At 45.4% G+C, this 72,089-nt stretch overlaps 1 protein-coding gene and 2 pseudogenes across 1 annotated transcript; 2 read left to right on the forward strand and 1 right to left on the reverse strand.

Moving 5' to 3' along the window:
• OR10H4QP (olfactory receptor family 10 subfamily H member 4Q, pseudogene) lies at window positions 16,814-17,719 on the forward strand (annotated as a pseudogene).
• On the forward strand, window positions 31,282-32,157 carry OR10H4WP (olfactory receptor family 10 subfamily H member 4W, pseudogene; annotated as a pseudogene).
• On the reverse strand, window positions 40,430-41,371 carry OR10H1L (olfactory receptor family 10 subfamily H member 1L). Its single transcript, XM_023625359.2, is given in 3 exon segments — window positions 40,430-40,788; window positions 40,791-41,224; window positions 41,226-41,371. Coding segments are annotated over 3 exon segments (939 nt in total).
• Window positions 41,372-72,089: the final 30,718 nt, after the last annotated feature.

The following is a 72,089-nucleotide window of genomic DNA, read 5'->3' on the forward strand; positions in this document are numbered from 1 at the left end:
GAGAGTGAACAAGGAAAAAGACTCCTGTCACCATCCCTGCCCCCTTTGAATAGTGTAGACTAAAGATGGCACTTGAAAATGAACACTGAAAAGCAGAGGCATGAGTCTACACACAACTCATACCCCTGGGTTGGCGTTACTCCATATGTATGCTAGAGGCTTGACTTCAGCCTGTGTTCATGTCCAGTGAACCCCCAAATCACCTCATTAGCACCTTGGCTGCCAAATCACAGTCAAACCCTTGAAAGAAATGTCAAGTCAACGGGGCACAGATGCAAATCTCAGAGCTACTTGTGGCTTCAGGTGAACCCCGTCCGTGGAGTTGTGGGCCAAGTGTGGCCCAAGGAGCATATCTAGGGACCAGAGCTGGCCTGAACAGACGGCGGGCACCAAAGGGGACTTTGAAACTTTTGAGGTAGGTGCTTCCCATGACTGGGAAGGACAGGACTCACTGAGGGTGTGAGTAACCCCTCTGTAATGCATTTCCAGCCCTGGCTGATCCCATGCACCAGAGGGGGACTTCCTTCAAGATAAACACCAAAAACTTTGTCCCAGAGATGCAGGTGCCATGTTTAAGTGTAAGGGCAACATGGTACCCTTCAACAATGCCTATAGCCAACTTTATGCCTGCTGAGGAGGCAACAGGTAAGGTCTTCTCAATCCTGAGAACATTGTGGGAGGTGGTTATTATAATTACTTCCACTGTACAGCTGAAGAAACTGAGAGTCAAATTTCCACTATTCAATACAGTGTTATTAACTATAGTCATCATGCTGTGCATTAGATCTCTAGACTTGCCAACCTCCATAACTAGGATTTTATGCCCTTTGACTAGCATCTCCCCATTTCCACCGCCTCTCTACCCCTGGGAACCAGCATTCTACTCTGCTTCTATATATTTGATTTTTTAAACCTTCCACATATAAGCGAAATCGGTTTTTTTCCTTCTGTGTTGGGCTTATTTCACTTAGTATAGTGTCCTCCAGGTTCATCCATGTTTCTGCTAATGACAAGATTTCCTTCTTCTTATGGCTGAACAAAATTGCAGTGTGTGTGTGTGTTGCATGCTCTGTATCTGTCCATCTGTCAGCAGACACTTGGGTTGTTTCTGTGTGTCAGTTGCTGTGCATGGTGCCGCAGTGGACGTGGGGTGCGGGTATCCCCATGAGACACTGATTCCATCTCCTTTGGAAATTACCCAGAAATGGGATCGTATACTAGTTCTATTTTTAGTTTTTTGAGGAAACTCCATACTGCTTTCCACAGGGCCTGTAAGAGTTTACATTCCACCAACAGTTCACAAGGGTTTCCTTTTCTCCACATCCACCTCAACATTTGTTACCTTTTGCCTTTTTGCTAATAGCTGTCCTAACAGTGTGAGGTGATATCTCATTGTGGTTTTGATTTGCATTTCTCTGATGATTAGTGATATTGAACACATTTTCATGTACTTGTTGACCATTTGTGTATCTTCTTTTGAGAAATGTCTGTTCAGGTCCTTTGCCAGGTTTTTAGTTAGGTTATTGGTTTGCTTGCTAGTCATTTGCTTGAGTTCCTAACATATATTAGGCATTAACTCCTTATCAGATATGTGGTTGGAAGCTATTTTCTCCCATTCCATAGGGTGTCTCTTCACTGGTCCTTGTTTCCTTTTCTGTACAGAAGGTGTTTTCTTTTTTTTAACAGAAGTTGGATGAATCCCACTTGTCTGTTTTTTTGGCTGCCTGTACTTTTGATGTTGTATCCAAAATATCATTGCCCGGATAATGGCAAGAAGCTTTTTCCCCATGTTGTCTTCTACTAGTTTTACAGTTGCAGGGCTTACATTGAAGTCTTTAATCACTTTTGAGTTTATTTTTGTGTAGGTGTAAGATAAGGGTCCAATTTCCTTCTTCCACATGTGGGTATTCAGTTTTCCCAGCACCAGTTACTGAGGAGGCTATTCTTTCCCCATTGTGTGTTCTTGGTGCCTTTGTTGAAGATCCCTTGACTATAAATGCATGGGATTATTTCTGGACTGTGTATTCTGTTCCATTGGTCTATGTGTCTGTTTTTTTAGGGTACCATTCTGTTTGGGATGCTATAGCTTTGTAGTATAATCTGAAATCAGGCAGTGTCATGGCTCCAGCTTTGTTCCTCTTTCCCAAGATTTCTTTGGTTGTTTTGGGTCTTTCCTGGTTCCAAATGAATTTTAGGATGGTTTTTTCTATTTCTGTGAAAGATGCTTTTGGAATTTTGATTAGCATTGCACTGAATCTCTAGATCACTTTGGAGATTATGGACTTTTAACAATATTAATTCTTCCACTTTATGAGGATCGAATATCTTTCCACTTATTTGTGTCATCTTCAATTTCTTTCGTCAGTGCTTTATAGTTATCAGTGTGTAGATCTTTCCCCTTTTGGTTAAATTTACTCCTAAGTATTTTATTCTTTTGGATGCAATTGTAAATGGGATTGTTTTCTTAATTTCTCTTTCTTATATTTCATTATGAGTATATAGAAACACAACAGATTTTGGTGTATTGATTTCATATCCTGCAACCTTACTGAATTTATTAGTTCTAACACTTTTTTGAGAGTCTTTAGGGTTTTTTATAGAGAATATCATGTCATCTGCAAATAGTGACAATTTTACTTCTTGCTTTCCAATCTGGATGCCTTTTATTTATTTATTTTTCTTGCCTAATTTCTCTGGCCAGGACTTGAGTAAAAGTGGTAAGAGCGGGCGTCTTTGTCCTTCCTGATCCTAGAGGGATAGCTTTCAGCTTTTCTCTGTTGAGTGTGACGTTAGCTGTGGGCTTAGATATGTGAGATATGCTCCCTCTGTACTCGCTTTGTTGAGAGTTTTTACCATGGATGTTGAATTTTTTCAAATGCTTTTTCTGTATCTACTGAGATCATAAGATTTTTATCCTCCCTTGTGTTAATGTGGTGCATCACATTGAGTGATTTGTGGATGTTGAATCATCCTTGCATCCCTGGAACAAATTCCACTTGATCATGGTGTATTGTCTTTTTAATGTATTGTTGAACTCAGTTTGCTAGTATTTTGTTGAGGATTTATGCATCTATGTTCATCAGGGATATTGGCCTTTAATTTTCTTTTCTTGTGGCATCCTTGTCTGGTTTTGGTATCATGATAATCCTGGCCTTGTAAAATGAGGTTGGAAGAGTTTCTTCCTCTTCTATTTTTGGAAGAATTTGAGAAGGACTGTTATTAATTCTTCTTTGAGTATTTGGTAGAATTCCCCAGTGACGCCATCTGGCCCTGGGCTTTTGTATGTTGGCAGTTTTTTTTATTATTATTATTACTGACTCAATATCCTTACTAGTAATCAGTCTTTTCAGATTTTCTGTTTCTTCATGATTCAGTCTTGGTAAGTTGTATATTTCTGGGAATTTATCCACTTCTTCTAGGTTGTCCAATTTGTTGGCATATAATTGTTCATAGCAGTCTCTTATGACCTTTTGTATTTCTGTGGTATCAGTTGTATCATCATCTCTTTCATTTTTTATTTTATTTATTTGAATTTTCTCTTTTATTTTCATGGTTAGTATAGCTAAAGGTCTGTCAATTTTGTTTATCTTTTCAAAGAATCAGCTCTTAATTTCATTGATTTTTTCCATTGTCTTTTTACTCGCTATTTCATTTATTTCTGCTCTAATCTTTACTTCCTTCCTTCTACTAACTTTGGGCTTTATTCTTCTTTTTCTAGTTTCTTGACTTGTAAAGTTAGGTCGTTTATTTGTTATTTTTCTTGTTTTCGGAGGTAGGCATTTCTTGCTAGGTACTTCCCTCTTAGAACTGCTTTTCATGCATCTCATAAGTTTTGGTATGTTGTATTGCCATTTTCATTTTTCTCAAGGTGTTTTTGAACTCTTTGTTGACCCATTTGTTGCTCAGTATCATATCATTTAGTCTCCACATATTTGTGAGTTTTTCAATTTCCTCCTTGTAATTGATTTCTAGTTTCATACTGTCGTGGTTGGAAACGATGCTTGATGTGACTTTAGTCTTCTCATATTGGTTAAGACCTGTTTTGTGGACTAACATATGATCTGTCCTGGAGAATGTTCTACGTGCTCTTGAGAAGAATGTGTGCTCTGTTGCTTTTGAATGGAATGTTCTGTATCTGTCTAAGTCCATCTCGTCTAATGTGTCACTTAAAGCAGATGTTTTCTTATTGATTTTCTGTCTAAGTGATCTATCCATTGATGTAAGTGTTATATTAAAGTCCCCTGCTGTTATTGTACTACTGTCTATTTCTCCCTTTAGGCCCATTAGTATATGCTTTATATATTCAGATGCTCCTATATTGGGTGCGTAAATATTTATAAATGTTACAGCCTTTGGTTGGATTGACTCCTTTATCATTATTTAGTGCCCTTTTTGTCTCTTATTATAGTCTTTGTTTTAAAGTCTATTTTGTCCTTTCTTTTGGTTCCCATTTGCATGGAAAATCTTCTTTTATCCCTTCACTTTCAATCTTTGTGTCTTCTTACATCTGAAGTTAGTCTCTTGTAGGCAGCATATACCTAGGTCTTGTTTTTTTTTAATCTATTCAGCCACTCTATGACTTTTGATTGGAGAATTTAGTGCACTTACCTTTAAAGTAATTATAGATAGATATGTACTTATTGCCATTTTGTTAACTGATGTCACCTTTTACATCTTTTCATCTTGTGTGTTCCTTAACTAATTATTGTGGTTACAATTATATTTACTACTTTTGTCTTTTAAACTCCATGTACATGATTAATCTACTACCTTTAGTATATATTTACCTTTACACAATGAGATTTACACTTTCACATGTTTTCTTGTTACTAATTATTGTGCTTTCTTTTCAGCTGAAAGAAATCCTTTTACCTTTCTTCTAAGGCTGGTACAGTGCTGGTGGACTCCTTTAGTTTTTGCTTGTCTGGAAAACTCTTTCTCTCTCCTTCAATTCTGAATTATAAATTTGCTGGATAGAATATTCTTGGTCGGAAATTTCTTCTTTAAGCACTTTGAATATAGTGTGCCACTTCCTTATGGCCTGCAAAGTTTCTGCTAAAAAATCGACTGATCTTTTTATGTCTTATGAAGTTCCCTTTTATATACCAAGTTGTGTTTCTCCTGCTGCTTTTAGGAGTCTCTCTGTCTTTAATTTTTGACATTTTGATATAAGGTCTCTTGGTGTGGTCTCTTTAGGGTCATCTTATTTGGAACTCTCTGGGCTTCCTTGATCTGGATGTTTGTTTCCTTCCCCTGGTTAGGGAAGTTGTCAGCCATTATTTCCTCAAATAAATTTCCTAACCTTTCTCTTCTCCTTCTGGGGCTCCTATGCTTTCTGCGTTAGTCTGCTTAATGTTGTCCCATAAATCCCTTAGCTAGCCTCACTTTTTTTCATTCTTTTTTCTTCTTGCTGCTCGGTTGGGAGAGTTCCACTGCCCTGTCTTCAAGTTTGCTGATCCTGTCTTCTGCTTCACCTAGTCTGCTATCGAATCCTCCTTGTGTATTTTTAGTGCAATTATTGTATTCTTCAGTTCTGTGACTTCTGCTTGGAACTTTCTTATATTTTCTGTCTTCATTGATGTTCCCACTGTTTTCATGCATTCTCCTCCCAAATTCAGTGAGCATCTTTATGATTTTTACTTTGAACTCTTCATTATGGAAATTATTTATCTCCATTTCATTAAGGTACTTTTCTGAGATTCTGCTTTTTTCTTGGTTTGGGACGTATTCCTTTTTTCCTTCATTTTGCTTAACTCTCCGTGCTGGTTTCTAAGCATTACATGAAACAGCCACCTCTCCCAGTCTTGAAGGCTGGCCTTGTGTAGGAGATGTTCAACTCTGCCCCAGCTTCTAGCTCTAGGTTGTCTCTCAGACCTTTGTTATTGTCTAGGAAGCCTATTTTATTTTTAATAGCTCCCAGGAGTTGAGGGTGTGCCAAGACCAGTCACTGTCCCAAAGGGGAGCATCTCAGCCAGTGCCTAGACTCAGGCTGATTGGAAACCAGACCACCAGGCAGCAGCTTCTAAAGAATGCAAATGTGTACATTCCTGTGGGGCTACAAGCGTAAGCCCCACTGGCCCCCAGAGCCAGTCAGTCTGCAGGCGTCCCCTGGGCAGCAGTCCCACAACCTGAGGGTCTAGATGAGTGTACAAGCTTCTTTCTGGGAGATACTGGTGGGATTTAGCAAGACTGAGGGAGAGCTCAAAGATGGCATCCCCAGCCCACGTTCCATGAGGGCACTTACGTGGCCTCTAGATGTTTGCCAGACCTGAAGACTGCCCCACAGACTGAAGTTCCAGGATGACCAAGGAGGCCTCTTTCACAGAAAGGCTTTGTGCTTCCACTCTGCTGTCTGTGCAGTGTTCTGGGGGTGGTAGTCTGCTTAGAACTGTCTCTCCTATTGTTACAGTCTTGCAGGACCCAGGAATGCAAGTTCCCTGGCCACCAGAGCCAGGAAATCAAGGGGTATCCCCTGGGCAGCTGAAAAAACCAAGGCCCCAGGCATAAAAACAAGAGCATGAGATGTGTGTAGAAGCCCCTGTCTGGGAGCCATGGATGCTTGGCAGACGGAGCATGGCAGACACAGAGTGCAAAGACAGCACTTGCTGATGGAAGGGGGAAAGAAGGAAGAAAAAATAAAAAAGAAAAGAAAAAAAGGGAAATGAAAAGTCAAAAAAGATTGCAGCCACCAACTTTGGTGAGGCAGAGGAGAGCAGGAAGAAGAAGATGGCACCCACTAGCCTCTGACCCGAGAGCATCCTGGAGGCCCCTGCCCCTCAGACCAATGCGTTCACATTAGGAAATGAGTCTCTTTCACATAAAGAATGGGCACTTCCCAAAGGGCTGCTTCTGCACTGGGCCCTGGAGCCTGCGAGTCTGCACACAGGCCCTTCAAGAGCAGATCCTCGGTTCACCTCAGCCCCATGAGTCTAGTGAGCATGAGCCACAATGGTCTTCAAGCCAGAGGTTTTAGGGGCTCATCTCTCAGGTGCTGGTCTGAAGGGCTTGGGTGCCTGATGTGGGATGAAAATCCTTCGCTCCTCTGAGAGAAGCTCCGGGTTTGAGTTCACTCCCGGTTTGGGCTGCTGCACGGCAGAGAGAAGTGTGTGGGGAGGTTGTGTCTCAGTCTTTCCCACCTGCTTGGCTGTGGCTTCCCCGTTGTTGGCCTGATGTGAAGGGGTTGCTCTGCCAGGTTTTAGCACTGACTCCACAGGTTTAAGGGCTCAGTCCCACAAGACAGCCCCCTTGAGACACCAGTGGCAGGTATTGGGGGCCCAGGGTACCCACACTGCTGTCAGACTTGGTTACACAGAATGGGGTTCCCATAACCCTCCCTGTTGAGGTTGGACACTTTGCTAGAATGATTCACAGAAGTCAGGAAAGCGGTTTAGTTACTGTTACCAGTTTATTGTAGAGGAAACCACTCAGGAATAGCCAGTTGGAAGAGATGCTTAGGGCAAGGTATGTGGGAAGGGGCGTGGAGCTCCCCTGCCCTCTCCAGGTGCACCACCCTCCCGCACCTCAATGTGCTCACAACCCAGAAGCTCTCTTAAGCCTGTGGTCTGGGGAGACTTATGGGGAGCTCACTACCCAGGCATGATTGATCGAATCATGCGGCATTGGTGATGAACTCGACCTCTAGCCCCTCTCCCCTCCCCAGAGGTCCTGGGTGTGGGGCTGAAAGTTCCAAGTCTGAACCTGCCTTGGTATCTCTGGTGCCGCCACCATCCTGAAGCTACCCAGGGGCTCCCATCCGTCAGTCATCTCGTCAGCATGGAAGACACTCGTCACTCCTGTGATTCCAAGGGATTTAGGAGCTGAGTGTCAAGAACCAGGGACAAAGAGCAGAGACCAAACATTTACGTTTTCATATATCACAGGGAGGCATGTGCTCACGTCAGACTGTCTGGCTTGGATGGCAGGACAACAGGGACAGGCTAGAACCTGACCGAGAACAGAGGCGGGGCCGCTGCTTTTTCCAGAAGACACTGGGCACACCTATTGCCAAAGAGAATCCTCTCTCCAAGACCAGCTCCAAATTACACTTATCCTGGGAAGCCTCAGCTGTCCTCACCCAAAGCACAGCACTGGATTCCCACTCTGGTTCCTCCAGCTCCCACCTTCCCTCTGACCCTAGCCAGACCCCCAAGGAGTTGAGGCATCTGTACGCAGCCCTGTCTCCCCAAGACTGGGAGCTCCTCAGCCCTCAGCTGGGGCTGGGGCCTCTCTGGGCAGAGAGAGGTGGCAGGGCCCTTGCTGTGTGTGCAGAGCTGGAGGTTCAGTGGAGGCTGCAGGGCCCCAAAGACCCACTGAGGTCCCTCCTGGCCTGTCCAGACCCTGTGGACAGATCCTCTAGGTTGGCATCCTGGAGAGGCCCTGGGGAGCAGCATGCTGGGAAGGCTGCAGCAGGGATAAAGCACATGGCATCAGCCAGAGGAGCCCCGAGGCCTGACCCACACCTGGCTGTGTGTGCTGCTCACAGCATCAAGCAGGAGAGCTTCTTCTGCCCTCCCCTGCTGGTGGCTTCATGGGAGAGGCAACCCAGGCTGAGGAGGACCAGGACTGGGAGTGTAGGGCGGCAGTATCAGACAGCTGTGGGGAGTGCTGCCTAGGGCTGGACGTGGGGTCAGGGCCAGGAAAAAGCATCTTAAAAGAGAATTTTAGCCTTGGGAGGGATCTTCTTGGGTTACCTATTCTGGAGCCCTGCTTCTCACCCAGCCTAGATGCCCTTTGTAGCTCCTAGGTCACCCTTGTCATTTTTGGGTGATTCTGACCCCTACGGATTATTTGTACATGTCTGGAGACACGTTTGGTTGTTTCACTCACAGGGAGGGAGGGGATGCTACTGGCCTTGGTGGACTGGGGCCGGGGAAGCTGCTAAACATTGTACAATCCTGTAATAGTGTGGTCCATTTTTCCTTTCATTGAATCAATGTGGATACATTATTATTAATTAAAATCCATATTTTTCAGTAGATTTCTTTCTTGTGTTGTTCATTCTATGGGTTTTTTCTTTTTCAAATATTGGCATCTGAGCTAACAACTGTTGCCTATCTTTATTTTTCTTCTCCTCTCAAAAGCCCCCCAGTACATAGTTGTATATTCTAGTTGCAAGAGCCTCTGGTTATGCAGTGTGGTTCCCCTCCTCAACATGGCCTGATGAGCAGGGCCATGTTTGTGCCCAGGATCCGAACCAGCGAAACCCTGGGCTGCTGAAATGGAGTGCGAGAACAGCCGCTCATTCACGGGGCTGGCCCCAGGTCCTATGTGTTTTGACAGAGGAATAATGACATGTATGCGCTGTTACAGCATCATACAGAATAGTTTCATGTGCTATGTCCTTAATGTGCCCAAATGGAATTATGCCAGAGAGTTTTTCCTGTGTTGCTTTATTCACTCAATATTATATTAAAGACATTCACCCTGCTCTGTGTATATCTAGCTCCTGCCTGGGGCTCCAGGGTTTGCATCCAACACATCTTACCTGCCCTCTCCCCAGTTGTGGACATGCAGGCTTGTCCCATTCCCCCACTAAAGCAGCGCTACAAGGAACATCCTCTTGCATGTTCCCTTATAAATAGGTGTGAGAAATGAGATAGGTACTTAGGAGCAAACTGACAGGGGTACTGAGCATGTCTATTCTTAATTTTCATCATTCTACATCCCACCAGCAGTGTTACAGTTTCTTTCTTCCCGTAGCCCGTCAACACTAGACACTCTCTCTTTTAGGGAATTGGATAAGTATACCTTGAAATTCCATCCCTGTTTCTTTCTTTCTCTCTCTTTCTTGCTCTTTTCTTCCTTTTTTCAAGCATACTTATATATGCCTTGGCAACTCCTTTTGTGAAATATCTGCTCCTTACCCTTGCTCATTTCTGTATTGAGGTTCCTACTTCTTCCTGATATAATGGTTTCACGTTTATACTAGATAGTGTTCCCTTGTCAGCTTCAGGCAACGCAAATGATTTTTCCCAACTCTCCATCTGCCTGTCAACTTTATCAAAAGTCTCTTTCACTGAACATAAATCCTTAATGTGGGTGTGCCATATCTTTTTAGTATCACCTATCATTTGTGCTTTTAGAGTTTTCTTAAGAAATCCTTTTCCACTGCTACATCAACAAAATTATTTTTCTAAACTTTCTCCTGTTAACTTTATAGTTCATATTTCATATTTATGTCTTGACCCATGTGCATTACATCTCTGGATGTGGTCTTCGGCAGAAAATCTGATTTACTTTGCTTCACAAAACGATCAGTTTTCCCACCATAAACTAGTAAAAATCCATCGTTTCCATTTGGTTTCTGCTGCCACCTTTATCGTAGATTAGATTTTGATAATTCAGGCATATTTCTTTGAAAAATTCAATGAATTTAATCAGCGTCATTGTATGTTCCAGACTCACATTGTTCAAAATGACTCTGACTCTACAATGTGCTTCAATACCTAGGACGGCTGATCTCTGCTGTTTACTGTATTTTTAGAAAATTAGTATAGCTTTGCACTGAGTTTTACTTTTCAGAAGGAAATTTAGGATAATGTTAAATTGATAGTCGATTCATGGGAATTGGAAATGCAATTTCACCAATGATATAATTAGGAGGAGAACTGACATCATAACCATACAAGCTCATCCCCTCCAAGAGTGTAGACGGGATTCCATGTATTCTGATCAGCTACATTTTTATTAGTGGTTAAAATTTCTCTCTTTGGAAGTGTTGCATGTTTTGGGTTAATTATTAGATATCTTGTAACAGAGGATTTCAAAGTGCCATACGAGGAACCCTGGGGTCCATCAGGTCCTCACTTTTCCAACTGCATGTGGGGATGTGTTTGCCATATGCTTCAACTAAAACAGCGTGTGCCACAGACTGATGAAGATGCAGATGCGAGTGCCAGCTTGTCTCCCCTCAAGTCAGACATTAGGTGTATTTGCAAAAATGTAAAACCAGGCCACTCTCCTCACTACTTGTGTTTTGAGAAATGTAATTACTTTCCTAAAAACATGTTACTTGTATTAACATGAAGTGGTGTATTATCGTTCTTTTAAATATACTAATCACTAAATATTTTTAAAGATTCTCAGCTTTAACATCTAATATGATAAAAATTGATAGAGTCCTTGAAGGCCTCTGCCTGTTCAATGTAAAGGAATCCTGAGACCAAAAATGCTTGAGAGCTGTTTCTTCATAGTTTGTGTCACTATGGGAAATGTCACCATACTTCTTACTTAAATTCTATATTTGATTGAATATTCCTGGTGACAACATGAGGAACACTCTGAGTTTTGTAAACAGATTCACCTTCGGCTGTGTTGTGTCCTCCTGTTGTTTTCTGTATCCCGTCCTGACGCTTGGATCTTCTCCGGGTAGACGATCACGTTTCTTCCCTTCACTTTTTAAGTGAATGGGCTTTATTTAATTAGAGAAGTTTTAGGTTTACAGGAAAATTGATCAGCATATATCAAGAGTTTCCATGTACCTCCTCTCCCTGCCCACAGTTTCCTCTATTGTTTACCTCTTGTATCAGTGAGGGACATGTTTACAATTGATGCCCCAATATGAATACATTAGTATCCACTAAAGTCCATGGTTCACATTAGGGTTTACTCTGTGTTCAACATGCTGTGGGTTTCAGCAAATGCATAATGACAGGTGGCCTCTGTTGCAGTCCCACAAGGATGGTTTCATGCCCTATGTTTGTAATGTGCCCAAATGAAATCATGGTAGAGAGTTCATCCTGTGTTTTGCTTTATTCACTCGATAGTATTTTAAAGAATAATTTATTTAAGATGCTCTGTGTACATCTAATTCCTGCCTAGGGCTCCAGGATTTGCACCCAACCCAGCTTACCTGCCCTCTCCCCAATTATAGGGAGACAGGCTTGTCCAACTCTCCCACTAAAAGCAATCCTACAGGAGACATCCTCTTACACGTCCCCTCATAAATAGGCTTTTGAAATTGAGACAGACACTCAGGAGCAGAGGAACATCGTCTGAATTTTCACCATTCTATCTCCCACCAAGAGTGCACCAGTTTCACTTCTCCCCATAGCCCGATCAACACTGGGCGTTTTCTGATTTTGGAATTGAATAGGTACACAGTGAAATTCCATTGCTGTTCTCCCTGTCTCTCTCTGTGTGTGTCTCTCTCTCTTTAGCCTTTTACCTATTCACTTACCTTCGTGCCTCCTTCTGTGTTTTGTCTGCTCATATCCTTTGCCCATACAGGGATGAGCTTCCTATGCTTTCTTGTTTATTCTTCTTGACAGTATTCCCTTCACAGTTTTAGACATTGCAAATGATCTTTTCCCAATTTTCTAGCTGCCTGTTAACTTTATCCAGGATATGCTCCACCAAACATAAATACTTCATGCAGACATTTTCATGTCTTTCAAATCACCTTGTCATTGCTGCTTTTGAATTTTGTTTTAGAAATCCTTCTCCGCTCCTAGAGCACATCGTTATTTCCTTACACTTTCTCCTACTAACCTTATACTTTATCTTTCATATTTATGTCTTGATCCACCTGGATTCCATCTTTGAATGAGGTCTTAAGCAGAAATTCCGATTTACTTTGCTTCATAAAATGGACATTTTTTGCACCACAAATCCATCTTTTCCCTTTGATTTCTGCTGCCACCTTCCTCATATATTAGGTTTTGATAATGCAGGGATATTTCCTGAGCTTTCCAGTCAATTTAATCAGCATCTGTGTCTGTTCCAGGTTCACGCTGTTGAAAACGACCATCGCTCTATAACGTGTCTCAACACCTGGGAGAGCTTATCTCTCCATTTATTCCATTTTTATAAGATCAGTATAGTTTTCCATCGACATTTATTTGTCAGAAGGAAATGTAGGGTAGTATTAAATTTATAGTCCAATAATGGGGATTGTAAGTGCAATTGCACTGATGGTATAATTTGAGGAAGAACCGACATCATAACCATTATTAGCTCATCCTGTCCAAGAGTGTGGGCGATTTTCCATGTATTCAGATCACCTGCATTTTTGTTAGTGGTTACAGTTCTGACTTTGGAGGTGTTGTATGTTTTGGGTTAATTCCTAGATATTTTATAACAGAGGGTTTCCAAGTGTGATATGAGGAACCCTGTGGTCCATCAGGTCCTCACCCTTCTAGTTACATGTGAGGATGTATTTCGCAAATGCTTCAACTGAGAGACCATATTGTCACGGACTGAATGAAGAAGCAGATGCGAGTGCCAGGTTGTCTCCCCTCAAGGCAGATGTTGGACGTATCTGCAAAAATGCAAAACCAGGCCCCTCTTCACACTACTTGTTTTTTGAGAGCTGTGATTACTTTCCTAAAAATATATTACTCATATTAACATGAAATAGGCTTATTATTGTTCTTTTAAATATACTGAATATTTTTAAAGATTCTCAGTTTTAATTTCCAATACAGTAAAAATTGGTAATTATAATTCACCCAAGCAAAAGCCCTTTCGTGGCCTCAATACCTTTGAGTGTGAAGGGATCCTGAGACCAAAATGCTTGAGAGCTGTTTCTTCACAGTTTGTGTCGCTATTGGAAATGCTATCCTACTTTTTGCTTAAATCCTACCTGTTCAATGATTCTTCCTGGTGTAATACCATGAGGAAGTCTATGAGTCTTGTGAATTGATTTGCCTCCTGCAGCATTGTGTTCTCCTGTTGTTGTAACGTGTCACATGCTGACTCTTCGATCTTTTCCTGGTGGGTGATCGCGTACTTCCCTTCCGGTCCTGATACACCTTCTTTCTCTTCTCCCCTCGTAGCACCACTCATGACTGTCAGTTCCACTGGAAAGAGCAGCAGAGACAGTGAGTAGGCTTGTCTTCTTCCTGATCCTAAAATTCTGCATCTAAATCTTCCCCCATTTGTTATGCTATTTGTAGTTTCATAGCTTATATTATCTATCCAGCTAAGAAAGTCCCCTTCTACAACACGTTGCAAACAGGCTTTTTAACAAAATCATAAATGCATCTGTATGTTAAATAATTATTTTGTAGAACTAAAACTATATAATGTTATTACATCTCAAAAAATCATAAATAGGACTTGAATTTTACAATTATTCCTGCCTTGATTGAAATAAATATATGTTTTTTTCTTTTTTCTTTTATTCATGTATTGAATCTCATGGTAGGTTTTCTGATGCCCAACCATCCTTGTCATTCATGGGAAAAACATACACCAGTTAATCATACAATTTTTCTTTGTGAGTAAGATTCGCCCTGAACTAACATTTGCTGCCAATCCTCCTCTATTTTTTTGCATGTGAGACACCTGCACAGCGTGGTTGGTGAGTGGAGTAGATCTATGCCTGGGATTGGAACCCACCAACCTGGGCGGCTGAAGCGGAGTACATGGAAGTTTAACCACTCAGCCATGGTGCCCAGCCCATAGTGTACTATTTTTCGTAAAACATGGCGTTGCAGCAGGTTTTGTCTTATTAAGGGTACATTAGTCCACATGGACTGGGGAAGCACGAACGCCTGTTCTTATAAACATTCTATGTGGTTTTCAAATCAAGTTTGCTTCAACGTGACAAAGTGAGTGGAGTAGATTTCGTATATTTTCTATGCTTTTTTGAGGAACATGTATAAGACGCCAACTGTTCCTTAAAAGTTCAGGAGAGCTCACCTGCAGACCCGCTGGGGCAGTGATGTTAGGGAGGGAAGGTCCTAACTAAATATTTCAGTTTCTTTAACTTATTTGAGCATGCAGGGCCCCTATTGTTTCCTGCCCAGTTTTGGAATATTATATTTTCTAAGAATTTATTCATTTCATCCACAGTTTCAAATTTGTTAACTTACAATCCCCTTACTATTTTTATTTTAAAATACTTATTATTTCTATAGTTACTTCCCAATTTTGTGGCATCTTCTCCTTGTTTCTTACTATCTACTGATTTTTTGCAACAAACTCATTCTGCTTTTATTGCACACGATTTTGTTCTCATAAGGTTTCTGGAAAATGTATGTAAATCTATATTTTTCATATAGTACTGTTTTTATTTAAAAATTTAGCATTGGATGCTCAAATTATCTAATTATTATTTCTTAATTTATTTTAAGCTTTACGATTGAAACAAAAGAGTATTTAATAAAATATTTAGCTTCCAAACATGTAGGATTTGAAAAGCTGTTCCTTGTCTATTGATTTCTATTTATGGGTATCATAGCTTGTATAATATTTATACTTTGCAATTGATGAAGGATTTTTTGTGTCCTAACACAAGGCCAATTTTTGTAGAAGTCTTCTATGTCCTGGAAAGAATGTTTAAGCTCTCTTTTTTGAGCACTCTAAATATATCCAAAAGCAATTGTCTTAAAATTATTAACTGCATTAATAATTCACAAACTGCATTTCTGAACTCTGGTAAAATTTCTAATCATAATATTAATCTGTCTATTATTGATTTAGCTCCATCTATTTATATACGTTTCACTGAAGTTGTGTTGATCATTTGTTACTTAATATCCAGAGTATATTGTTATATTGATTAACGATATTTATGCTGCTTGCTTAAACGTTCTTCTAACCTTTATAAAATATTATCCTTTAGCCCTTGGTGTGTTTGTGTAATTTTTAAATTTCAGTATGCATTTTAAACCGGAGAATAGTTTCCTTCATATCCAAAATAACAAGATAACACTTAAAATTAACAAATAAATTAATAATAATTCCTTAAAATGTTTCACACCTAATCCTACATTCATACCATGAACAACATTTTCTCTATTGCCTTAAAAACACTTTACAGATAATTGATCTAAATCAGGATCCAATTTAGTATGCTATACTGTTATGTCCCTTGAATTTCATGCCATCCTTTTCATAACCCTGATTTATTGATGAGCACGACCGACTGTTCTGAGGAATACTCCACTTCCTGGATTGGTCTAATTGCTCCTCACAGTGTCATTTAGCTTGTTCCTCCATCCTCCAGACAATGATAATTCCTTCTGATGCTCAAATTGTTATAGCTTTGGCCAATGGGCACGTTTTCTCTCTGGTTCCTGTATCCTTTTAACATCACCCATTACTCAGAGAAAGTTCCAGTTCACAGCGGCAAGGATGTCCTAGGCTTGCTTCCATGCCAGGCCATTCTCCAGGAACCCTGCTTGTCGGTAATGACTTATGGTAATAGAGACGTTATGTTTGTTGTTTCCTTAAATTCCATTTTGTCTGTATTTGATATTGCTGCCTCAGCTTTCCTTTGGTGCATTATGCCTGGCATATATTTGTCCATTGTTTTATTTTCAAACTTTCTGTTCAGTTTATATAGAATAGTAAATGCAAAATATGAAATAAGATGTCAGAAGTAAGTACCAATAAAACAGTACTAAAAAGAATGTAAATAGGTTAAATAATCAAAAGACAAGACTCTCAGAGAATTTTTCTTTGAACTGCCAAATCCTAATATATGATCTAGAACAGGAACATTACTCAAGAGAACGTGATGCTGCCCATCTGTGTCTCTCTTTAGTGGTTCCAAATATGGGGACTTTTCAGCAATTTAGTCGCTGTTAGGAAAAAACATTTAGTAGTCATACTCTGTTTTCAGCGCTTAATAGAGTGATCTCATGTTATCCCTATCACAATGCTTCATGGTAAAAACTATTAACATTTACTCCATTTTGCTGATGAATATTGCGGGACCCAGAAAAGCTAAGCAACTTATTCAAACCTGAGAGCTCTGAAATTGTCATTTAATTGTGTTAGAGCCTATGTTTTAACCACTGTGCCCTCATTCTGTTTTCTGATCTGAGCAGATGCAGCATCCTGGCCTGGTCAGAACTGGAGCACGGTGACTGAATTCATCCTCATTGGCTTCTCCACCTTCCCCCAGCATCTCCTGCCCATCTTCTTCTTCCTGTACCTGCTGATGTACCTGTTCACGTTGCTGGGGAACCTGCTCATCATGGCCACCATCTGGAGCGAGCGCAGCCTCCACACGCCCATGTACCTCTTCCTGTGTGCCCTCTCCATCTCTGAGATTCTGTTCACTGTGGCTGTCACCCCTCGCATGCTGGTGGACATGCTCTCCACCCATCACTCCATCACCTTCGTGGCCTGTGCCAGCCAGATGTTCTTCTCCTTCACGTTTGGCTTCACCCACTCCTTCCTGCTCATGATCATGGGCTATGACCGCTACGTGGCCATCTGTCACCCTCTGCGCTACAATGTGCTCATGGGCACCCAAGACTGTGCGAGTCTTGTGTTCTGGTCCTGGGCTGGTGGGGATGATGGTGACATTCATCGTGTTTCACCTCAACTTCTGTGGGTCTAATATGATCCACCATTTTGGCTGCCACGTGCTTCCCCTCTTGAAGTTGTCCTTTGGGAGGGAGACATCCACTGTCACCTTGGGTGTTATCCTGGTGTGTGTCACGGCTCTGTTGGGCTGTTTGTTCCTCATCTTCCTCTCCTATGTCTTCATCGTGGCTGCCATCTTGAGGATCCCCTCAGCTGAGGGCCGGCACAAGACCTTCTCCACATGTGTGTCCCACCTCACTGTGGTGGTCGTGAACTACGGTTTTGCCTCCATCATCTACCTCAAGCCCAAGGGCCCTCATTCTATGGACAGTAACACCCTGATGGCCACCACCTATACAGTCTTCACGCCATTTCTTAGCCCAATCATTTTCAGCCTCAGGAATAGGGAGCTGAAAATGCCATAAAAAAAAGCGTCTGCAGAAAAGTCGTCTTGTGAGCTCCTGACAAACAGTTTGGCGGTGAGGAACTATGACAGAAGGGCTGAGATAATGATCTGTCCCCATAAGGCTGTTGTAAGGGCTCAGGTGTGTGAAAATACCTACACCCCATAGGATGTCGATGAAGCTATCGATTTGTTTCTCCTCAGTTTGCTTGTCCTACTCTTGACTAGGCCTAAGCAATCATGATCCCTTGTTTATAAACCAGAGTGATGAACTCCGCCTCATTATCTGAGCCAAGACTGAGTTATCTCTCTGTAGGTGGGTGAGTGGCATCACGTGGATGTGTCTGGGTACTGATGCACTTGCCCCTTGTTGAATGGACAAGCAAGAAAATACTTTATTTCCCCCCACCAAGTAAGAATAAACAATAGTAATAATAATAATAAATGCCACCAGCATTGGACCTTTTCTTGTATCAGGCATTGTATCTAGTGTTTTACTATTGTCTTTTAAATTATTAAAAATGTGCACAAGATAATAAAGTATGTGTCTCTGAGAAAATGGGTTACGGTTTGCAGTTCCTCACTGCCTGTGGGAGGGATGGATTCTACGAGAGTTTTCTTACATTGAGCCAAGTTGAGTAAAGGAATCAGAATCAATACAGAGAGAGACCGAGAGAGAAGGAAAGAGACAGAGAGAGCAGATCAGTAGGAATAGAGTCCTTAAAATCAATCTGAACTGGAATTAGATGAAAAAGAATATCAGGCAAAATCTGGGAAAGGGAGGAAGAAGGAGAAGCAGGTTGGTAAGAGAGCAGTTTGCCCCTGAGGAAGGGATAGAGAAGGGAGATGCGGGAGGTAAGGATTCAGGAAGGGAGGGAGAGAGAGAAGGAGAGGAGAGAGAGAAAGGGATGGGGTTCAGTGTTTGGGTAAGACCATAAAGCATGTTAAAAAGGTGTTGCTATCTGACATCTTGTGGAAATCCTTTTATCTTTTTCTCCACATATTTGTTAAAAACCCGTTAATGTCTCATTACTGTGGTTGAGTTGCACCTATGTGGAGGATGTGTTGAAAGGCAGAAGTTCAACCTCAAGATGAGCTGGGGCCTCTCTGAGAGAGAGTCAGCAGGGGATCCTTGCTATGTGTGCAGAGTTGGAGGTTGAGTGGAGGCTGCAGGGCCCGAAAGGCCAACTGAGGTCACTCCTGGCCTCTCCAGACCCTGTGGTCAGATCCTCTAGGTTGGCGTCCCGGAGAGGCCGTGGGGAGCAGCGTGCTGGGAAGGCTGCAGCAGGGATAAAGCACATGGCCTCAGCTGGAGGAGCCCCGAGGTCTGCCCCACACCTGCCTGTGTGTGCTGCTCACAGCATCAAGCAGGAGAGCTTCTTCTGCCCTCCCCTGCTGGAGGCTTCATGGGAGAGGCGGCCCAGGCTGAGGGAGACCAGGACTGTGAGGGGAGGAGGGCCGGATCAGACAGTTGTCGGGAGGGGAGTGCTGCCCAGCCTGGACATGGGGTCAGGACCCGGGAGAAGGGTCCTAAGAGAGGCTCTTTCTTTGGGAGGGATCTTCTCAGGTTACTTCTTCTGGGTCCCTGCTTCTCACCCACCTGGGTGCCCTTTGTAGCCTCTAGGTCAGTGATTCTCATGTTGGGTGATTCTGACCCCTATGGAATACTTGTACATGTCTGGAGATACGTTTGTTTGTTTCACTCACGAGGAGGGAGGGATGCTCCTGGCATTGGTGGACTGGGGCCAGGAAAGCTACCAAACGCTGTACAATCCTGTAGTAGGGTATTACACTGTTTCAAGTAATGAACCAATATGGATACATTATTATAACTGAATTCCGTACTTTACCTTAGGTTTCACTCTTTGTGTTGTACATTCTACGGGTTTTGACAAAGGAATACTGACAAGTATCCACCGTTGCAGTATCATACAGAGTAGTTTCATGTGCTATATCTTTAATGCGTCCAAATGGAATTATGCCAGAGAGGTTTTCCTCTGTTTTGCTTTATTCTATCATAATATTTTGAAGAATCATATCCCCTGCCCTGTGTACATTTATCTCCTGCCTGGGGGACCAGAGTTTGCGTACAACCCATCTTACCTGTCCTCTCCCTCGTTACGGACAGGCAGGCTTGTCCCATTCCCCTACTAGAGCAATGCTACAAGGAAGATCCTCTTACACACTCCCCTAGAAATAGGTATGAGGAACCGAAACAGATGCTCAGGAGCAAAATGACAGGTACACAGAGCATGCGTTCTCTTAATTTTCGTCATTGCATGTTCCAGCAGCAGTGCTCCAGCAACCTTTCTCCCCACAGCCCGGTCAACTCGGGGCATGTTTTGATGCAGGGGACTGAACAGCTGCACAGTGAAATTCCATTGTCCTCTCTCTTTTTCCTGTTATTACTCTTTTCAGCATCTTTCCATTTACCTGGGTACCTGTTTTGTCTGCTCATGACCTTCGCTCATTTCTGTACTGAAGTTCCTACTTCTTCTTTTTTTTTTCTTTTTAAATATTGGCACCTGAGCTAACAATGGTTGCCAATCTTCTTTCTTTTTCTGCTTTCCCACCCCTAAATCCCAGCTGTACGTAGTTGTATATTTTAGTTGTGGGTCCTTCTAGTTGTGGCATAGGACAATGCAAATGCTCCTTTCCCAACTTTCCATCTGCCTGTCAACTTTATCCAGGACGTCCTTTGTTGAACAAAATCCTTCATGTTGATGTTTTCTATCTTTTCAAAATCGCCTTGCCATTTGTGCTTGAAAACTTTTGCTAAGAGTTCCTTCTCCACTGCTAGATCAACAAAGTTATTTTTCTACACTTTCTCCTGTTAACTTTATAGTCTGTATTTCATATTTGTGTCTTGTTCCCTCTGGATTCCACATTTGCATGTGGTCTTAGGCAGAAATTTAGATTAACTTTGCTTCATAAAATGAGCATTTTCCCAACATAAACTAGTAAAGAATCCATCTTTTCCTTTGACTCCTGTAGCTGCCTTTATCATACATTAGGTTTTGATAATGCAGGCACGTTTTCTGAGACAATCAATCGCTTTAATCAGTGTCTGTGTATGTTCCACGTTTATCTTGTTAAAAATGACTATGACTCTATAATGTGTCTCAATCTCTGCAAAGGTTTATGTCTCCCAATTGCTCGTTGTTATTTTCTTTTAACTTTTTATTGAGATTATGATGGTTTATAACCTTGTGCAATTGCAGTCGTACATTATTGTTTGTCAGTCGTGTTGTAGGTGCACCACTTCACCCTTTGTCCCCACCCCTATCCCCCCTTTCCCCAGTAGCCACTAGTCTGTTCTCTTTGTCCACAAGTTTAACTTCCGCATATGAGTGGAGACATACAGAGATTGTCTTTCTCTATCTGGATTATTTCACTTAACATAATACCCTCAATGTCCATCCATGTTGTTGTGAATGAGACGATTTTATCCTTTTTTTGGCTGACTGGTATTCCATTGTGTGTATATATGTATATATACACCCTATCTTCTTTATCCACTTATCAGTTGATGGGCATTTAGGTTGCTTCCACGTCTTGGCTATTGCAAATAATGCTGCAATGAACATAGCGGTGCATGGGCCTTTTGGAATTGCTGACTTCAAGCTTTTTGGATAGATACCCAGTAGTGGGATGGCTGGGTCATATGGTATTTCTATTTTTAATTTTTTGAGAAATCTCCACACTGTTGTCCATAGTGGCTGCACCAGTTTACATTTCCACCAGTAGTGTATGACGGTTCCTTTTTCTCCACAACCTCTCCAACACTTGCTACTTTTTGTTTTGGTTATTTTTGCCATTCTAATGAGTGTAAGGTGATATCTTAGTGTAGTTTTGATTTGCAGTTCCCTGATGATCAGTGATGATGAGCATCTTTTCATGTGCCTATTGGCCATCTGTATATCTTCTTTGGAGAAATTTCTGTTCATGTCACCTGCCCCTTATTTGATTGGGTTGTTTGAGTTTTTGTTGTTGAGCTGTGTGAGTTCTTTATATATTATGGAGATTAACCCTTTGTCGGATATATGACTTGCAAATATTTTTTCCCAGTTGGTGCGTTGTTTTTTTGTTTCAATCCTGTTTTCCCTTGCCTTGAAGAAGCTCTTCAGTCTGATGCATTCCCATTTGTTTATTCTTTCTAGTGTTTCCCTTGTCTGAGAAGACATGTTGTCTGAAGAGATCCTTTTGATACTGATGTCAAAGAGTGTACTGCCTAGATTTTCTTCTAGAAGCCTTATGGTTTCAGGTCTTACCTTTAGGTCTTTGATCCATTTTGAGTTTATTTTTGTGAATGGGAAAAAGAATGGTCATTTTCATTCTTTTACATGTGGCTTTCCAGTTTTCCCAGCACCATTTGTTGAAGAGACTTGCTTTTCTCCAGTGTATCCCCTCCACTCCTTTGTCGAACATTAGCTCTCCATAGATGTGTGGTTTTATTTCTGGGCTTTCAATTCTGTTCCATTGATCTGTGCAGCTCTTTTTGTAGTAGTGCCATGCTGTTCTGATTACTGTAGCTTTGTAGTATGCTTTGAAGTCAGGGATTGTGCTGGCTCCAGCTGTGTTCTTTTTTCTCAGGATTGCTTCAGCAATTCGGGGTCTTTTCTTGCCCCATATGAGTTTTAGGATTCTTTGTTCTATTTCTGTAAAGAATGTCATAGGCATTCTGATAGGGATTGCATTGAATCTGTAGATTGCTTTAGGTAGAATGGACATTTTAACTATGTTTATTCTTCCAATCCGTATGCATGGAATGTCTTTCCATCTCTTTATGTCGTCATCCATTTCTTTTAGGAAAGTCTTGTAGTTTTCGTTGTGTAGGTGTTTTACTTCCTTAGTTAAATTCACCCCATGGTATTTTATTCTTTTTGTTATGATTGTGAATGGTATTGTGTTCTTGAGTTCTTTTTCAGTTAGTTCGTTATTAGAGTATAGAAATGCTACTGATTTATGTAAGTTGATTTTATACCCTGCAACTTTGCTGTAGTTGTTGATTATTTCTAATAGTTTTCCAATGGATTCCTTGGTATTTCTATATATAAGATCATGTCGTCTGCAAACAGCGAGAGTTTCACTTCTTCACTCCCTATTTGGATCCCTTTTATTACTTTTTCTTGCCTAATTGTTCTGTCCAAAATCTCCAGTACTGTGTTGAATAAAAGTGGTGATAGAGGGCATCCTTGTCTCGTTCCTGTTTCCACGGGGATGGCACTCAGTTTTTTCACATTGAGTATGATGTCGGCTGTGGGTTGTCATGTATGGCCTTTATTATGTTGAGGCAATTTCCTTCTATCCCCATTTTCTTAAGAATTTCTATCATAAATGGCTGTTGGATCCTATCAAATGCTTTCTATGCATCTATTGAGCTGATCATGTGCTTTTTATTCCTGAATTTTTTGATGTGGTGTATGACATTGATTGATTTGCGGATGTTGAACCATCCCTATGTCCGTGGTATAAATCCCACTTGATCATGATGTATGATCCTTTAGATAAATTGCTGAATTCAGGTTGCCAAAATTTTGTTGAGAATTTTTGCATCTATGTTCATCAGCGACATTGGCCTGTAGTTCTCCTTTTTTGTGCTGTGCTTGTCAGGTTTTGGTATCAGAGTGATGTTGGTCTCATAGAATGTGCTAGGAAGTGTTCCATCCTCCCTAATTTTTTGGAATAGCTTGAAAAGGATAGATATTAAATCCTCTCTGAATGTTTGGTGGAATTCCCCAGGAAAGCCATCTGGTGCGGGGGTTTTATTCTTTGGGATGCTTTTGATTGCTGTTTCAATCTCTTTCCTCGTTATTGTTCTGTTCAGATTGTCTGTCTCTTCTTGACTCAACTTTGGGATGTTGTAAGAGTCTAAGAATTTATCCATTTCCTCTAGGTTATCCATTTTGTTGACATATAGTTTTTCATAGTATTCTCTTATAATCCGTTGTATTTCTGTGGTGTCTGTTGTTATCTCTCCTCTTTCATTTCTGATTTTGTCTATTTGAGCTTTCTCTGTTTTTTTCTTAGTAAGTCTAGCTATGCGTTTGTCAATTTTCTTTATCTTCTCAAAGAACCAGCTCCTTATTTCATTGATCTTTTCTACTGCCTTTTTTGTTTCAATAGCATTTATTTCTGCACTGATTTTTAGCTTTTCTCTCCTTCTGCTGACTTTGGGCTTTGTTTTTTCTTCTTTTTCTAATTCACTTAGGTGTAATTTGAGATTGCTTATTGGGGACTTTTCTTGTTTGTTAAGGTGAGCCTGTATTGCAATGACTTTCCCTCTTACTGTAGCTTTTGCTGCATCCCATATGAGTTGGTATGGCATGTGATCATTTTCATGTGTCTCCAGATATTTTTTGATGTCTTCTTTAATTTCTTCAATGATCCATTGCTTCTTCAATAGCATATTACTTAGTCTCCACATCTTGGTCCCTGTCTCAGCTTTTTTCTTGTAATTAATTTCTAGCTTTATGACATTATGATTGGAGAAGATGCTTGGTGTTATTTCAAATTTTTTAAATTTATAGAGGCTTGCTTGTTTCCCAACATATAGTTTATCCTTGAGAATGTTCCGTGTCCACTTGAGAAGAATGTGTATTCTGCGGTTTTGGGATGGAGTGTTCTATATATGTCTATTAAGTCCAACTGTTTTAGCTTTCTGTTTAATTCCACTGTTTCCTTGTTGATTTTCTGCCTGGATGATCTGTCCAATGATGTGAGTGGGGTGTTGAGGTCCCCTACTATTATTGTGTTATTTTTGATGTCTTCTTTTAGGTTTGTTAATAGTCGCTTTATGCACTTTGGTGCTCTGGTGTTGGGTGCATAGATATTTATAAGCATGATTTCTTCTTGATGCAGTGTCCCTTTGATCATTATATATTGCCCCTCTTTGTCTCTCTTTACCTTCCTTATCTTGAAATCTACCTTTGTCTGATATAAGCATTGTGACAACCACTTTCTTTTGCTTGCCATTAGCTTGGAGCATCCTCTTCCACCCCTTCACTCTGAGCTGGTATTTGTCATTGGGGCTCAGATGTGTTTACTGGAGGCAGCAAATTGTTGGATCTTGTTCTTTAATCCATCTTGCCACTCTGTGTCTCTTTATTGGAGAGCTCAATCCATTTACATTCTGGGTGGTTATTGACATATGAGGGCTTAATGCCATCATTCTGTCACTCGTTTTCCGATTTTCCTGCATTTCCTTTGTTTCTCGTCCTGTGTGTTTTGGTCCACACATTGAGTCCTGCAGTTTGTTATGCTGTGTTTCTTAGTTTTTTCCTTACCTTTTTTGTGTGTCTTTGTTCTACTTTTTAGTTTAGTAGCTACCCTGAAGTTTGTATTCAGAATCTCGTGCATAACATAGTCCATTTTCTGATGGCCTCTTATTTCCGTAGTCTAAACTGATTCAGTCCCTTTCCTCCTCCCCTCCTAAGTTATTATTCTTGTATCTTATCCAGCTCCTGTTCTGAGTTTGTGGTCAAAGTGACGAGATTGTCTTTGTTTGTGATCTTTTCCTTCCTTTTATCCTAATGCTACAGTTGAATATTTGCTATCCTATTCTGACTCTATCTATTTGTCTCCTTCCCCTGTCTTTTGTGACCCCATTCTCCCTTTTTCCCCTTTTTCAGCTATGAGGGCCTTCTTGAGGATTTGTAGTGGAGGAGTGGGTCTCGTGGCTATGAAGTCCCTCAGCTTTTGTTCGTCTGGGAAAGATTTAATTTCTCCTCATATCTGAAGGGTATTTTTGCTGGATAGAGTGTTCTTGTCTGAAGAATTTTATACTTCAAACTTTAGAATATGTCATTCCATTCTCTCTTAGTTTGTAAGGTTTCTGCAGAGAAATGTTCTGAAAGTCTGATAAGGGTTGCTTTGTAGGTTATTTTCTTCTGCCTTGCTGCCCTGACTATTCTTTCTCTGTCACTCACTTTTGCCAGTTTTACTACTATATACCTTGAAGTAGGTCTTTTTACATTGACAAATTGAGAAGATCTGAAAGCTTCCTCCACACACATTTCCCTCTTATTCCCTAGATTTGGGAAGCTCTCTGCTATTATTTCTGTGAACAAGCTTTTTGCTCCATCCTCCTTCTCCTCACTTTCTTGGATACCTATAATTCTTATGTTGCATTTCTTCATTGAGTCAGATATTTCTTGGAGACATTTTCCATTTCTTTTTAGTCTCAGTTCTCTCTCCTGCTCTGTCTCGAACAATTCAACATGTCTATCTTTTTTTTCCTGCTTTATCTCCCCAAATCGCCCCCGGTACATAGTTGTATATCTTAGTTGTAGGTCCTTCTAGTTGTGGCATATGGGACGCCACCTCAATGTGGCCTGAGGAGTGGTGCCATGTCCACGCCCAGGATCCAAACCCTGGGCCGCCGCATTGGAGCATGCGAACTTAACCACTCGGCCATGAGGCTGGCCCCATCAACACGTCTACCGTCAATTATGCTGATTTGTTCCTCTGTGGTGTCCACACAAGCATTCGGGGAATCTGTATTTTGTTTTGCCTCTTCCATTGAGCCCTTCATCTCTAGTATTTCTGACTGATTCTTCTTTATAGTTTCAATGTCTTTTGTGAAGTAGCTCCTGAACTCATTGAATTATTTCTCTATATTCTCTTTTACCTCATTTAGTTTTTTGATGATAGCTATTCTGAATTTCATTGTTGTTTAGTTTACTCATTTCTGACTCCTCAGGACAGAATTCTGAATATTTGTTTTCTCTCTGGTCTGGAGTTTTGATGAACGGTTTGATGCTGAAAGGGTGGGTTTTTTCCATTTTGATATTATTCGGTGGCAGTTACAGCCTATCGCCACTGGATGAGGGTTGAGAGCCACATATTCTGAGCCCTACGCCTTCAGCTGAGATGGTACAGCACAGCACGGGTTGGCGGGGTGCATTTTCCTTTGTGCACAGTCCCTGGTTTCCTGATAAGCTCTGCTATCTGGTCTCCTGGGGTCTTGGCTTAATAAGGTCACCCCACGCAATAGCTTTTGCCAGGTTAGAGGGCTTCCCTCTAGGCTGCAAGGACCTTAGGGAGTTCTGGGAGGTTCTGCAGGCATGTGACCCCTCCCCTGATCCTTCCCTCATAGCTCCTTCTGCAGGACGATTGCAGTCTTTAGGGGAGGGAGTGAAGTCTCTCAACACATTCCAGCTCCTCTGAGGGGCGCTCCCACATCTCCACCCCCCATCATTTGGCTGCTGTGACTGTCTAAGGATTCCTGTGCTTTTAGGGCATTTTCTGTTCAAATATGGTTCCTCCTTTTTGTTGTATGTTGGAGGGGAGAGAGTCCCAGGGAAGCTCACTCTGCCATGACACTGATGTCCCCAATTACTCATTTTAGAAAGTTAGTATAGTTTTGCCCTATTTTTGTTTTTCAGAAGAAAATTTCTATAGTGTTAAATTTCCAGTCAGTTCACGGGAATTGGAAGTGCGTTTGCACCAATGACATAATTTGGGGAACAACTGACATCATAACCACACTAGCTCATCCCGTCCAAGAGTGTAGACAGGTTTTCATGTATTCAGATCACCTACATTTTTACTAGTAGTTAAATTTTCTGTCTTTGGAGGTATTGCAAGCTTTGGGTTAATTCCTATTCATTTTATAACAGAGGATGCCAAAGTGTGATATGAGGAACCCTGGGGTCCACAGTCCCTTCCTTTTCCACTTACATCTGAGGATGGGTTTTGTCATATCGTCGACTGGAAGAACATACTGCCACACACTGAATGAGAAGCAGATACAATGATCAGGTTGTCTCCTCTCAACTCAGACGTTGGACATGTTTCAAAAATGTAAAACAAGGCCACTCTTCTCACTAAATGTTTTTTAACATGTACTTTCCTAAAAGCATGTTACTTGCATTAACATGAAATAAGGGTATGTTGCTCTTTTAAATGTACTAATAGCTAAATATTTTTCAAGATTCTCAGTTTTAATGTCTAATTGGGTAAAAACTGATAGAGGCCTTTAGGGGCCTCAGTAACGTTTGAGTCTGGAGGATCCGGAGACCAAAATGCTTGAGAGCTGTTTCTTCACAGTTTGTGTCGTTGTTGGAAATACTATCTTACTTTTTACTTAAATCCTGTATGTTGAATGATTATTCCTGGTGTAATACCATGAGAAAGGTTATGAGTCTTGTGAATTGATCTGCTGTCTGCAGCATTGTGTTCTCCTGTTGTTGTCATGTGTCACATGCTGACCTTTGATCTTTTCCAGGTGGGTGATTACGTTCTTCCCTTCCAGTCCTGAGTCTCCTTCTTTCTTTTTCTCACTGATCATGACTGTCGGTTCCACACTAAAGAACAGCAGAGACAGTGAGTAGCCTTGGCTTCCTCCTCATCCTAAAACACTGCCTCTGAAGTTTCCCCTGTTAGTAGACTTTTTGCTAAATTTGTGGGATATCTTCCTTATCTAGCTAGGAAAGTCCCCTTCCACACATGTTGCAAAGAGACTTTTTCAAAAACCCTAAATAGAGGTACGTATATCCAATGATTATGTGGTACACCTAAAACTAGTACAGTGTATATGTCAATTATAGCTCACAGAAAAATCACAAACGGGACTTGATTTTTAGAAAGTATGTTCCTTCCTTGATTGAAATAATCATACGATTTTTCTTTATTCTTTCTATATTTCTTTATTCTTATGATGAGTTGCAGGATAGCTTTTCTGATGACCAACCACCCTTGTCATTCACAGGATAAACCAACACCACTTGATCATAATATACTATTTTTCATAAACCCCTGGATCTTACTAGGTGATGTCTTAGTATGGATTTTAAAATCTGCATGAATAGGGCAAGCACGAATTTCTGTTCTTAGAAACATTCTACCTGGTTTTAGAATCAAGATGCATTCACCTCATGAAATGAGTGGAGCAGTTTTCACATATTTTTTCTCCTTTTTGAAGAACATGTATAATATTCTCACCAAATCTTCATTGAAAGTTTAGGAGAGCTCACCTGTAAATCCACTGGGGCCACAATATTGGGGAGGGACAGTCGCTGACTAACCATTTAATTTCTTTTGCTTTTTTCAATTTATTGCTATTTTTTTTAAATTGCAGTAACATTGGATTATAACATTATATAGCTTTTGGATGTACATCATAATATATTCCGAATTCTGTTAGATTACATCATGTTCACCACCCAAAAACTAATTATAGTCCATCTCCTCACATGTGAGCCTAATCACCACTTTTGTTCCCCCCACCCCGCCCCAATGGTAACCACCTATCCATTTTCCATTGCTATGTGCCCATCAAGGGACGAGTGGATAAAAAGATGTGGCATTTATACACCATGGAATACTACTCAGCCACAAGAAATGAGGAAATCCAGCCATTTGTGACTACATGGATGGACGTTGAGGGTATTATGCTGAGTGAAATAAGTCAGAGGTAGAAAGTCAAATACCATATGATCTCACTCATAAGTAGAAGGTAAAAACACCAACATTTAATTTTTTAAAACTAATTTCAGTATTCAGGGCTGCTATTTTTTCTTGCACCAGTTTTGAAAGTTTACATTTTTCAAAGAATGTATTTATTTCATCTACTGTTTCAAACTTGTTAACTTGCATTTTTCTTACTATTGTTATTAATTTTAAAAATTTCCATTTTTTGTTGTTATTTCCCAATGTTAATTTTGAGTTTTGTTGTTAACATCTTGTGCCTTTTTTCTCTATCTTGTTAATCTTTCCAATAAGCTGATTTTGCTTTTATTGAGCATGATTGTTTTCTTCATAAAGTTTCTTAATGAATACATTTAAAGCTGTGTATTTCCTTCATACTACTCTTTCAGGTTAAAATTAGAATTTTGATGCTTCAATCATTTAACTGTAAATATTTTTACATTTGATTTGTGTTTTCCTGTTGAAACAGAAGAATATTTAATAATCACTTTAGCTTCCAAATCTAGCTGGTCATAAAGCTACTCCTTCTTTATCAATTTCTAGTTTACTGCACTATAATCTATATAATATTTATACTTTCAAATTGATAGGGGATATTTTTATCTGTTAACCTGTAGTCAGTTTTTGAAAAAGTCCTCTATGTGCTTGAAATCAATGTTTAATCTTCCTTTGTTAAGGGTCTAAATATATCCAATAGCTAAAATCTGAACATTCTAATTGCATTTTAATTAATAATTCCAAACTGACATTTCTGAACTCTCTTAAAATGTCTACAATTTTTTATCTATTATTGATTTAGCTCTTACTATTGATATCTATTTCCCTGAAGTAGTATTGATTATCTACTACTTAATATCCAGGTTACTGTTATATAGATGATTGATCCTCATGCTGGTTTCTACAATGTTCTTCTATACTTAAGCAACCATTCCTCTTTGTCTCTTGGAGTGTGTGTGTGTATAGAATTTTGAAATTCTGCATGCAGCTAAACTAAGAATATTATCTTCACAGCCAAAATAATGAGATCACACTTAAAATCAACTATAGTGATAATAATCCCTTAATATTATTCATACTTAGCCATTTATTCATTCCAAAATCAAAGTGTTCTTAGAGCTTTAAAAATAGTTTACACCAGTTTACCTAAATCAGGATGTAATCTAGTACCTGCACTGCATCTGGGTGCCATGCCCCTTAAATTGCTCTTAATTCTTCTCGTGACTCTGGTACTGATGAGACGAGAACAATGGCTCTGTGGAATATCCCACCCTCTGGATTATCTGATTGCTGCTTAGGATGTTATTTAAATTGATCCTCCATTCTAAGTGCAATGATCATTCATTTACATGATCAGCTTTGGCCAATTGTGCACATTTTCAAACTGGTTCCCACATCCTTTTAACATTGACCCATAACTCAGTGAAAGTTTCATCTCCGGCTGAGACAAGACATCCTAGGCTTGCTTCCATGCCCAGGCCATTTCTCCAGTGAATCTTGGTTCCTTTCAGTGGCATATGGTAATAGAGACAGTATCATTATTGTTTCCTTAAATCCATTTTGTCTGTTTCAAGATTGCTGACTCAGCTTTCACTTGGTACGTATTTGGTTGACACATACTTGTCCATCCTTTCATTTTCAAACTTTATGTTCAGTTCCTTTAGAACAGTCAATGCACAGTATGAAGTAAGACAGCAGAAATGAGTACCATTAAAGCAATATCAAAATAAATGTAGATGATTGAAATAGTCAATGAAAAGACAAAGACTCTCAGAGTAAAAATATTTTTTATCCCCAAGATCCAAATCTATGTTTTCTAGAACATGCACATTATTCAAGAGAATATGACCCTGACCATCTACATCTGTTTTAATGGTTCCAAACATGGGAGCTCTTCTATATTTCAGTCACTTTTAGTAAAAACCCAGTACCAAACTATGCCTGAAGCACTCAATATACTGATCTCATTTTATCTTGATCACAATACTGAATGGAAAGCACTGTTATGATTTACTCTGTCTTACTGATGAAGACTATGAGACCCAGAAAAGTTGAGGAAATTGTTCAATAGAATAGTTCTCTTGAATTGCCATATAATTGTGTTAGAGCCTATGTTTTAATGACTGGGCTTCATTCTGTTTCTGATCTGAGCAGATGCAGCATCCTTGCCTGGTCAGAACTAGAGTACGGTGACTGAATTCATCCTCCTTGGCTTCTCCACCTTCCGCCAGCATCTCCTGCCTGCCTTCTTCCTGCTTTTCCTGCTGATGCACCTGTTCACGCTGCTGGGGAACCTGCTCATCATGGCCACCATCTGGAGTGAGCGCAGCCTCCACACGCCCATGTACCTCTTCCTGTGCGCCCTCTCCATCTCTGAGATTCTGTTCACTGTGGCTGTCACCCCTCGCATGCTGGTGGACATGCTCTCCACCCATCACTCCATCACCTTTGTGGCCTGTGCCAGCCAGATGCTCTTCTCCTTCATGTTTGGCTTCACCCACTCCTTCCTGCTCATGATCATGGGCTATGACCGCTATGTGGCCATCTGTCACCCTCTGCGCTACAATGTGCTCATGGGCACCCAAGGCTGTGTCCGTCTTGTGTCCTGGTCCTGGGTTGGTGGTTCAGTCATGGGTATGATGGTGACATTGATCGTGTTTCACCTCACCTTCTGTGGGTCTAATGTGATCCACCATTTTGGGTGCCACGTGCTTTCCCTCCTGAAGTTGTCCTGTGGGAGGGATACATCCTCTGTCACCTTGGGTGTGATCCCGGTGTGTGTCACGGCTCTGATGGGCTGCTCATTCCTCATCTTCCTCTCCTATGTCTTCATCATGTCCACCATCTTTAGAATTCCCTCTGCTGAGGGCCGGCACAAGATCTTCTCCACATGTGTGTCCCATCTCACTGTGGTGGTCGTGCACTACGGTTTTGCCTCCATCATCTACCTCAAGCCCAAGGGCCCTTATTCTATGGACAGTAACACCCTGATGGCCACAGTCCTCACCCTCTTTCTTAGTCCGATCATTTTCAGCCTCAGGAACAAGGATCTGAAGATCGCATGAGGAAGCCCTTCCTCCTTTCCCCAGAACTCCGGAAGTGGCTGGTTTTGTGGCAGGGGATGTGGCGGGTGGAGGCACTTCAGTCTTCCATCTGTAAAAGGTGAAGAGTTATGCTTCACTGTGATGATTCCTGTCAGTGAATTCCCCTCCTCCCCCTACAAGCGCTCTGTAAATTCTAGATCTCTGTTTTCTTTCCTTTCCCCCAGGCTGGATGACCTCATTCCTCCAGGATTCATGGGGGAGACAGCTTCCCCAAGATTGGCCTGGTGTGTCGACTTCCTTCTGTCCCCTGTGCTGAGAGTGGGTTGTCCATGGAGGACGGGATGCCCACATCGCTGTGTTGGGAACCTGTGTGCATGGTTTGTCTTGAATGTGTGAATGAGGGGTGCTTGATCTACTCAAAACAATGACACCAACAGCACAGTGAGTCGGCACCTGCTGTATACCACGGATTGTGATCTGTGCTTCAGACACTTCATGTTTCTCATCATGACTGTCGTGTTGAGGAAAGGAACGCATTTTTGATGGGGAAAATTAGTTTTCATTTTCAGTTCATCACATTTTAGAAGGAAGGGGTTGTCTTCCTATAAGTTGCCTTTGTTGGCTGAGCTGAAGATGCTCTAAGGATGCAACTTGCAGAGGGAGGGGGGGATCTGAATTTCTCCTTGTGAGAAAAGAAATGTGTAGAGAGATGGGGCAAAGACCTAGAGAGGGATGAGGAAGTGGTGGCTGCGTTGAGGGAAATGGGAGGGGCAGGAAGAAATGCCCAATGGCTGCCAGTTGACCAGGAACCAGGGGAGGTGATGGGCCAGTGACTGGTGAAGACACTGGAGGAAAGAGCAGGGAGGAAAAGGGCACGTTATAAGGTTTATAAGCTTGCCTTAGAGTACTCGATGTAAATCTTCTTCCCCGACTCCCTCAAAATCCCCAATGAAAACCCACTTCTCTTTCATGTGTTGTAGAGTCAGATACTGGGGGGATGTGCGTCCATAGGCTGGCTCTGCCTCAAAAAGGGGGCCCGGTAAGAGGCAGGCAGCCCTTTTGGGTTACAGCCCATTTTTAACTGAGGAAAGGGACACAATGAGGTTCAGGACTTGTCCAGGGTCACAAAGCCAGGGAGGTGCAGGGATGCAGTGTGGGCTCGGCTGAGTGAGTCCTCTGTGGCAGGAGTGAGTCCAGCGTGAGTCTGCAACGTGGGGACCAATCACACTCACCTGGGGGCTGGCTAAGTCACAGGCTGCTGGGCCCACCCCAGAGGGTCTGAAAGGGGCTGTAGGATCTGCATTTCTAACGCGACCCCAGGTGATGCTGCTGGTGGTCTGGGGGTGACACTGTGGGGACCGTGCCCTACAGGATCTGCAGAGAAGATTGGGGACCGCTGGTCTGCAGACGCTTTAGCTCAAAGATGAAGCCGGACATCTGTGTCGGAGACAGAGTAACTTTCCCTCTCTCTCTCTCTCTTCTCCTCCATCCTCCCTCCCTCCGCCCCTTCCTCCTTTCTTCCTTCCTTGATAATAGTTATGCTGGTAATAGCTCCAGTGTTTTGAGCATTATCATCAGCTAGGTATGGGATTTGAGAAACAGCTTTAAGGAGATGCAATTCATACACCATGTAACTCGTCCATTCAAAGATACGTGTAATCATCACCACAGTCAGTTCAGGGCATTTTCATCACCTCCAGAGAAACCCTGTACACTTCAGCTATCACCCGACTTTCCTCGCCTCCCTCCAGCCCTAAGTAAGTGCCAATCTACTGTCTCTATCGATTTGCCTGTTCTGGACATTTCACACAATAGAATCATACAATATTTATGCTTTCGTGACTGGCTTCTTTCACTCAGCATAACGTTTGCAAGGTTCATCCACGTTGTAGCATGCATCAGTGCTTCATTTCCTTTTAAGGAGGAATAATATTGCATTGTACGGATATACTGCATTTTGTCTACCCCTTCATCTGATGATAGATACTCGGTTTGTTTTCACGGTTTGGCTGTCATGAGTGATGCTGCTCTAAATATTCGCGTGCTGGTTTTTGTGTGGACACGTTTTCATCTGGGCTGTATACCTAGGAGTGGAACTGATGGCTGGTGTGGTAACTGTGCGTAACCATTTGAGGAAATGACAGATGTTTTCCACAGTGGCTGCATCATTGTACATCCCCACTAGCATTGGAGGATGGTCTGATTTCTCCACATCCTCGACAGCAGTTGTTATTATCTAACATTTTTATTAGAGTCAGCGTTGCATCCCATCTTTATTTAAAATGTTGATATGTTGTTCATTGGGATTTTTTGCATTAATTTTGATTTTTAAAAATATTACATTAAACATAATTTGTCTTGATCACTGAATTTTGTGGTGGTCCCTTGAATTTGGTTGTATGGCGGGGGCCTCATTTACCTGACCCTAGTCCTGATCATGCCAGACTCTCCCCACGCTGAGACCCCAAAATAACCTTACATTTCTTTTCCCTGCAAAAGACCAAAAACTAGGAGCCATCGTTAGCTCTCTGGTTGTGGAAAATAGAGACAAGCGCCCAAAGGTCATTGTGAATGCAACCAGGGTCCAGGGCTGATGCCCTGCACACCACAGGGGTGGAGACCCTACCCCAAGGGGCCCTGTCCTGCCTTCCGTTATTCAGCTTCCACTTTCTGAAGCTCCCCTACCCCCTGCATTCCTAGCTGTCTGCCATTCGTTGCTAATGGTCCCCTAGGAGCCACATTCTTGGGTATCTCCAAGGTGGGGACAGAGCCCAGAGAGGTGGTTAAAAGGCCTGGAGCACAGAGAAGGGCTGTTGATGGGCAGATCTGCAGACATCAGGGGAGCCCCTCCTGCGCTAATTGGAGCCAAGCGTTTCCATGCTAGCTGCTGGAGGCAAAAGCCAGCTTGAGAGATACACTTTGCTGCCTTCACTCCTCTTGCTCTGCTCTTCCAAAATGAGGACCCCAACCCCCTTGCTGGGGATGAAAGTCCAGTCCTGTCTCGAGGACGTTTTCCTCCTTCTCCAGCCCAGCCCACCAGGCTTTCTGTCCAGCAGCCAGAGGGATCTTTCTAAAGTGTATCTGAAGAATCACCCTCTGCTTACACCATTAGGATGCAGCACAAACCTCATGTGGTTGGGTCAGTGCTTCCTTGCCAACTTTATTCTCCTGCCCTCCCCACCTCTGCAGCCCAACTAGTTCCTGTTCCTGCAATAAACCAAGCACACTTGTACCCCAGGAGCTTTGCACGTGCCTCTGCCGCTACCTGGAGCACCCTGCACCTGGCTTACTCCCACACATCCTTGGATCCGACTCCAGAAGACACCTCCTCAGGAAAGCCTTCCTTGATTTCCCTATGCTGTGTCACCAACCCGATTAGAAGCCCTCGTAGCAACTCACTTCTTTTCCCCACGGCTTTGAGCACGATTTATCATATACAGCAATTACTGTGATTATCTGTTTAATATTCACATCCTCCCTCTCAACTGCAAACATCAGGGTCATGTCTGATCAGTTCAATATTGTGTCCCAGTGAAGTCTAAAGACGTGCAGGGCATACTGTCAGTGCTCAATAAATGTTTATTGGTCACTGCTGCAGGGTTTACCATCCTCGGCACTGTTGACATTTGGGGACAACCCGTCCTCCGTGGTGGGGTCCGCTCTGCGCACTGTGGGAGGTTGAGCAGCATCCCTGGCCTTGACCCACCAGACATTGTAGCACGTCCCCCGCCTTCAGTCCTTCAGTTGCAACAACCAAAACCGTCTCCAGAACGTTCCGCATTGTCCCCTGGGGGGCACTGGTGAGGCCCCTGGAGTACAGAGGAGGGAGACCTGGCTGATGTGACCTGAGCTGTGCAGTCACCGCTCTTGGTGGCCCTTAGCACTTGGCCCATGTCTTGGTGAGAGCCCTGGTGTTTCTCTGTGTGTCAGCCCAGCAAGCACCATGGAAACGCTTCCAAGGCCGGGAACAGCAGTGGGCCCTCTCTGTACTCCCAAAACTACCACAGGATTTGAGGCGCAGATGGCACAAGTACTTGTTAAGTCGACCTTAAAAAGCTGGCGTTTAATGAATGCTTACTGTGTGCCAGTCACTGTCAATTTCCCTACACAGATGATGTTATTTAACTACCAGAACCATCCTACAAGCGGCCAAATTATTATTAAACTCATTTTAATAATGGGAAACTGAGGCTAGGAGACGGGATGTGATTTAACCAAGCACGCTGCTTCATCGCTTAACCACTGCCCAGTCCTACCTGCAGGTCAGAGCATCTCTCTGTCTCCCAAGAGAGCAAGTTCTCACCTGGCTCCATCCCTATCAGCTGTCACCATGGCAATGAGTCACGTAGACCATTCACGGATGCTAGGAGCCAGAGAGGAGACTGTTCCTGGGGAGGGGAATTCTGGGAGAAGAGGGGCAGGTCAGGAAGCTCACTGGAGTAGCACCTCTCCCAACGGCACCCACTGCTGGACCACCACCATCTCCACTGAGGCCCCACACCTTCGACCTCGCTGAGAACCCAGACACATCAAATCTGTGACTCCAGTTGGTCATTTCCGACACACGCCTCTCGCTCTGATCCAACCCTTGTCCAGCCAAACTCAAAATTATAATATCACCCTAACTACTGTTTACTGAGGATGTGCACATGCCAGGCACTGTGCTATGCCCTTCTCAAGCGCTGTCTTGCTTCAGTCTCATGACTATCTTGGAAGGGAGGTTCTTTTGCTTTCTTACAGGGTAGGCTCAGAGAGGGCAAGTGACCTGCCTGAGGACACTCCATAATGTAGGGAAGAGCCAGTTTTCCCACAGTTGCTCCAAGAGCGTTAACAAAACTGAAATTTTTTTTGTCCATCCAATTGGATGAATAAAAATTGTACCTCATGATTACTTTCAATTATCCTCATTCTTCCAAATTAATTTTTTTAATAAATATTTGAGAGCCTACCATATGCCATGGAGGCACACAGCAGTGGACAAAATGGTCTGAGTCCCTGACTTCTTCAAAGCCGCAGTCTAAGGCAGAGACAGACAATATCTGATCAGCAGATTTACACGAGGTGGTGAGAAGCACATGAGAGACAAATAAAGCAGATCAAGAGAGAAGGGACATGGCCAGGGGAGTTTCTAATTTGTTTGCTATGGTTAGATAAGGGCTCTCTGCTGTTTGAGCAGAAGTGCCTCCAAGGAACTCAGATTGGGTTGCTATTTTCTCAGATAGGAAAGACTGTGGGAGGAAGGAGTGTGTGTGTGCGTGTGTGTGTGTGAGGGAGAGGGAGAGAGAGACTGGGAGGAAGAGGAGGAGAAGGGTGAGGAGGAGGGGGAGAAGGAGGAGGAAAGCGGAGAGAGAAGGAGGCTATGAGGGCGGGGTGGAGGAAGAGAGGGGAGAGAGGGAGGGGAAAGAGAGAGAGAAAGGGAGAAGGAGGGAGAGAGGGAGAGAGAGAGCACGATAACAACAAAGAGAATGTCCAAAAGCTGGTTCTGGGCACATTAAATTTGAGATGCCTACCAGATCCCTATGCAGAGATGTTGAGTAGCCAGCTTTATAGGGATAAAGATAACAATTTAGGGATCAGCTGTGTGCAGAGGTTCATGAGGCCACCATACATCATGGGATCCCCAGGGAGAGAGGGACGCTGATGAAGTCCAAGGGTTGAATGGTTTTACTGGATGCCTTGGGTTCCACTGTACAAATGAACCCACATTTGCTTATGAGGCTTTTATCAACGCATATATGAAATGCTTTCCAATCAAAAATGTCCCTGCTCTGAACATCCTTTTATTGACACAGATGTGGAATATATCTCTAAGTGTCGATCTAATTAAGTGAGAAAAGGGAAGCAGGATTTAAACCCAGGTCACTCTGACCTCAAACATAGCTCCCTGAACCCCGTTTCCCACTGGTTTGCTGCATTGTGAGGATTACACTGGTCCAGCCAAGAAACATTTGTTAATCAGTTGTATCTTCCAAGTACCATGTTGGTGCTGGGTGGGATGGTGAGCAACACGGACACACTTCCTGACCTCAGGAGGCTGATGGCCTGAGGGACCACAATAAGTTAGCATAAGACATTGGGGGCCCAGCTCATTGTGGGTACACACCACTTTCCAGGTTCTCTTTCCATTTGGATCCCAGAAGGATCCAAGCTCAAACTGTCCTTTAATGAAGAAAATGAAAGGGCCAGCTTATATTCTTGTCTCGATTGGCTTTGCCGCCAGAGAGAGGAGCATCTTGGAACAGTGTGAAAGTGTTCCACAGGAATTCCTGCAAGACTAAAGCTGAATTTAAAATCATGCAGCAGTCCTCAATCTGTAGACATACTCCACCAGCCTCCCAAGGATGCATGCTCCAGGGCATGCCAGGTTGCAATTGCCCACCTGTGGTATGAAAGACTCTTAGGTTGCCAGGTTGTTTGATTTGAGGATGGGCTAGACTCCCCGGATGGCTGATCCACAAAACCCATTAAAGGAAGACCATGTGTGAAACAGCGGGTGGGGAGGACTGGGGTTCAGTAAACACCTTCATTGGAAGCCTGGCTCTGCTAGGCTGCCTGATCTTGGATGAGTCATGCAACCGTTTCCCCAGCTTCCCCTCTGTCAAATGGGGTGGATGTGAGTTTACCTGCCCTTACGCCTTGTTGTGAGGCTGTAATGAGATGATGCAATGAGATGATGTGAGGCTGTAGTGAGACGATGACGTAACGAAAATGCAGTACATCATGTATTCTGCAAGGACGGTGCTCTGGGTTCCCAGTCTTGACTGAAATTGTTTCCGACGTCCTCCCACTTCATGTTGACATGTGATGTTTTTACTGCTCAAGTTGTAGAGAAAGACTGAATCAGCTTTAGGACAAACAATGTGTAGTTTACTATTCAACTTCAACAGGAATACACGTATTTTCTATTTTGTTAACTTTGACATTTATTTATTGCTTGTGCATGTTAATTACATCTGTTGTTGAGTACGACAGTATCACCATAAACTGGTGTCCATTAAGTGTTATTACAAATTCCTCTTCTAAAATAAGTGCATATATTCATATTCAGAAACAAATTTGTCAGGGAAACCTCTTTTTAATTGAAACATGTGACATATAACGCTGTGTGAGTTCAAGGTGTACAACGTGCTGATTGAATTCATTTATATGCTGCAATGTGATTACCGCTGTAGCACCGGCCAGTGCCTCAACCACGTCTCCTAATTGTCTTTTCTTTTTCGTGGTGGGCACAACTAGGATCTAGTCTCTTAACAACTTTGAGATTTATGATACAGTATTGCTGTCTGCAATCACCGTCCTGTGCATTCGATGTCCTGGGCTTGTTTGACTACTGGTTTCAAATTTCTCCCTTTAAACAGCATTTCCCTGGTTCTCCCACACCCCATGCCTGGCGACACCATTCTACTTTACTTTTATGAGGTGGCTTGTTTAGACATAGGTGACATCATCAAGTAGCTGTCCTTCCCCTAAATACACACACTTTCAATGAATTATAAACACTATTCAGTGCACTCAACCTCAAGTCCCCCCTTGTGGAGAAAGGGAAGAGCATCGAGGCTGTGTGACCATGGCACACACCTTCATCCTGGGCTCTGCTCTCACTGTTGGGCCTCAACACAGCGTTCCTGCCCGGCCAGTGTGTCCCGTAACTCTGTAACACAGCCGGCAACTTCTCGTGGTGGCACTTTTTCCTTGAACTGTAGAGACTTCTCTTTCTCTCCACAACAGCTCAAAATTCACACTTGAAATGTAGGGATTTCCTCAATTTTTTCTGTGAGTCTGCTTATTACTGTTTCTAACTGCTGCTGCACAGAGCTGTGCAATGCTGAAAATTAGGGTGTTTTGTTCTCCTCTGCTATAACCTGCCTTGGTCTTCTGTAGCTTTATACTATCCATGTTGTATTTACCTGTTGCTACTTGGTAGTGGGTTGAGTCTGGCGTCTTCCAATTCTCTTTGCAATCTGGATTTATGGTGGTGGGAGTAAGCAGACCACCCTGGTTTCTGGCAGAAGAACAGGTTCCAGGTGTAATGCTACCTGACAAAGTGTCCCGCAGTGGGCAGGAATTATGAAATCTAATTTTCTGTGTGTTACAATCTCACACATTTCTTCACCACAAATGCGCTCCTGACGTTGTTTAACCAATGTTGGTACATTTGGATACAGCCGACGAGGCTCCTTTTAAACCTTAAGGCATCAGATAAATAGGTTCCTACGTGTATACAGGGTGCCACTTCTCATGGCAGCATCTGGTAGACCAGTTTAGCTATTTCCAAGGAATTCCTCCCAGATGATCACATTTTCTCTGGGTGGAGCTTGCTGAGGAAGATCTTCCTCATGGCGATCTTCAGCTCCTTGTTCCTGAGGCTGAAGATGATGGGGCTGAGGAAGGGCGTGAGGACCGTGTAGGTGACGCCCATCAGGGTGTCTCCTTCCAGAGACTGGGGACTCTTGGACCTGAGGTAGATGACAGAGGCAAAGCTGTAGTGCACGACCACCACAGTGAGGTGGGACGCACACGTGGAGAAGGCCTTGTGCCGGCCCTCAGCTGAGGGCATCCTCAAGATGGTGGGCACGATGAAGGCATAGGAGAGCAGGATGAGGAGACAGCAGCCCAGCAGGACTGTGATGCAGAGCAGGCCCACACCCTTGCCACCCGTGGTACATCAGCTCCACAGGCCAACTTCAACAGTGTTGGCATGTGGCAAGCAAAATGGTGGACCTCATTTGGTCCACAGAAGATGAGGTGGAAAATGGCCATTGTCACCACCATCCCCATGACTGAGCCACCAGCCCAGGACCAGGCCACTAGGCAGGCACATCTACCAGGCCTCATGAGCACACTATAGCGCAGAGGGTGGCAGATGGCCACGTAGTGGTCATAGCCCATGACGGTGAGCAGGAAGGAGTGGGTGAACCCGAAAGTGAAGGAGAAGAACATCTGGCTGGCACAGGCTGTGAAGGTGATGGAGTGGACGGTGGAGAGCAGGTCAGCCAGCATTCGTGGGATGATGGTGAAGGTGTAGAGGATCTCGGAGATGGAGAGAGTGCACAGGAAGAGGTACATGGGTGTGTGGAGGCTGCGCTCAGGTGGTGGCCATGATGAGCAGGTTCCCCAGCAGCATGAACAGGTGCATCAGGAGGAACAGCAGGAAGAACACCAGCTGGAGGTGGGGGAAAGTGGAGAAGCCGATAAGGATGAACTCGCTCACTGCTGAGAGGTTGGCTCCCTGCATGGAGGCTGTGCCTGGGGTGAGGTGTGACAGCGAGAGGTCAGCTACTGGATGGAGAATGGTCATCAGGTGCTCCTGATAAGTGACTGCTAACATTGATTGATTCCCATTCAGTGCCTCGTATGATTTACTCCTCTATCATCCCAGTGAGGAAGGTGCTGTCTTTATCACCCGCAATTTCAGTATCCTGAGCATACTCATTAGGAATATTAGGCTGCAGAGAGTGTACACAGCTTACTCAAGGTGGAGCTGTCACAATGGCAGAGCCAAGACTTGAACCCATGGCTGGGCTGTCTCCTAAGACTATACCTTGCACCATCTCTCAAGGATGCCTCTAAAAATGAAAATGTTCCTTCCATGGAGCTTCCAGCCATGGCTGCTCTGCCCTCCTCCTCCCTTCTGAGAAGTCCTCTTCGTTCCACAGCTGCAGACACAGTGAAACGTCCCTGCCCCACGCATACGACTCCTTGGATCAGGGCGCGTCTCTAACTTAATCTGAATCAACCAGATTCTTCCTCTGGAGTCATCCGTGCAGGGCATCAGAGGCAGGAGACTAGAAATAACATTCTGGTTGTTTCCCAGCCCCCATGAGGCACATCTCTGTGTTCTGAGGCGATGCCACACAGCCGCCAGACAGAGGAACGTGGGGGTCACCCCAACTGAGTTCAAATCTCTGCTCTGCCCCCTGCGTAAACTTGACTGAATTTCTTCCCCTCTCGATACCTCCATTTCCCCTGACCTACCCAGGAGAGGTTGTGAGAAGTAAATGAGTTGTTCTTGGAATGTGACCTGGCCCCCTGTAGGTGCTGCCTAGGATAGTTAAATCAGTGCACTAAGTGAGCAAATGCACGTGGTTTGTGCTCAGTACATCCGTTCAATTTGATGAGATTCTGATGCGTCTTTATGAATAACAGCTATTTTACTTTATTTATTTATTCTTTTTGGTGAGGAAGATCGTCCCTGAGCTAACATCCGTGCCAATCCTCCTCCATTTCTACTGTGGGGTGCTGCCACAGCGTGGCCTGATGAGCAGTGTGTGGGTCCACATTCAGGGTCCAGACCGATGATCTCCGGGCTGCCAAAGCAGAGGAGTGAACTTAATCACTCTGCCAGTGGGCTGGCCCCATCACATAGCTATTACTAAATGAACTGTGTTTATTAGGTAGTATAAAGTTTAAAAGGCAGTAAACCACCAGTCTCCTTCTGTCTCTATGGATTTACCTGTTCTGGACGTTTCCTCTAAGTTGAACCACACAATATTGTCCTGATGTATGCGGCTTCTTTCACTCAACGTGATATTTTCTGAGCTTGCACATGCTGCACCACATATCAGACTTCATCCCTTTTCCTGGTTGAACAATATCCCCCTGCACTGATGCATCACCTTGTCCACCCCTGCTTCAGCTGATGCACGTTTGCACTGTTTCCGGTTGTTTGCTTTTGTGAACAATGCTGCTGTGAACACTCATGTAGCTGTTTAAAACATGTCAGAGGTTGCCAGGGGCTGGGGGATGGAGAGAATGGGGAGTCACCTCTAAGAGGCATTGGGTCTCCTTTAAGGGTGATGAGAAAGTTCTGGAACTAGATAGAGGTGGTGGTTGCACAACATCGTGAATACAATTAATGCCCCTGAAATGTGTGTTATAACGTGGCTAATGTAAGTACGTTTTAGGTTAGGTATATTTTACCATAATTTCAAAAATAAGAAAAAAGTCACAAATTCCCTCTTCAGTGGGCTCAGGTTGTTGATCGAGCCCTGACAGTTGATAACGAGACACGAAGGGGGACCAGGCACACTGGTGCTTGGAGGCTGCGTTCCCCAAATGCCACTGGTGTCCAGAGTTTCCTGGCATCCCTCCCCTGGAGTCACTCGCATCTTTCCTCCATGTCTGAGTCAGGACCTGCCCGTAGTTCCCCGGAACAGAGGCCCCCAAAGCCCCACTCAGTCCTGCTACTCGGGGATCTTAGCGGGCAAGTCAAAGCCAAGGACTTGGAAACCAGAGGCTCCAAGAAGAGGCTGAATGGCTGAAAAGGGGGTGGTGGGGTTGTGCTCACAAGCCTTCCCTTTCTCTCCAATGTCTAGTGCAAGGGTTCTCAACCGTGGGACTCGTGACATCTGGGTCAGGATCATTCTTTGCTGTGGGGAGCTGTCCTGTGCACTGTAGGATGTTGAGCAGCATCCTTGGCCTCCACCAACTGCACACCAATAGCCCCTGCTCAGTCGTGACAACCAAGAATGTCTCCAGACATTGCCACTCTCCCCATGGGGGACAGTCATCCACCCCTGGAGAACCAATGATCTAGAGAACGCAGTTGCATTTCCTGGGGAAGCTCCCTCTGCCCAGATCCTGTTTCCCCTCTTTCTCCACCTGGCAATGCCTGGTTATCTTTGAGACTCAGCTGAGAGGTCACCTCATCTGTGCAGCCCTCCTGGAAACCCTCTTCTGAGAGCATATCTGGACACTCATTCCTGGGTGCTTCCAAAAGAAGGATTCCCGAGTGAGTTTAAACTCCTTGCTCCTAACTTTGTTGTGGCCCTCATCATAACCTGCCACGTGGAGACTCATCTGTACTTGGCAGTGGGTTTTAAGTCTTCATGGGAATGGCTACCCTTGGTTGGGTGTGAGCTGTGGACCAGGCCTGTGCTCAAGCATTTCCTACCAAATCTTTACCCCATCACTATGAGGCACCTGCCATGACCCCCAATTTGCAGATGTGGCAGATGAAAACCACAGAAGACACATCACTTGCCCAAGAAACCTCGGGTCTGGAGTGGGAGAGCCAGGATCTCAACCTAACTCTGATAGGCCCCAAGGCCTGTCTTTTCCTAACCTCTCTGTTACACTCACCATTGCTGGTGGCTGTTAACGAATGTGAGAGGTCACTCCCAGACCATGGAGATGCCAGCTTCACCAGGCTCTTCCACTCACACGCTGCCTCCTCACACAAACAAGAGTGCAGAAATCCACAGGCACCAAGAAGAATGGGAGGAGAACTATGAGAAGGCGAGAGACCCCCATGTCCTGGGGGGTGGACCAGGGCCGCACGTACCACCCTCTGGAATGGTGGGGATGCAGGACGCAGCTAAGAGGGGCGTCCATTCAGTCTGGAAGGGGCAAACCAGGGAGACTGGAAACAGATGTGTCGCTGGTTGTCAGGGGCTCAGGGATGAGGAGGGATGAACAGGTGGAGCTCAGGGGACTTTTTAAGGTGGAGAAACTATTCCGTGTGATACTGTAATGGCATATACGTGACATTGTGCGTTTGTCAAAACTCACAGGACGTACAACACCAAGAGTGAATCCTGATGTAAACTGTGGGCTTTGCTTAATAATAATGTGTCAATTCTGGGTCAGCAACTGTAACACAGGGACCACACTAACACAGGACACTAATAACAGGGGAAACTGCGGGCAGAGAGAAAGAGAGCATATCCGGGAATTCTCTGCACTATATGCTCAATTTTCTGGAAACCTAAAACTGCTCTAACAACTCTCTTAACTCCATTTTTTCGAAGTAAACAGACAGACATAGACCCATCGTGGGCGTGGGAGCAGGACGGCAGAGATGGAGACTACCGTCTCCTGGCATTGATCCACCAGGATCACCTAGCAGGTTTGTCTGTGAGTAAAGGGACCAGCCCCGGAGAGAGACAGTGCAATCTTGCTATCTGGCCCTTGGAGGAACCATGGTGGGGCCTGCTTCCCACCCAGGGACTCAGGCAACAACCCCATCCATGTACATGTCCTGCCTGCATATGCCCCTGGGGCTGGGTTTCCCTCCATCAGCTTAGGGACACTAGGGGCACAAATCACACTCTGTGGTGGGGGCAGTCCTCTGCGTTGTAGGACGTTGAGCAGAGTCTCTGGCACCCATAGATGCCAGCAGCATCGCCCATCGTAACAATGAGAAGTATCCTCACACACTGTCAAACATCTTCCGGGGCCACACTGCCCCTGGCTGAGACCACAGATGAGGCCTCTCTTGTCTCTCAGACCTCATCTGGCCTTAGCTGGTTGCCCCCATGCCGCTGTCTCTGGTGAAGCAGTTTGGTTCCCCTCTCTGCACCGTCCCTCCATCTCAGCCACCCCTCCCTCCCTTTCTCTCCCTATTTTCATCCTTAACTTCTTACCATCACCAACCTGTGCCTCCTGGTGCCTCCCGTGCTTCATACCCCGGAGGTGGCTGGAGCCTCTCATCCTGAGTCCTCTTGTCCCTCTTTCCCTGCCTTGCCCCAATCCTTCTCCCGCTGGCTTCTGGCCAGGACAGAGAGGGAGAGAGCTGAAAAGTCAGACAGCTGTGCTGGGTCACTGTGAGGGGCAGCTCCCCTCTCTCGGCACCTCAGTTTTCTCGCTTGTGCAGTGAACCTTCCTTGTAAGGTAAGGAGAGCTCCAGAAAAGGTAATGCCTGCAGAGCAGTCATCCCACTGCTGGGAAGCTAGGACAGGAGCCCTGCCTGCAGCCCCACCCCAGAGACTCGAATGGCACAAGGAGTGGCATCAACAAGGTGGCTCTTCTCCGAGTCCCGAGTGGATGCTGGCCCCCCAGGTCTCTCCTGGTCAGGCCGAAGGCAGGGGAGGGACTCACCTGGGGCTCCCACCTAGGCACCTGCTTCTGCCTGACCCCAGCAGGAAGCCCCGGCTTCGTGTTTCCCTGCAGGCGAGGGCTGTTCAGGAGGGCTGGGCACAAGGCAAGGAGCCTGCCGCCCTGAGGGTGCCAGCTGGGTGGGGGGTTTGCCTGAGGCCGACTGCCATTATTTATGCTGCCTCTGCGCCCTGCCCACTGCCTTGGCTCACTGTGGCCCTACTGCCTCTGCCTCTGCTACAGGGATGCTGGGCCCCTGGGGACCCTGCGAGGGAGAGGGCCACCTCAGGGAGAGTGTGTGCTCACTTTCCCTCCCTCCCTGCCTGCCAGGGCTCAGTCAATTACCTGAGCTTCTCAGGGGCTCCAGCAGAGTCTAATGCCCTGCAAATTTGGGATTTGGGGCCCTATGCTTAACTCTCACAAACCACCAAACCATTCTCCACACTGCGAGTTTTAACACGGTTCTGATCATACTGTAGGTGCCCTTCTGTGACCTTGCTTTTTTACTCACTTTGGTGCATGAACTCCATGTTAGTTTATAGAGAACAGGGTTTCTCAACCTGGGCAGTGTTGACATTTGGGGCTGGGTCATTTGTGGTGGGGGCTGGCCTGTATGTTGCAGGCTGTTGAACAGCATCTCTGGCCTCTACCTACCAGATGCCAGCAGCCTGCATAGCCCAGCCCTGACAAAGCATCTCCAGATGTCACCAAATGTCCCCTCGGGGGCAGAAATACCCCTGGGTCAGAACCACTGTTATGGAACCACCTCGGTTCAACATTCAATTTTATGAGTGTAAAGTGTACATTTGACTAAGACAACCTCAGTGGCTTCCCATTTGTCACCTTATTGGGAATACTGCAGGACATGTACTTGTGTGTCCTTTCCTGCCACAGCATTACCGGATTCAGGCACGAATCAGCAGTGAGAAGATCAGGTCGCCTGATACATGATTCTTGAATTTGAGAAGAATTGCCGTTAGACTCCCAGTGGCTGTGCTCACTCGCATCCCAGCCCCTGTGTGGAGCCTCTGTTTCCCACACCCTCGCTCACGCTCGACAGCGAGAAACTTAACTTTGTGGACATGGCTGCCCGGTGGTCCCCACGTCGCTTTTATTTGCGTTTCCCTAATTGCTGGCAGAGTGGAACGTCTCCACCGCTCATTAGCCGTGTGGGTTTCCTCTCTTCCACCTGCCTCTTCAAAGCCTTTCCTCCTTTTCCTATTGGATCATCTTCTTCTCATTGATTTGCAGCCAGTTTTTAGAGATTCTAGTGCTAATATTGTCTACCAATCTTTTCCTTTGCCTTCTGTTTCTTGTGCCTTAATACTGTTCCCATCAGAAACATTCTCCTTGCTTTCTCCCTATGCTTTTATACTACAGCTTTAGAGGTGAAAGACTAGGGTATGTGGGTCTGCGGCCTGTGTTTATAAATAAAGTTTTATTGGAACACAGCCATGCCCACTTGTTGACATCTTGTCTGTGGCTGTCTTTGTGTCACAACAGCAACTTGAGTAGTTGTGACAGAGATGGTGTGACCAGCAAAGTCAACAATTTGTACCATCTGGCCATTTACAGAAAAAGCTTGCAAAGCTCTCAAACTTTAATCTACAAAAAAATATTGTGCAAACATTTCTTGTTGGGTTTCAACTTATTGTTTTTAAAACTTCATTCTTTTTAGAGCAGTTTTAGGTTCACAGCAAAATATAAAGGGACTTCCCACTTACCCCCTGCACCCACATGCCCAACCTCTCCCATTATCAGCACCCCCACCAGAGTGGGACATTTGTTACAATGGGTGAAGCTACATTGACACGTCATCATCACCCAAAGTCCACAGTTACACTATGGTTTGCACTCGGCGTAAATTCTCTGGGTGTTGACAATCGTATGATGAGATGCAGCCATCATTACGGCATCACACAAGTACTTGCACTGCCCTAGAAATCCTCTGTGTCCTGCTCATTCACCCCTCTCCCCTGACCCCTGACAGCCACTGATGTTTCACTGTCCGCATGGTTTGCCTTCTCCAGAAGGTCAGATAGCGGGAACCGTACAGTGTGTAGCCTTTTCAGATGGGCTGCTTTCACTCAAGAATGTGCATTTGAGGTTCCTCCATGTTTTTTTTTTTTTTTATGGCTTGATAGCTCGCTTCTTCTTAGCGCTGAATAATATTCCATTTTCTGGATGTGTCACAGGATATGTGTCCATTCACCCACTGAAGGGCATCTTGGTTGCTTCAAGCTTTGGCCCTTATGAATAAAGCTGCTATAAACATCCATGTGCAGGTTTTCGTGTGGACGTAAGTTTTCAGCTGCTTTGGGTAAAAGCTTACCCCCTAGTAAGGGCATTCAATGAGCTCTGCCCATAAAGCCCTTAGCATGGTGTGGTGCACAGAAGGTGCTCAAAAGGGGGTCTCCATTGTCATGAGGAGAATAGAGATGAGTGACTCAGGGAGACTTCTAGGGGGTGAAACCGGGAACAGGAGGAAGATGAGAAGCACATCGCAGTCCTTCCCCATGACTCCCTTGCCTGGTTCATTTCCACTCATTTTTCAGGCCTCAGGGTGGATGTCACCACCCCCTGGAAGACTTCCACGCTCTCTGGTCTGAGTCAGGTACTCCCTCTGAGCTCCCAGAACACCCTGCATTTTCCCTGTCACTGATCCCTCTGATTCACGAATGCCAACTTGTCGACCCCTGCACACAAGTTTGGGTCTGCCCTATTCTCTGCGTGTCCCCAGCCTGTGGCACGGTGCCCGCACACAGTAAGCGCTCACTAAATACATGCCTCTGTCCATGGCAGACTTTGCATTCAGGGTGGACCTCAGCAAAACTGCTTAGGGAAATGCTGCAGTCCATCCTGTCGCCTTTCTCTTACAGCCTTAATTCTGTCAGGCACCTCTTTGCCCCACACCCTGGACACACAAGTGAGAAAATATGGTTCTAGGCAGTGCCTGTCCCTTTCCCACTCATCCCCTTGGTTGGTGATCCCCTTTGTGGAGCTTCTTGTCCTCTACATGACCCCTCCCCTCATGAAAGCCCAGTGGCCCAGCCAACCCCGGCCCCTGGACCACAACTCGGGGAGACTGAGCAGACCCATGGTGCCTCCATCCAGCAGCATCGAATTCTCGCCCTTCCCAATCTCCTCTCTCTCCCCACCAGGACTTCTTTTCTGGGGTCCTAGTCCCTCAAGGCCATGGTTTTCCACCATGCTAATTCACACCCAGGTGTGGATGGTCATCTTTGCCATAATGGGTTGGCACTTGCATTTATCAGGGAATATTAACATCTTAGCTCAAAGGAATGAGTCTTGAAGTATTTAGACACACTGGAAGGATGTGCAAAGTAAGATACGAGAGTAGGTATACAAATCAAGGCCTTAAAATCTCTGGGAAGGATTTTTAAAAATCAGGAATGATATGAATAGAAGGAATAACTTTGGCTTCAACAATTTGCATCTTACCTGTTCCAGCAGCACATAAAAGAACTAGTCTGAGTTTAAAGACATGCTCACACTAAGTCAGAAATATGCAAGCATTTATTGAGCACCTACTGCATGCTTGGCACCCAGGTGTAAAGATGAATGGAGCTAGATACCTTCCCCTGTGGAGAAAACGGTCTGTGCACAAGACAAAAATATTAAAGCTGCAGTTATAATATGGTGTGATAGGCACTGAGCTGGCAGGCGGGGTGGGGTCCAGGACCAGGAAATGCCCAAGAAAGGGGTGATGAGATTCTTTTTTCTTCCCCCCAACTTCATCAGTGCTAACAGACCTTCTCCAAGGCCTATAATAGTAAAAATGGCAAAAGTTAAAGATAAGGAAAAATATTAGGAGCAGCAAGGCAGAAGAAAACAACGTACAAAGGGATCCCTATCAGGTTTTCAGCAGATTTCTCAGAGGAACCCTACAGGCTAGGAGAGAATGGAAGGGCATGTTCAAAATACTGAAAGGTGATGAGAGTCTGAACACGTGAGTAGAACTTAGGCAATGAGAGGAAAGGAGGCTGTCACAGGCGGACACAGCCCAGCCTTGAAGACGCCTTTAGAGGGCAGTGTGGGACTGGCAGCCTGAATGCAGTCTGCTGGAGCAGGGGCACGAGCAGGGGAGGGCAGAGATGGAAAAGAGCTGAGTATTTTGTTGGGGTGAGTTGAGAAGCCCTGGATGTCAGTAGGGAGCTATGGCTTCCTCTTGAAGTCTGGAGAGTCCGTCTGGCGTTTTCATCCTGGGAGTGCCGTGATCAGATGACCTGGGGGAGGACGGGATGGAGGGAGGTGGTCAGTGATGTGCTGGACGAGGCTCGAACCCCCTCACGAGAGCCAGTTATTAAATTATCAGGAATTTTGCAAGCTGGCTGTTAAACACAGCTCTTATTAAAGGTAAATCACACAAATTTAAAATTAAATAAATCAGGGAAATCTAGGGCGGAGTCTCATCTTCTCACTCTGTCACTTCTCACTGCTGAGAAGTTTAATTTGATGTTCTTAGCGCTGAAACCACTGGATGACAGGTCTCATACAAAAGTAGATTACAAGGAGATGGATCCTTCTATCTGGAAGTCTCTGAAGTAAGTTCTTAGAGATGAAGAATTGGCTTAAAGATTTAGCAGGTGAAACTAATAAAGTCTAAAATGGACAAATGGTAGTAAATGGTCAACATCCTTCACTTCCCAAGTATTTTCTCACATTTTATCATCTATATTCTTGAGGTTCTTCAAGAAACAGTATATAACAGTGTGCTATGGCGCGTCTCTTTATTTACTTCAGCCACAGGGAGACTGTTTGCAACACGGAAATTGTCAAAGGCTCGCCTCTCGGTGGAGGTGAGTCCAGAGGCAGGAGGGGAGGGAGGAGGCTTGTTGAGGGAAACAGTAGAACTCGTTGAAAGGACTACCTCAAAAATGAACATGACAAAGTTTCTCCAGCAAAAGCTACATTCAGGGAATCTCAATTTCCTTTATTCTTTCTCTCTCTAAGCCTCTTTAGAAACAGACACTTTGTGTCTCTGCTTGGCACAAAGGTGGGCATTAACTCAGAAGCACACATGACCTTTGTTTTTGCAAAGTTGATGTTTTCTTCTGTCTCAAATCCCGCTGCTTCTCATGAATGGACAAAACCTCAAGTTCTTGGGACTTTTTTCAGGCCTTGTAGCTCCATTAAAGGAGAAAAGAGTTGAAAACATTTAAAAATCAGTTCAACAAATAACTTTGCAACTCTTGTTTTTTAAAAAAACTGTTCATGACGATCAAGCATACTCCACTTAACATACATCTTTAGCTCCTTGAACTCGTGTGTCTATCTTTCCTGAGTTACAGGAGTCTGATCTATCCAGTGCTTACTATGCCCTGAGTCCTTTGATAAGTGACATATTTTATTTGATGGAATGCTCACAACCTCCTGGGGACCTGGGTACCACCACTAAGGCCAGTTTACAGGTGAGAAAACAGCATCGCTGAGACGCGAAGTTAAGTGACTTGCAACAACAGGCTGGAAGGAAAGGTTGAATAGCACCCCCAACGAAGAAGGAACTCACCTTTAAAGGGAAAGTGGGCAGAGAGGAGACCCTCAGCCTACGCACGGGCCAGGGCAGCATTTGACCCCAAGTCTGGCGGATTTGAAAGCCAGAGGGCCAAACCATCGAGAAATTCCCTCTTTCTGCTCTTCACTCAGCACGGGAGGTCTGTTTGATCCAGTGTCTCCCATTCCTCAGTTATTCGAGGCAAATTTTGCCACATCTGAGTGCCAGCAATGCTACCATTTACTCAGCAGTTTTCTTTCAGCTGAATGGTTTTGAAGCCTGTACAGTTTTTCCCTGCAAATGAATAGACCGCTGCCGAAGTAGAAACCGGAACCGCTGGACCTGGGTGAGCCGCCGCCAGAGCACGTTTTCCGCTTTCCCAGCCCAGCTCTGCCCGACGCAGAAGAGCAGTGAAAGGAGGATGTCCCGGAGGTGGAGACCGCCGCCCGGACTCCAGCGCGCGGCTGCCGCCTGCTGGAGCTGCGAGCCCGGGACCCCGCTCCTTCCCCAAGGGACGCAGCCAGAACGCGGTAGAGACGCAGGAGCCCGTGCCAGGGGGTCTTCAGCGCGGGATCGGAAGGACGGGAAGCATTAAATGGGGAACACTCTTCTTGAGTTATTTAAGGTTGTGTCCGTGGACCGGGAAAAGCTACCCAGAGGTCTAAGTTTGGGAAGCATTCGTTTATCTCAAAAGCAGTTGGGTCTAAAAGGAGTCATCAGAAATGCTTAGCAAAGCCCCCCGCTGAGAAGCTTCCGAGGGCGCCCTTCGGGTCCCGGTTCCGCGGGCTGCAGGTGAAGGGGCTCGGCATGGGGGCGACCGTGGTGTGCATCCCCATGGCTGCCACGTCCTTCTGGGGGGCGTGCGTGGATGCCGGGTTAAAGTTGACCCAATGATAGTCCCGAAGAAGAGAGAGACGACACAAAGGTGAGAGCCACCGGTGGAGAACGCCTTCCGCTCTCCCGGGCCGAGGGCGCCTTCTACACAGCTACAGCAGCTGGTGTGTAAGAGGCTGTGATGCACACGAAAGGGGCCAGAACCCCCGTGCTCCCGGGACCAAGACCAGCATCTCATTGACTTGGGTGTTAGGACAGGAGCGCTTGATCAGGGCATTGGGGTCACAGAAGAAGCGTGGGATCCTATTGGTGCGACAGGACAAGGGGCTCATCAGGATAGTGTGGACCATGGAGAGTAGGTTGGCTGACATCCGGGTCCCACCACTAGCAGAGCACAACGAAGGACACTCGTGGTGCCATGTAGTGCAGAGGACAGCAGAGAGCCAGGTAGCGGTCGTGAGCCATGACCGAGAGAAGGATGCTGTCAGCTGCCCCAAAGGCGACGAAGAAATACATCTGGGCCAGGCCAGCCGAGGAGGAGATGGCGCCTGTACAGGTGGTTCCCCAGCATCTTGGGGATGGTGGTGGAGGTGAAGCAGACATCGGGAAGGGACAGGCCGCTGACGAAGAGGTGCCTGGGGCTGTGGAGGCGAGCGTCTGAGACCACGGCCAGGACAGTGAGCCGATTCCCCGGCAGCCCCTCAGACACAGGCTGAAGGACGGATCAAAGAGCACCTGCTGCTGCAGAGGCTGCTCAGAGCCGCCGAGGATGACGAATCCCGAGACTCGAGTCCGACTGTCCGTGTCCAGGCACTGTGAAGCCGGAAACAGGGGCGTCACCATGAGTGGGCTCCCGGGAAGGCCACCCCTCACGGCTGCCCTTCCCACCCAACCTTCAAGAGGCATCTCGCTTAACCTCTGAGCCTCAGTTTCCCCATGTGCTACATGGGATCAATCGCTCTGACCCCTGAGGGTCGTTATGAAGATAAGTGAGAAAAACATGAAAAGGGGCAAAAATCCACAGCTGAAACGTAATGTGGACAATTTCTTATTAGTGGGAGCTCTCAGGGATGCTGCCAAAATTAGAGTGACGTGTTACTTAGCTTGATTGTGGTGACTGTTGCACAGTGTACACGTGTCAACACATTGCGTTGTACACCTTAATTATACGCAACTTTTATCTGTCAACTATCCCCCAATAAGGATGGGAAAAAGAAAGAAGACCAATATAAATGCACTAAATATTTCTAGAATTTGTTTTCAAAAGTAAATATAAAGAGCGATTAAGAGCACCAGCTCTGAAGACAGGAAGGCTGGCTTTGAATCCCAGCTCTGCCTCTTACCAGCTGTGTGACTTTAGACAGTTACTTAACCTCTCTGTGCCCCAGTTTTCTCATCTGTGAAACGAGGATCATAACAGCACCTGCTCCTTAGAGCTGTTGTGAGGATGCGATGGGCTGACATGTAAAGGGCTGAACCTCACCTACTTTTCTGAGAGTGAGCGTCTCTCAGCGTTTGAGAGCAAGGGCTCTGGTTCAGACAGACGGTGTCTAGATGCCATCCCCGACACATCTCAGCTGTGTGAGCAGGAGACAGACGCTCCCACAGCCTCAGGCTCCGGGGGGATTTAACGGGACGGTGAGTGTGGGGCTCTATGAAGGGCGCTTTACTGAAGGCCCCGCTCCAAAGCACCACCGGGCAGGCAACTCTCACGTCAGTGTCCTCGCTGGGCTGTGGGACGAGACGTGTGCGGGTTGGTCGTATCTTGGGGCAGCTTATCTCAAAGGGGGCTAACTTCACTCACTGTGTGCTGCTTCACATCAGGGTTAAAGACCCCTAACTTTACCCCCAAATGCTGGCCCCCTGTCCGGGTGGGGCTTGCGTTCCCCTGAGCCCGGCTGGCCCTGGGCAGCCCAGTGACTGGATCGGTCCATTCAGGCTGCTCGTGCTGCAGTGACGTACAGCCCAATCTCGGCAGCCGACCACGACGAAGGCTGGTCTCGCTCAGGCTCCAGGTCCGTCCCGGGCTGCTGTGGCTGTGCACCGGGACGACTCCTCTGCAGCACTTGGGCAGTGGGTGAGCCTCTGTCCAGGACACTGTCAGTCAGCATGGCAGCGGCACAGCAAATTGTGTGCGGGCCCCTCAGAGCTCCTGCCAGGAAACAAGCTCCTCTCGCCTCCACCCACCTCTCGACGGTGGTGCCTGGTGCCAAGGGCGGAGAGGCCGAAACCTCCCCAGGGGCCACAGTGAACACGGTGAACAATGTGACTTCCCAAGCCTTCCAGCCACCTCCCCTTCTGCTGAAGGCTGCGAGAGGAGTGCTTGCCTTTCTGGGAGGCGTCCTGCACGGTCTTTGTGTCTCTGGAGCCCATGCCCAGAACCCAGGAGTGCTGTTCACCCTGCATCCACAGACGGTGTGCCACGTGTGCTCAGCACGCATGTGAGGCGCGAAAATGCTTACACTACAGGAGGCAGGTGTCTCGATGCAGAGGACGGTCACCTGCCATACTCCCTTACACTTTTCAGTCAAGGACTCTGAATTTCTGTCTCTAAATTCCTACTTGACAGTCTGTTGCTCCCTGGACATCACTCCCAGATGCCTCGTTCCCCTGGCATGCCAGCCTGATGAGGTCCAAACTGGGGTCTGCCCCGCCAGAGCTGCTGAGCTTGGCCACGAGAGTCGTGCACTGCACAATTCCAGGGCGCACAACCTGCACACCACTAGCCAGCACGACCAGTGAAAGACCCGGCATGGCCCTCAGCTCCTCTCTCGCCTCTCACATCCCATCGACTCTTGACTTGTGGATTTTAAACCTCGTCTTCACCTCTTGGACAGAAGTAGAAAATTCATCTCCAGAGCAAGCACCCCAATCCAATCCCCCATCGTCTCCCACCTGGAGGATCTGCCCTTCCCTGGTCTCCCCAGGGCCACTCGCCCCCTGCAGTCCATCTGCATCCTGCAGCCAGAGCGATGCAGTGACAGTGCACATGGGGATCTACGCAGCTTCACCCTTCCGTGGCTCGCCACTGACACTCTCAGCCCGGGAATCAGTTTCTGTCTTCCTCGTTTTGTCTCCTGCCTTAGAGCCTTTGCACCTGCTGTTCCTCCTGCCTGGGAGCCTTCAGCCCCAGCTTAGCCTCACCCACAGCACCTTCACATCTGCAGGGGTCACTTTCCTGACCCCCCCCCCCCACTGGAAGATCCCAGGGGTCCTCAGCCTGGGCACTGCTGACGTTTGGGGCCTGTTTTGTGGTGTGGACTGCCCTGAGTATTATTGTGGGATGTTGAGCAGCATCCCTGGCCTGGACCCACCGGATGCCAGTGGCAGGGCTCTCCCCTCAGCCGCAACAAGGAAAAGCACCTTGAGGGCCCTGGGGAGGGGTGGGCATTACCCCAGTTGAGGATCACCGATCTGGGCTAACCTCCCCTGAGTCTCCCTCCTCTCACAGCACCTGCACAGATGGATGGACTTCGAGCAGGACGGGGACGTTCATTCGATGCAGTCCACATCTGAGTAACCACTTGACACATATCATCCCACTTAACCCTCAACAACCCCCTGAGGCAGGCAGCTGGGGCTCCAACCTACGTCCTGCGTGGAGCTGGAATCCACCCAGGCTCCTGATCCAGCGTCCACCCTCTTGACCAGCTCACAACAATGCTGCCCACCCACGAGGCTCTGACATCACACACCCTACGTCCCCGTGGGTGAAACTGAGCACAGAGCCCCAACGTCTGCAGGGACGTTGTGGGGGGCGATCTTTGCTGAGACCACTCCCCTGCGGCTTGTCTTCCTGACACACTTGCCTGACCAGTGGCTACTGTGCCTCCATCAGATCACTGGACCTCCCAGCCACCAGGCGTCTTCTTTCCAGGGGTTTGGGGACGCCACTGCCTTGACTGTGTCTTGTGGCTGTGGAGGAGGACCATGCTTTCTCTGGGAGCACGCTTCAGAACCAGCACAGGCAGGTTTATACCAGTCTCTGGCCTGCAGGGCATGATCCCCAGAGAGCCTGTTAGAGAGAATGCAATTAGTTCATCTTCTCTAGCGCAGTCTTCGAGTCTAGCGTCCCTGTGGAAGAGGGTTTTGTCCCACGGGCACCGGATTTCTTCAGACCTGTCTCTCTTGGTTGACAGAGGGATAGCATAGCACCCGATTTCTCCCATGAAGAAGCTTTACCTACAGTATTGCTGATAACAGATACAATGCATTAAGTGTTTGTTAGGTGGTTGGAGCCGTGCTAAGCATGGAACTCCTGTCATTCTCATGAAAGCCACTGAGGAAGGAAACTGAGGACCTCACCTGCCCGTCATCAAGCAGCTCGAAGTGGCAGATCTAGGATTCAAATCTAGGTAGTCTGACTCCACGGCCAAACTAAAGAACACAAATGGCCCTGAGCACAAAGATACTCACTCCTTGTACGGCAGAATAATTTGTGCTGTGCGTATGCGCCAGAGTTTGTGTAGCCGAGCCTCTGGTGATGGACGTTGGATCATTCCCGCCTCTCGGTGACTGTGAACAGTGCTGCTGAGACAGTCGTGTGCGAGTGTTTGTGTGAGGATCTGTTTTCACTCGTTTGGGTCTGTATCCAAGAGTGGAAGTGCTGGGACAAACAGTAATTCTAGGTTTCACTTTTCGAAACCATGAAACTGTTTTCCATACTAGCTGCACCATTTTACAATCCACCAGCAATGTATGATGGTCCCAATTTCTCCACATTCCTGCCAACAAGTGCTATTTTCTCAGGTTTTTTCAAATTATAATCATTCTAATGAGCGTGAAGTGATATCTCTTTGTGGTTTTGAGTTGCGTTTCCCTAGTGACTAATGATGTTCAGCATCTTTTCCTTTTTATTTTTTTAAAGAGACACTATAGGTATCAGAAGTGAAGATCTAATGACTACATCTCTTTTTTAGCATCTTCTCAGGGGCTGAGGCACATGCTACAACATGGGTGAACCTCAAAACATCATGGTAAGTGAAAGAAGCTCAACACAAAAGATAGCACATTGTATGATCGCATGTGTGTGGAACACCCAGAAAAGGCAAATCCCTAGACACAGAAAGTAGATTAGTGGTTTCCAGGGGCTTGGGAAGGAGAGAATGGGGAGTGACTGCTAGTGTGTGTGGGGTCTCCTCTAGGGGTGATGAAATGTTTTAGAACCAGACAGATGTTGGTTGCACAACATTGTGAATACTTTAAACACTATTGAGTTGTTCATTTTTAAATGGTTGATTTTATGTTATGTGAATTTCAGCTCAATACAAAAAATGGTGCTCAACCTCCATTGTGGTTTGAGAAATTCTAACAAGAACAACATATATAACTCTGGGCCTTGAAGAAATGTACAACATGGACAGCACTCTGTATTGGCAAGGATGTGAGGAAGCGAGCATGCTCGTGAACTGCCGGGGGAGGGTAAGTTGGCACAACCCTTTGGGGAAGGCACTTGGTGGGTGGAGTTTGTCTCGTTGAAGAACCACATTCTTGAGATCCTGGATACATCAGTGACAGCTTCTTCCAGGGTCCAGAGAAGCACATATGACTCACAGCATCCACCAAGACCTGCCCGAGCTTCGGAGATGGATTTGCAGATGGCGCCCTCTACTCACAGTGTATTTGCTCAGGTCTCCAAGAAGCAGGTGCTAAGACAGGAGAAGCATGAGAGGTTTACTAGGGAAGACTCCTGTGAGGGAGGATGAGGAGGAGCTAGATGAGGCCCACAGAACTAGAGCCATGGAGTGTTTCTGACCCCAGTGGAGAAGAGAAGGTTGGGTAAAATGTCTTAGACCGCAGCGCAGTTCTAGGAAAGTTCTGGTAAAACTGATGGGAAGTGCTGCCCCCAAAGTCACTGTCCCAGGAGCCCCACAGAGCTCCGGTGTTGGCCTTGGCATGAGCACAACAGTGACTTCAGGTGGGCAGTCATTTACGTGCCTCACAGCTGGAGACCTGGGAGGCACATTTTCGTGGCACATCACACATTCTTGTATCCTACCCAGAGCCGCCTTGACACTTTGAATGACTCCTTTGTCAATTTGGCCTCAGCAGTCGAACTACATGGGTCTCTAAGCTTGGAGAATGAATGCATTATGTTTTCTTTTCTCTTTTTCTTTTGAAATGCAGTTGATTCCCGTTAGTTGTGGTAGTTATGGTTTATGAAGTCGCCAGAAACACTGAATTGGGGAATTCTGAACCAGTGCTCCCATGGACAATAAAGGGTTTAGGTTCCTGGGAGCCTCTGGTCACAACATTTTCATCAACTGATTGGTACACAACTTTGTGCTATGTGTGTTTCTGTTTAAAGATACCTTATTCAATATGTGCTGTGGATTCTTTGACATTGAACTCATGACAACAGCACCATAACTCACGCCTGAACGAAGCTTGTCTAACTCACGTCTTTTCTCCCTGAGGCTCAGCACAACCTTCTTGTGCTTACGAACACTAGACGGCACTCAGCACTGTGCTTGGGGGCCATGTTTTAAAACCACTCTATTAAGGTATGATTGAACTACAACAATCCGTGAATATTTGATGTAAACAACTTGAATTTGGAGAAAACATGTTTGATCAATTTTCTCCACATCTCCTTCTTTGGTTCTGCGTATGGGTTTCCTTGGCTGCTGTAAGAAACTATCACAACTAACATATTCACGTAAGTGGTATCCTAGTATCTGTCCTTCTGTGTCTGGCTCACATCACTTAACGTAATGCCTTCCATGTCCATCCATGCTGTGCAAATGGCAGGATTTCCTTCCTTTTTAAGGCTGAATAATATTCATTATGTATTTTTCTCTTTCTGTAACATTTCCTTTATCTGTTCGTCTGTCAGTGCACACTTAGGCTGCTTCCATGCCTGGGTTATTGTAAACAGTGCTGCAATGAACATGGGGTGCAGATATCACTTCAAGACCCTGATTTCAGCTCCCTCAGATAAATACCCAGAAGGGGGATTGCTGGATCATAGAGCAGTTCTATTTTCCATTTCTTGGAGGAAGCTCCCTACTGTTTTCCGTAGCAGCTGCACCAATTTACAACCCCACCAGCAGTGTCCTGGGTTTTGGGAGACATTTCAAACAGTGAAATGATTAACAGAGAAAACATGGCACTAACTAGACTGTGAAAACAACACTGGTTTACAGCACGAGAGCTGAAACAGAAGGCAGAGTGTCACCCGTGTCACCTGAGGTGAGAACATGCATGTCGAGTGACTCACATTCTCCAGCATTCTGTGCGTGTCTGCAAATGGTTGTGAAATTGCCATGAGTATTGAGTTCGGGGTTACATATAAATTTTAGGCAGTAGAGGAATTCGCAAATACTGAATCCATGAATATTATGAGGATCTTCTGTTATTATAGATTCACAGGAGGTTGCAAAAAATAGTATAGAAAATTCCTGTGGGCCCTTCTGGCAGCTTCCCCTAATGCTTACATCCTACAAAACTATAGCGACCTGACATTGGTACCACGCGTGTAATTACATGTCATATTATCATGCGTGTAGATTGGCGAACACACCATTTTATTTTATTTTTCTCTTATTTATGGTTTGTAATTTTTAAATCTTAAGGTATACAATATCATGATTTAATATATACATACATTGTAAAATGATTGCCACAATCATGTTAGCTAACACATCCATCACCTCACGTAGTTTCCATTGTTTGTGTGTCTGGTGAGAACACTTAAAATCTGCTCTCTCAGTGGGGCCGAGGGGTGGTGCAGCAGTTAAGTTTGCACACTCTGCTTCTTCGGCAGCCTGGGGTTCGCTTGTTCAGATCCCGGGTGTTGACCTACACACCACTCATCATCATCAGGCCGTGCTATGGCCGGCGTCCCACATATAAAATAGAGGAAGATGGGCACAGATGTTAGCTCAGGGCTAATCTTCTTCTTCTTCAAAAAACTACTCTCAGCAAATTTCAAGTATACAATACACTATTACTAACTACAGTCACCATGCTGCGCACTAGATCCTTACAACTTATTCATCTTATAATTAAAAGTTTGTACCCTTTGACCAATAGCACCATTAAAAAAAAAAACACAAAAACCTCCTTACATGCCTTAATATCAGACTGGATCGTTTTAAGTAAAGAAACGACTGATATGTTAAGTCCTCTTTAAGGTATCTTGACTTTTCTCTGGAAAGGACATTCTGACCTGAAGTGGCACTAGTTTATGAGGAGTTGGGAGTGCAGGTGCAGGCTGTTGGCTGTCTGCAGAGGATGACCTGGAGCAGCTGTTCTGAGCTGTGGGCAGTTGTTAGGCACCAGAGCTGTGGTCCAGGATGCTGGGCTCTGAAACCAAGGGTTCTAGGTTTCAGTGGCTGCTTCACCACTAACGAGCTGTGGGGCTTTCTGCGAGGTACTGAATTTCCAGTGTCCTCATCTGTAAAATGGGGCGATATTAATGCCTGCCTTGGGGATTATTGTGACAACTGTGTAAACTGACACACATTAAGTTTTAGCAAAGAGTGAGGGCTCTAGCTACTGTTGTTGGCTTGTTGGGTAAAACCCCGTCTCTTTCTCTTCTACTTGAGGAAGCGTATCTGAAAGCAAGTGACGGACAGGATTGTTACCACAGTGAGAACTTGCAATCAGCTCTCATTTTAAAAAGCAAATCACTTGCAAACTTACAGTTTTTCATTGGAACCTGCCATTCGACTGATCCCAACCCATAGAGGTTGTGAAAATCAAGAGGTGAGCTATCTGTCTGGAGTAGCATCGATAAAAATAACCATGTGACCATCACATGTAATTTTTAATTTCCTACTAGCCTGGTTATAAAACTTCAAGAGGAACAAATGGCGTTAATGTTAGTAATACATTTTATTTAACCCAACAGAGCCAAAATCTTATCATTTCAACAAGTAATTGATATTTTAAAAATTTACATTCTGATTAAATCTTCAGAACCCAGAGTGCCTTTTACACTTAGCACATCTCAGGGCGCATGGTAAATTTTCACTGGGCATGTTTGATCTGTATTTACGTCTGTGACTTGCCTGTTCACATCTTTTGCCCATTTTCCTATTCAGTTGTGTCTCTTTCATGATCATTTTTAACAGAGCTCTTTATAAGTCCTGGAAACTAATCCTGTTGGTTAATTCATTATAAAGATCCTTGTCAAGTTTTGTCATTTATCTTTAAACCTTTAATATGGTGCCTCTTGCTGTTTGTAATTTGACGTACTCCAACAATCCGTGTCTTCATTCATGCTGTGTACATTTTGTCTAGTGATTTTTAAGTTCCCCAGTGGCTTAATTTCCCCTCATTTCCTTCATTAGCTCTGTGTCTGAGTTTCCTGTGGCTGCTGTGACAAACTGCCACAAACTGGGCGGCTTGAACAGCAGGAATTTTTTGTCTCACATTCTGGAGGTTAAAAGTCTGAAATGAAGGCATCAGAAGGACCACAGCTCCCCGAAACCTGCAGGGCAATGCTTCCTTGCCTCTGCCTGGCTTCTGGTGATTCACCGGCAACCTTTGGCCTTCCTTGACTTGCAGCTGCCCAGCTCCAGTCTCTGCCCTCACCGTCACATGGCGTTCTCCCTGTGCGTGTGCTTCCGTCTCCAAATTTCCCTCTTCTTTGAGAGACACTAGTCATGTTGGGTTAGGAGCCCACCCTGCTCCAGTCTGAAATCATCTTAGCTGGGTAGATGTGAACAAGTGTGTTTCCAAATAAGGTCGCGTCCTGAGATACTGAGGATGAGCACTTTCAAATATCACTGGGGGACACAATTCAACCGCAATCACTCTGCCAGATTATTTTGCATCACACTGTCACTTTTTCATGCCAGAGACATAAGATTTTCTTTAATTTTCTTAAATATATGGAGGAGTTGTCTAGAAGAATTATTCCAGGAGACAGAAGAATTCTTAAAACTAGGCTCTTCATCCCTCTTTTGTAAGCCTTACCTGCTCCTTTCCTGGATAATTACTGTATTGTGATTTTTTTCTCCCTCTTTATCTTTAATTTAGGAACCTTTCATTATAGGATGTGCTCTTGACCAAAACTTAGTGATGGTGTCATCTCCTTCCCCCCTCATCCTAAATATCTCAGCATCATTGACTTTTCCCTCAGATTTGAGTCAGAAAGCTCAGATTGTGCAGTCAAGTTTCCTGATGAATGTGGAGACAAAAATGTAGTTTTTGGCAGCTGCCCACTGGAAATGCTGTTCATGCTCTGCATTTGTCAAGTGTCTGGCTGTAGCTCCATTCAGTTTGAAGGAAACGACGACAGATTTAGTGGCTCAAAACAGCACAGGTTTGTTGTCTCATGGTTGGTGGGTCAGGAATCTGGGCCGGGTTAACTGGGTCTCTGTTCGGGTTCTCACAAGGCATCAACGTGTTAGCCGGGGCTTTGGTCTCATCTGAGGCTCACGTCAGTGTTGGCAGAATAAATTTGCCTGTAGCTGTTCAACTTATGGGGACTTATTTCTTCAAGACCAGCAGGAGGAACTCTCTGCTGCTTTGAGTCTCTGATCTTTAGGTCCTCTTTCAAAGTATTCACTTGATCAGGTCAGACCCCCCGGGATAATATCCGTTGTGATGAAAGCCACCTGACTACATTTGAAAAATCCACTTTGCCACAGTAGCATAACCTAATCACAGGGGTGATATCATCATATTCACGGTTCCTGCCCACTCTGAAGGGGAGAGGATTCGACAGGGTATACACACCAGGGGGCAACCTTAGAGATCTACCTCCACAGTGAAGCAACCCAAGATGGCGAATGGAGCCCACGTGAGGGTGCTCCCCATGTTTCCCATGGCCCCTCTTACCCCCTAGTCACCATTCTTCCAAGTTGGAATGTGTTGGTAGGTCTTCAAAATTCCCTCTGCACTGCGCTCACTTTTAGTGGGGAAATATTCATTCACCCCATTAATGAAGTGAATAGGAGATGAAGCTATAAGCTCCTCGTCTCACTGTACTGTAATATCTTCTCCATCCCTTTCTCCATTTCTGTCAGTCAATTGAGCTCCATGGGGCTGCTTTTCCTCTTAATGTAAACGAAGAAAACTCCAAAGTTGGCTTTAAAAATGACAAGTTTTCATAAATAATGAAAGGAGTTTCAGAAAGAAGTGAGAGGAGCATTCTATATTTGATGCAACATGATAGAGAAAGACTTTCAGCACCGTAAGTCTAGTCTAGAGACTTTGATGGGACAACAGACTAAACTGGGAATAATCATAAGAGTGTCGATTAGTTTCAGGTCCAATATGGAGATTTGTGTGAATATTCAACTTGCTTTTGCTTTCAACATAAAACCCTCCTTGAAAGTATAATTTGAGCAAAGGGATTGTGATGGTTAATTTTGTGTCAACTTGCCTGGGCTAAGGGACTGCCCACATCGCTGGCAAAGTATTTCTGGGTGTTCCTGGGGATATGTTTCTGGAAGAGGTTAGTGTTTGAATCAGCAGACTGAGTAAAGAAAATGTACATCACCCAATCCATTGAGGGCATGAATAAAACAAACAGGCAAAGAAAAGGTGAATTCTCTCTCTTTTGAGCTGGACTGTCCATCTTCTCCGGCCCTTGGACATTGTAGCTCCTGGTTCTTGAGACTCCATATTCCAGAACTTAGCACCGGTGGCCCCTGGTTCTCAGGTCTTCTGACTGGGACTGAACTACCCACTGGCAGTCCCAGGTCTCCAGCTGCAGATGGCAGGTGGTAAGACTTCTCAGCCCCCATAAGTACATAAGCAAATTCTTATAGTAAATACATATCTCCTATTGGCTCGGTTTCTCTGGAAAACTCTGAGTAATACAGGGGTCTTATGACAATTCAAGTCCTAGAAATTATTTTCTCAGGATTGGCTCTCTTGCTGGGTGACTTGCTGTCCTGGTAATAGTGTTCTCATTTTTCTCAATAAATTAGAAGGGTGTTATCCTCTTGTCCCACCAACATGAAGGAAAAACTGGAAGCATAAGACTCAAATTTCAATTTCAATAAAGATTGAGAGTCTTCTTTTATTTAAATTAACAAGGCGAACCATGCACTTAAGTTCCCAGATACAGGCACATGCTGACTGCACCGACGCTGAAGCATCACAGGCATGGGTAATCGGGAGTTGGGGTGGGGGATACTTCACCACACATGAGGTCAGTGTCAAATCAGCTGTGACTGAGCCCAAGAAAAGCGAGGCCAAGTCCAGGAGAGGAGGAAGGGAAAGAAGCCAAGAGCATTAATTGAGCACCTTCTGCATGTGGGGTATTTTTCCCATGCTTGCATCCTTACACCAGTCCCGCAAGGTGGCATCATCAACCTGATTTACAGGAGGAGAAGGGTTATCTCTGTGCCATGTTCCAGCACCACCTCCACAACAGCCCCTCAGCTTTTGAAGGATAGAATTTGCTAAGAAAGGTCTTCTTCATGGCATCCTCGACCTCTTTTTTCCTGAGGCTGTGATGATGGGCTGAGGAAGGGCGTGAGGACCATGTAGGTGATGCCCATCAGGATGTTGCCTTCCTGACTAACCTTGGGCTTGAGATAAATGACAGAAGCAAAGCCATAGTGCACAATGACCACCACAATGACCTTGGTGTAAATGACAACACCCACCACTCTTTAGGGCCTGTTGTGGGTTGACTTGTGTCCCCCAAACAAGACGTGTTGAAGTTCTAGACCATGAGGCCTGTGAGTACAGCCCTCTCTGGAAATAGGATCTTTGCAGATATGATCAAGTTAAGGTGAAGTCATCAAGGTGGGCCCTGACCCAATGACTGGTGTCCTTAGAAAAAGAGGGAAATTTGGAAAAAGAGACAATCAGTGGAGAAGGTCATGTGAAGACAGAGGCAGACATTGGAACGATGCATCCACAAGCCAAGAAATGCCATGGATCACCAGCAACCACCAGAAGCTGGAAGAGGCAGGAAGGACCCTCCCCTAGAGCCTTCAGAGGAACCACGGCCCAGCCCACACCTGGATATCAGACTTCTGGCCTCCAGAACTGGGAGAATAAGTTTTTGTACTTTTATGTCACCAGCTTGTTATGGCAGCCACAGGGAACTCATAGGGGCCCCTATGAGGATTTCACGAGATCCTAGATGTCAGCTGCTTAGCACAGAACCAGACAGGCCATGCCTGTGATAAGAGCTTAAATTCTTGCTAGCCACCAGTCCTGCTTCCAAGCTTTTGACAGTCTCTTCTCTCTGCCCTTCTTGCCATCACATCATGTCGGTTTCTGCCTGACTTGTGAGGCCCAACAACCCTGTAGGTACAACCTTCAAGTGGAACCGCTGCTCCCTTCTCTGCATGCCGCACACAGCCCAGAGGATGGCAAAGGGCAGAGACTGGGGAGTCAAGTGCACCTGGCTTCAATTCCTAGGTCCACTCTCTTCGGTGAGCCTTGTTTCTCTTTGGTGAAACAGGATGATTTGTGTCCCTATCTCCCAGGGTTGTAGCCAAGCTTGGCTGATAGGAAGTAGGAGATACAGTTAGAAAAGTGCTTGGCAGATGATGCTTATGATTATTGTTGCTGTCGTTGCCTGCCGAATTCCTACTTCACAAAAGAGGCACCAAGAAACTGCTATAGAGTCACCATCTCACGCCAGACTGAGCCCTTCTTCCCTGGTCCCCGTCACACAGCGATCCCGCAATGTTGTTCTGAATCCCCTGCCCACCTGTTTCAGTGCCCCTGAGTCCCCACACTGCTGTGGCTCCCACTTCCCAGCCGAGATCCCTGCATCTGGGGGCCTGGCTGCCCTCTCTGCCCTGTTCTGTACTCTCTCTGGGCCACAAATTGGTTCAAATATTTCCTTCTTAAACATACAATTTTTTTAACTGAGGCGAAATTAATAGAATATAAAATTAACCACTTTAAAGTGAACAAGTTCGGTGGCATTTAGTACATTCACAGTGTTGTCCAACATCACCTCTATCAACTTCCAGAACCTTTCCGTCACCTCAAAACGAGCCCCTGTTCCCAGTAAGCAGTCACCTCCGCTCCCTCTACTTCGAACCTGTGGAACCGCTAATCTGCTGTCTTCCTCTCTGCATTCACCCAGTCTGGACATTCACATAGATGGAATCATGCCGTGATGTGGCCTGCTGTGTCTGACTTCCGTCTCCTAGCATTTTCCAGATTCGTTCCCATTGTAGCACGCATCACAGCTTCATCCATTTACCAGGTTGATGCATATTCCACTGTGTGGATCTGCCACACTTTGTCAACCTTTGATGGACATTTGGGTTGTTTCTCAATGTGGCCTTTTGGCTACTGAACACAACGCTGCTGTGAACGTGCCGGTCACGGGTTTGTTTGAGTCTCTGTTGTCAGTCTTTTGGCATATATACCTAAAACTGGAGTTGCCGGGTCCCTTGCTAATTCTATGTTTAACCTTTTGAGGAACTGTCAAACTGTTTTCCTGAATGCTGAACAATTTTACATCCCGCTACTATGTACAAGGATCCACTTTCTCCAATCCTCACCAACTTTTCTTTCCATTTTCATTACACCATCCTGGTGGGTCTGAAGTGGTGACTCACTGTGGTTTTCATTTGCACTTTCCTGATGACTAATGGTGCTGAGCATCTTTTCATGATCCTTTGTATGTCTCCTTTGGAGAAACCTTGATCCAACTCTTTGCCCACTTTTTAAATTGGGTTGTTTGTCTTCTTCTTGAGTTGTAAGAGTCCTTTATATATTCTAGAGTGTACACATATTTTTAAAATAAGTGCCCCCCCTCTTGCTGTGCATCTCCCCAGGCAAAACCCTAGGCAAGATGAGTCAAGAGGGTTTAGGATCCCCAGTGCCTCCGTGGGAACCAGGGCAGGTGCTGACCCCAACTCTCCTTTCCTGCTCATCCTGGAGCTGCCCTGAGCATCAGCTCAGTTGTGTCCATGATCAACTTGGTAAGGAGGCACCTACTGCGTAACCAGCAGCGCGTGGCCCCTGGAGAAACAAGGATGAAGAAACAAAGTTCCTCTTAACCACAGCCCTGTAGCTTTGCTCAGCTTTTCTGCCAAGCAAGACTCGTGCATTTCTGGGTCTTTACATTGTATTTGACTGAGGGGATGATCAACAAATATTAATTCAAGTCGTTTCATTCCCCAAACATTCGTCAGCCCCTGCTGTGTGCCAGAACCTGTGCTCATGACTGCAGACTAGGAGATGGGTCAGAACCCACTGCTCCCTCAAAGTAATGTTCTCCACCCAATCCCCCCGCTGCTCACACCCTTGAGTTAGGGAGCGTGTGGCAACTTTCCTTGTTCCTTCAATTTGATATCAAATATATGAAATCTGGCACATACTCTTTAGTTTTTATGGTCATTTCACTGTAGGTGGATTTCCTTTTTGGATCTGTTTACCTCAAAGGGTTTCAAGGAAGAGAAAGAGGCTGTAACCACCCCAGGAGTCGGTCGCACCTTGGTTGCATTTACCTCCCAGTATCTGGACGACCAGTGTGCTCGACTCTCCCTTGTCCAGGAGCCAATAGAGGTGGAATGCAGGTCCCAGTTGTCTTTCCTCTTTGGTATAGAGTAGAAGTGCTGTTGTGCTCCACTTTGGCGGCCCAGGCTTTCGCTGGTTAAGATCCTGGGTGCGGACATGGCACTGCTCATCAGACCACGCTGAGGTGGCATCGCACATGCCACAACTAGAAGGACCCACAACTAAAATATACATCTATGTACAGGGGGGATTTAGGGAGAAAAAGCAGGGGAAAAAAAACAAAAAAGATTGGTAACAGTTGTCAGCTCAGGTGTCAATCTTTAAAAAATAGGTGCCATAAATATTTTCAGGATACATTTCCAACCAGAGAATGGAAGGTTAAGTCCAGATGAAGAGCTCTTCCACTCCTTGGTCAGCGTCTTGCTGAAGAGATTCCCCCTTTCTGAGATTAGTGTTTGCCTGCCGTAAGAGGAAGGAACCCTCACGTTTTGATCTGCTCTTTGATAACGTGGAGCGGTCAGAACAGCTGCACTAGCTGGTTAGTGTGATAAGCATGACCAGCCTCGGCACCTAGAGACACTGCACGACACAACTCTTACCTCCAGCTCAGACAAAGTCAGGCCCCAGCTGCCGTGCATGCCACAGATGTGTACCAGACATCTGGACCTGCCCCTGAGCCCCTCACTGGGGACACACCAGTGACCAGGGCAGACGTGACGCCTGCTCTCGTGCATATGACCATGGAGGGGAGAAGGCAGATGATGAATAACTGAATCCAGACAAGTGTGAGGATGTGAGAAGAGGAAGATAGTGCCTGCAACCTAGTCCACGCTTATATATCTTCACACATAGCTTTTCAATCTTTCACTGAAAGACACTGAAACATCTGCAGTTATTAAAGTCACGAAATGTTTTTGTGCAGCAGTAAATGTGATCTTTTCTAAATACTTCTTTGTCTATCAGTTTGCTCTTGGTTTATAAAACTACGATTAATCTCTATACTGACGGCGAATGCAGAAAACTTGGTAGACACGTATAAATTCTAAAGGTGTGCGTAGAAGCTTTAGTGTCTCTGTGAACACAATATTGTCACCTGTAAAAGATGATGGTTTTGTTTCTTCCTTTCCAAATTTTAATACTTTCGTTTCTTGGTGGGTGTCTCCAGTACCCCGTACAAGGCTTGAACGTGACAGGTGCACAACAAACTCTTTCGGAATGAATGGAGGAGTGTTGTGAACATTTTAAGAAGTGTTTAGGAAAGAGGGCATGGGATCATTTGACAGACTTAGCCCCTATTATATGCCAGACACTCAAATGTCCTCAATTTAATCTCAGAGATCCAGAGATGTGAAGTCACTTGTCCTCTTGGGCCTCATTTATTTCATTTATGAAATAAATATTCTGGTAAAGCTGTGGATGTGAAGGAAAGTTCAAAGACAGATGGTGACCAGAATGTGAGGTCATTGACTTATATGCTGAGGGCTTAGGACTGCATCCTCCAGGCAGTGATCCTGCAAACATGTTCTGTAGGACACGAGAGACTCCAGATACACCCAGATGAGCTCTGCAGCTTAATACGCTTGCACATCACACGTCCTCTTCCCCTCCTTAAAGGGCAAGGTTCTCTTTAGTGTATTAATGGAACGTGAGTTCCTACAGTAAAGAACTTGTTGTTTGATGTTGTTGAATTGTGGTTTACACACACACACACCTGCAAGTAAGCATGACAACAGGAAATATGACAGGAAGTTTTGTTCAGGTCAAAATTAGACCCTTGAAGTGGTTGAGAATCTATGGGAGGATGTCTCCAAGATCCAATGGGACAGACAGGCTAGGGCTCAGGTATTCCAACAGGAACACTCACATGAAGGTGGGGCTGAGCCACCTCTCCACTGGTAGATGCCCTTTGGGTACTGTTCCCAAAGGCTGGTCCAACATCTTCCACTGAACTGGGGAATTTATGCATGGGGCGAAGGCAGATTAGGTCAATTAATACTACAGCCAGAGGTGGGCATGTGGTGGATGCAGCCCATGAAAGGGACTAAGACCTAGAGGACCCCATGGGCAGGGATGCGGTCCAATGTAGCAGTTGAACACACTGGCCAAAAGCTCTGGATAGACCTCCATTTCCACCACTGCTGTGGACAATGTGGTCAGCAAGTTGCGGACACTTACGATCCTCAGGCTCCTCGTTGGTAAAATGGAGATGGCGATGGCAGGTGCTTCCAGCTTTTCTCTGAGGGTTCAGTGAGGGAAAAGAGCCCAGTAGGGTTCCTAGTTGAGCACTGGATAGGAGGTAGTGAGGAATGTTATTCAAGAGCGTGATTGACAGGGCAAGGAATTTGGGCACTACCCTATAGAAATGGTTCTGGAAATCAGTCAGATTCCACTGGCAAATATTGGGTCTTGCTGTGTGTCCAATGTGACTCCAGGCACCATGGACTCAAAGGTAAGTCAGATCCGCCCGTTGCCTTGGGGTCCCTCGTGTGTGGGCAGATGGACCCATGATCTGGCAGCACAGTCCAGCATTCAGGAAGAGGCAGGGGGAAGGATATTGAGGGCAATGTTTGATCTGATGTGAAATTGATCTGATGGAGGAGCTGTCCCTGTAGATAAAAGGAGGCGGGGGCATTCCAGGTAGAGGGGCCAGCAGGAAGAATTGCTCCGAAGCTGGACACAAATGAATGCTGCCCAACTCTACCCGCCAAGATGGTGGATGTGTATTAAAAGGGCAGAATGAAGGATTTGCACCAGATTCTACAGGGGACAAGGACAGGAGCTTGCAATGACTTGAGGGGAAAGACAGTGCCCCTCGCCCATCCCACCTGCTCTGCTTGGCCATGATGATGACCAGATGAGCACCATCCTCACATGGTGATCCTCGCCTTTGAAGCAGGTGAGTTCATCGTGGACAAGTTGCAGGAGGACCCCTGCAATGCCACCCAGGTTCTTGGGTAGGGCTCACAGGGTTTTCTGGGGAGGAGGGCAGAGCTCAGCTCTGCTGGGCTGGGAGCTGCACAGGCCGCTGAATGGAGACTCCAGTGCAAGACTGGAACTGGACCAGCTGTGCCTCCCCGACACTTTGCCAAAGTGAGCACAGCAGCTTCCCGTTTGTCCGTTCAAGGGATGGACGTCAGCAGAAGGCAGGGTAATGCAGGGCAGGGGCCTCAGACAGTGTGTCAGCATCAGCCTTGACAGGGGCTTGATTAAAATAACCCTGACACACTCTTCTGCCGCGAGACCCACTACCATCAACAGGGCTGAAAAGAACACTCTCCCTCTCCCGACTCTCACTTGGCACCACCCAAACCTGCCCCTGTCTCCTTGCTGTTGCCTGCCCGCATGGCCTGCACTGGCCAGAACATTTCTCCCGTGTAATGTCCTGCTTGTGTCCAGCATCTGCCAGACCCTGTAGAACCAAGACACCCACAGAGGAAAGCTGATCAGGACCTGGTCGTACGCGTGGGGAGGAAGCCCACCATTTCACCCAGCTCTCATATTTGACTGACAGGTGCTTCGGTTCCTCCTGCATCTGGTCTGTGAACTGCAAGACTAGGAGAAAGGCAGAACAATTTGCTCTAGACCCTTAGACCACAGGGTTCTTTCCCCACCCCCAAAATTCTCCAGGCTAAGATGGGGAGGGCTGTTGCTTTGTAAAATCGTTATGACCAGGAAGACAGTCCAGCCACCCCTTACTGTTCCATCTCTGCTGCAGCCCCGTAAGACCATCTTCTCAAGGCTGCAGATTTGGGTCCCTGGCCCCATCTGAGCACCCGCTCCCACTGGCCCAGCCACCTTGCCTCAGCCAGCACCACACCAAGGGTGAGAACCAACAGAAGCAGCACCAGGGTCATTGCCAGGCGGAAAAGCTCCCAGGGGTCATCCTGGGGCATCTTGGATCCTGCTGTGCTGTGGGGAATGCAGCAAGAGTGAGTCAGAACGCACAGACTCGTAACAGTGTTGAGATGGTGCTAGGGCCATGGAGGGACGGGGCTGACCCACCCCTCACTGGGGTGGGAGGCGGCGAGTGATCAGTGGTATTGAGGAGGGCGTCTACTCCTACCCTGGGCTCTTGGTCCACCTGGGTTCCCCGGGCACAGGTGGAGGTTTTTCCCCCGTGGGTGTGCGGTCCCATAGCCTGATGCTCTTGTGCCTGCGTTCAGCTGTGGCTGCAGCTCAGTCTGCTCTGGCTGCCCAGCCCTTCTGGTGGTTAGTGAAGATGCACAGTCCTGTGCTAGGAAGTGCCACCTACACGTAAACCATCAAACCTTTCCTTCCTGCCTCAGCAAGGCTCCCAGGAGCCCCAGATGGCTTATCGTCAGTTCACGTCATGGGGAGACGACCCTGGCATCCGGGGGAAGGTACTCTGCTCCTAGTACTCTCTGCA

Source organism: Equus caballus, chromosome 21 (assembly GCF_041296265.1).
Source record: "Equus caballus isolate H_3958 breed thoroughbred chromosome 21, TB-T2T, whole genome shotgun sequence".
Lineage (NCBI taxonomy): Eukaryota > Metazoa > Chordata > Mammalia > Perissodactyla > Equidae > Equus > Equus caballus.